This window comes from Emydura macquarii, unplaced genomic scaffold (genome assembly GCF_026122565.2).
Source record: "Emydura macquarii macquarii isolate MOO-44397 ecotype Brisbane River unplaced genomic scaffold, CSIRO-AGI_Emac_v2 contig_2636, whole genome shotgun sequence".
NCBI lineage: Eukaryota > Metazoa > Chordata > Testudines > Chelidae > Emydura > Emydura macquarii.
Window position 1 is genome coordinate 19,102,189 of NW_027132773.1, and position 72,089 is coordinate 19,174,277.

The 72,089-nt window shown below is 41.2% G+C and overlaps 1 protein-coding gene across 2 annotated transcripts; it reads left to right on the forward strand.

Annotated features, from left to right (window-relative positions):
- The first annotated feature begins 637 nt into the window (after positions 1 to 637).
- On the forward strand, positions 638 to 42,844 carry TES (testin LIM domain protein). 2 transcript variants are annotated; one of them, XM_067564241.1, is made up of 7 exons: positions 638 to 844; positions 17,106 to 17,191; positions 29,528 to 29,780; positions 31,103 to 31,438; positions 34,631 to 34,846; positions 35,345 to 35,503; positions 41,342 to 42,844. In XM_067564241.1, exons 1-7 carry the CDS (start codon positions 818 to 820, stop codon positions 41,531 to 41,533), a joined length of 1,269 nt encoding a protein of 422 aa, XP_067420342.1. In that variant the 5' UTR covers positions 638 to 817; the 3' UTR covers positions 41,534 to 42,844. The 2 variants fall into 2 exon arrangements, with proteins under 2 accessions (XP_067420342.1, XP_067420341.1); XM_067564240.1 differs by lacking the exon at positions 638 to 844 and adding an exon at positions 16,510 to 16,693.
- Positions 42,845 to 72,089: the final 29,245 nt, after the last annotated feature.

Sequence of the window (72,089 nt, forward strand, 5' to 3'; positions counted from 1 at the left end):
TAGAAGGGGGGCAAGCTGAACCAAAGGCGGTAGAGCTGCAGGCAGAGGAGATATAGTCATCAAAGCACAAGGCAAACCCCAGAAAGAGAGAGACTTGTTCAGTGACTTCCCAGCCAGAAAACATGTGGGGAGAGAGTCTTAGCGAGACAGGCACCAATCCCGTCTCCTGCCAATACCTCACTAGATTTCAGGCCATTTCCCTTCTTTTGGGAGGGACCCCAACTTGTAGGCGGATTTGCCCAAAGGGTGGAGAGCTGTGCCAGCAAATACCTTAGCCAGGATCTTATCAGATTGTGCAGGATTCAAAAACCCAACTCACAGACCCCCGACCCCCCGCGCAGCTCCTCCCAGAGCGGTACCGCGCCGCTGAGTGCGCTGGGCTCGTGGCTCGGAGTCTGAACGAGCAAGAGGCTACACGGCGCGGGTTGAACCCCGGGCCAGGCCGGGCCGGGAGGTGACGCGGAGTCCCACCACGGGCCCTTCACCAGCCCCAGCATCAGCTCTGCTCGCGCACCCGCCCGCTGTGAGGCTCTGATTGGCTGGCAGACCCGCACGCGGCTGAAGCCGGATTGGCTGGGGGGCTTCCTTTGTTCCCCCTGCCACTCCCCGCCTCCGCCGCCGCCACTGCCCTGCCGCGGAAGTTGGAGACGTGCAAAGAGCCACCCTGGGCTGCAGCGGCTGGGTGCACCCAGGGGCCAGGCGAGAGCAGCCCAGGTGCCTCCTCCGACCGCTGGCTCCAGCCGCGTGCCGCTGGGGAGGGTCCTCCCAGCCCTCCGCACCTTCGCTCGCGTTGCCTTGGCCCTAGCAGAGGGAGACAATGGACTTGGAGAGCAAAGTGAAAAAGGTAAGAGCCAGCGTGCGCCGGGCGGGCTGCTGGGTTACCTGCCCCGGGCGCTGCCGGGCGGGGCAACGCCCCAGCTCCCCGCTGCTGCTGGAGCTGGCCCCTGTTCTCTTCTTCTGTGGCAGCGGCACTGGCTGCTCCCCTCTCCCCCTGCTTCGGATCCACTGCGGCCGCAGCCCCCCTCCTATCTGTAGTGTGTGATCGGGAGGGGATGGATACGATCTCTTCTCTCCATAGGAGCACGCACCTACTATTTCAGCCCTAGCTAACAGGGGTGGGGGGCAGAAGGAGGAAGACACCCCCACCCACCACCAAAATCTTACGTTAGGCAGGATCGGCTCGACTTGTGGTGACTTTTTCTCTCAAACTGCTGCTGCCTTGTGCCAGTTCATTGGGGCCCTGAGTCGGATCCATCCGACTGGACTGTGGGGGATGATCTCCAGACCTACAGAGCACGGTGCATGGCCCTTCCCTGTTCTTGCTCAAGTTTGCTAGCTGTGCTCTTCGCCTCCAAAGAGTCGTAAATGAGGGGTGGGAGGGTGTATGTGTGGAAGTGGTGGCTGGGGGGAGGTTGGTAACTTGTCTGTGGTTTTTAAATTGGAAGACTATAGGAAGGATTGTTTAATATTTGACCCAGAATAAACTTGTACAAAAGAAGATGCTGAATGACAAATGTAATAACCTGCTTTACTGCCATCATCCACTGTCCTGCCCCAGCCTTCAAACCAAAGAAGGTTTCCCTCCACCTGTCATAGGAATTGTTTAAAAATTGAAAATTGCTCTCCAGGTAGATGTTACTGCAGACCACGATCATGCAGACCACACACTTTCCCCCCCCCCCCCATCTGATGGGAAAGAAACAAAAAAGTTAGTGCCATATAAGAGAAATTGAACCTGGAAAAATAAAATAGGCTGTGGTATACCCGACATGCTAGCCTGTGTTCATGTATATACCGTGTATAAAGGATATATTATTCAATTAAATCTTTAGCTAATTCATTCAGTAAGTAAAGTTTAAAGATACTCTAAAGACCAATTGACTCACTGTGGGAGAATATTCCATTTTGAGTCAGTATGAATTTTATTTTCTGTATGTCTTGTCCATTGATGATCTTGTTTTATTGGCATGGAAAACAGATCTTTGCTGATTGATATCAAACTTCTATTTGGGACATCACAATTATTTGATTTGGAGATAAGTAAGAGAAGGTGATGGAAAGTCAAAGTTCTAGTTTAATGCAAATTTCTTCAGTAAGGTAAAGAATTTTGGAGAAGCAGATGGAATACAATATATGTGGAATGCTCTAAAAAGGATGCCTTAAATAGCTTTTTGAGGAATCATTGGTTTTTCTAGCGTAGACTTAACTTAAAACTGATGTCATAATTAAAAAGGAACTTTGTTAATTAAACCATTTCATTTGTCTAGTGACAAACATCACAAACCTTTCAGTTGTGATAACCATTTAACACGCTTCCAGGTTTAAGTTTATGTCAAAACTTGCCTTTAAAAGCAAAAGTTGTGTTCAAATGTGCATGTTTTGCATTTTTTGTGGTACTGCATTTGGCTATGTATCATTCATAATTCATGATTTTATTGCTCTTTTATCCAAACTTGCAGACATCCAAAATTTTCCTTTGTTTAGAAATAAGTGGAAATGACGTTGGATTTTAAAAATGTTGGTCTATGACAGTATTAAAATCCAGTAAGGGTAAACATTACGCCAGTATGCAAAAATATATGCTCTTATATTTGTGTGTGCAGATATCTTTTAAAATAACTGTATAGTCCAGGGGTGGCCAAACTTATGGACTCTCTGAGACCCCCTTCCCCGCTGGGCAGAATCCTCTAGCCCCCCTGCCCTGCCATGGGGCAGAAGCTCTGAGCTCCCCACCTCAGTCTGGTAGGTGGCGAAAGGGGAGGGAGGACATGGGGGATCCACAAACTGCCCTTCAGCTGCAAAAGAGCTGCACGTGGCTCACAAGCCACAGTTTGGCCACCCCGGTATAGTCTTTCAGTTAACCAGACTTTTTTGTTAATCAGAAACCTACCAAAATGTGGAGGGTGACATGGGAGACTATGGATTAACAACTCATTTGTGACTCCTACTCAAGCAGTAACTCATAACCAGCCTGCCACTCTTCTTTCTCTACCTTGCACAGAGTAGTGTGTGGTGATGTAGTCTGTATGAAAAGCCTTATTTACAGAACCTGCACACAACATTACTTAGGCCCTGATCCTGCAGTTGACTCTGGATGCTTGTAGCCACTAGAGATCCATTGATTTTAATGGGGCTGTACAGAAAGGCAGAGATGTGCCTGCACATAGTCTCTTGTATGACTGGAACCTAAATTAGTGTGGGGAGTGGAAAAAAACCCCCAACTTTTTGAATGCAGTTATCAAATGCACTCTCTATGTCCCTGTACAATATGTAGAGGCTTGACAAACTCAGGGTCCCCATTTTTCTGAAAAATTATTTGACCATTGTATTAAGATGAAGACCCAGGGGGAAAGTAAATCTAAAATTTCACGCATAGGCTAAACTATGAAAACATCAGTTATGAAAACAGATAGATGTCATCGGGTTCTACTTTTGCTTAATAATTTGATATTGGTTTGAGCAAAACTGTCATGGGTGAACGCCTGCTTTAAATCATACAATAGGTAATGGAGATCATGGAAGATCATATTATGACAGGGCTTTTCTGTTTGTCCTCTCTTGTTTTTTTGCCAACTTCCACTTTTCTCTCTCTCAGACTCCAAAGCTAGTCTTTCTCCAAAGACTTTTCTGCTGATGTCAGAGACATAACAAACGTTGAAGCTGACACAATAAAAAGAGCAGCATAGCTGTATCTTCATAAATTAACCTGAAAAAGTCAGGATGTAAAAGACTCCTCCATCCTCCCCAAGTGTAGACATTAATAAGAAACTCCATTGTTCTTTTTCTCACCTCTACAATTTTTTTTAAATGAACGAAGACTATATTTACATTTCTCAAAAGAAAGGGGCCCCTGACAGATCAGCAACAGGATGAACGGAAAGCTTCACTGTGTGATCGTATGTTCAGTAGTAAATCACCAGGCCTCCTTGTCCAACTGCTTTTCTTTCCTTATTTCTCCCATGGGGGGAAAATAGTGTTTTGGTTAAAATTGTTTTATGCTGCCATGAATTTCCAGAGGACCATGGTCCTGAATTTTCTACGTTCCGCAACAAATGAATCCCTGCTATCTCCTTACTTCCTAATGCAAGTGTTCTTAAACTTTTTTTGCTAGGACCCTCTTTGAAAATATTTTGGGCTGTGACGACACCCCACCCCCATGTCTTGCCACCCTTATTTCTGCACTGCTGCTGTGGGGTGGTATTGCCTTCAGAGCACATGGCCAGCAGCCACTGTTCTCTGGCAACCCAGCTCTGAAGCCTCTGATAGCCACAGCCCTGGCATGTGCGGGGCTGATAGCTCATGACACCCCCCCACCATGCCATAATAACCTCATGACCCCTTGAGAGGTCCCGACCTCCATTTTGAGAACCCCTGTCCTAATGCCTTCTCCATTCTTTATTGAACCCTGTTTTCTTTTCTCCTGTTTCTCTCCAAGCCCCTTTTCACTTTATTCTCTTAGCAACTTTCTCCAATTGCCTTTTTCTAAACAAACAATCAAAACCATCATCAGTAATGCCAGTCAAGTTTGCCACCCCAGAGCTGACAAGGTAATTGAGGAATCAGCATGTCCAGACTGAAGCACCAAGTCTTTTTTTAGGGAGACAGTTGGCCTGGTGTTTGCCAGTTAGAGTAATTGTGGTTGTATCTGCAGCCCTAAATCTGCAAAATGTGTGGTGCACAGCAGTAGTTCATTGTCTTGGAGGACTTATGTTCTAAAAAGGAAGGTAGGACTGAGCAGTGTGTGGTGTGAAAATTCTGTGTTGATAGAAACTAAAAATGGAAAATACATTCTTTGACAATTCAGTATTGTTTTTTCTGTAGGATCTTGTTTACTCTGCTACTGAAGATGTCAAGTGATGAAGCTTCTAACAGGATACTTCAGGGGTTCCTCAAGCTCTAAAAAACAAAGTCAGAGCCTATAATTCTTCCGCCCACACACATTGCCTTACCTGACATTTTTCATTGCCTTTAATTTAGGCTAAAATAATATCAAAGCGAACACTTACTGAATTGCCAAATTGGTTCAAGTGTGGGTTTTATTTTTTCAACTGGTTCAACTGCAACTATTTTAGGAGTTTGCTCTGATGTAACTAGATTCATTTTAAAAATAGACTTGGTTACCCTTAAAGGAACTGTACCAGTGTGTGTCTACAATGAGCAATTAACCCGGGCTCTTACCCAGGTTTTAGCCTTAACCCCTGTACCATCTACATAGGAGAAACCTCTTATCCAGGTTTGGAGGTGGTTTAAGTCCAAGCTAACTGGATGTGGGGGTGTATAGGTTAGAACCTGGGCTCCACTTTAAATTGGGCTGGTACTTGCTTGCTTTGTGGAGAGGATACTGGCAAAAATCACTTCAGTCCTCTAATGCACTTCTCACAGTTACTCCCTTCCCCAAAAGGACAGGCAAGTGTTCTCACAATTGACAGGGAAAGTTTCTAGTGCATCCGAAAACAAAGAACCATGGGATGTGCCTGAGCGTGAAATGGTAAGGACACAGTAATGTGAGTTACGTCTTTGAAGTGGGGAAGGTCACACCCTAGTTAGGCTATTGCAAATGCTCAGATACTGGTACTGATTGCTTGGGTTAACTAAGCAATATAGACATAGCCTAATATAGACAAGCCCAGAGACTCTACTTCCCCTCCAAACCACAAGCTCTGAAGTGGAGGATACAAAGTAACAGGAAACACTGATCTGGAGCTACACCCTTCTCCTTTCCAGTAGTAAATAGTCATTCTTTTAATGACTTTTGTGGAAGTGGGGAGAGGAAAGTAGTACAGTCATCATAGAATTCTCTTTGAGGAACACTGCGATGGAGACAGTGGGGAATCTAGGGCTACTAGCAATTCAGGATCAGGCTCTGGATTTTTCATCTTAACTTAGTAATGAATCTGCTTCCTCTGTAGTACTCACCTCAATTCCCCCTCTTGCACTGTAAAATTCTTCTGGCTGGCCTTAACTCATTTTGCTACCACTAACTTGTGTGTGTCAGAGAGAGAGATTCTGTGGTATTATGAACCCATGAGCTCAAAGACAGTGAATCAGCACCCCAAAATTCATGATATGTGCCTTAAAAATCATGAAATAATTTAAAAACAGAATGAACATGATGGTGGGGTTTTTTTTGGTCTGTATCCTAGTTTCTTCAGCCTGTGTTTTGTGACAATTACAAGCTGAATTTTCAACCTGTACACCACATGCTGAATGTGAACATACAAAAATGCAGGCTTCTGCTCTCCCTCTTCCCTGTCTTCTCCAACAGGCTCCAGCAGCTGCCTTCCAGGCTGCTGGGGAAGGGGCTTCCCTTGGGCTTTTACCTCCATTAACTAATCCTCCTCCCTGAGTTGTGTTGGGAGAGGGAAACCACTGCTGCCCAGCTGGGAGAAGAGTTCCTGAGCAACCTGTGTTCTCATAAGACTGAGTCTCCCAAAACTGCCCTGAAATTGCAACACTGACAATAATATAACAGTACAACAGTTGGAATAAGTAAACTTGATTCTCTTTGTATTATTTTTTCTTAATGTTTTAATTTATCTTTTCTAAATAAATATATACAAATGTCATCTTTCCATGCTTCTCCTCACAAAATTACTTCAATAGATTTTTTTTTTTTTAATTCTTTGTCATTAGGTATAAGGCATTTTCATTATCCCTAATTTAAAGAAGGGACTAGAAGATTATACAATAGAAGTAAAGCTTGAAAGAAGTACAGTACTCTGAATATTTGAGAATATTATAGTCGTATTGTTTTTGATAGAAATTGTGATTTGTTAAGTATTGTACTCTTATAACTTTCATTAATTTCACTATGATGACATAACAAAACTGAACAGTTACACTTCATTAAACTCCTTGTTAGTAAGTCCTTTGTTCAAAGTCTGAATTGGCTTTGCCCTGTCTGTCACCCGGGTGAACTCTGTAAAATGAGTCAGTATGTCACGGTCCATCCTCCAATACAAACATGGCTTACCAGAGGAAAGGAGAAGCTAGCAATGAGTACTACTATTCTGTACAACTTTCATGGTACAGTACTTGCTTTGTAAAAATGTCCTCACAATTATGATAGAAAACGATCAAAGCACTGCTCTTAAAAATGTGGAATGTCTGCTTTTTTTTTTTCTTTCATAAATAGAATCCCAGAATACTCCAGTATATCATAAAACAATACAAATGGAGAAAGCAACTTTGTATTAGTAAAGGTATTTGAGAAAAAGCGCATTGCTAACTTGACACCTAAAAAAGTACACATGGGAGCAGTCTGCTTTCTGTGTTTTGCAAGGCATAGTTCAGTAATTGCTCTGACAATAAGTGCACTTTCTGTTTGTGACATTTCTGTTTGGTTACTACTGCCATGGAAACTGGTTACAACAGAAAGCTGAGCCCAGTCACTGTCTCTATAGTGTTAAGGAAAATCCATTTAACTTTTAAGTACAAACTAACAGTTTTGATCACAAGGGGAAAAAAAAAATACCAAACTGACAGGAGGCAGAGTTGAACGATGTCTCCGATTAACAAAAAATTGAATTGATCTTAGAGCAATTTCTTTTCTTCATTTGAAGAAAATAAAAATGAGGAAATGCTCACATGGGGCAACCTGAATGGCTGTCTGGAACATGTGTTCTTCCTATCTTGCTTATGAGCAAATCACTTCTGAAGTGAAAAAGTTGTCCTAATGCTAAGGCAAAAGATGCTAAAAGGAAGAGTACCTCCACATGTGGTTGGAACAGGTGACAAGCAGCCCTTTCCTCACAAGCAAAAGTAATGAGGCCCAAAATAACAAGATCACTACCCATGTTTAGTGCTGATAATTGTTAAGAGAATGATGGCTAACGTCCTCTTTTGTAATAAAGAACAGATCTCTCAGATTCATAATTTTCTGTGGTTACGGAAGCTGAACAAAGCATGAAAGGAACTTGAAGGAAAAAAACAGTTTGACTTTTCTTCCTTTTTTTAAGTATGTTGATATATATATATAGGAGTGTATTTTTAAAAGTCTCTCTTGAAACAACTGCCCAATTTAAATTGATTGCATGGATAATTGTTGTGTAGGATGCATGCTACCTAACTCCATAAAGTAGGAATAGACTAGAATAAACTGTTGTCTGTGTTGGTTTTTGTGTATGTGGCTAGGTAGCTTTTCCTACGCCCCCTCCTCACCCTCTCAAAAATGAGTACTCAGAGAAAAATCTCTACAATAGAATTGAAAGGTGGATGATAGTTTTGTATTGTGTTATGACAATGGCTATAACTCCCACATCTCTGACAGCTGGATGTGTATGTAGCCAGCAAGTACTTGTATAATTTGAATAAACACAACTAGCATTCTTTGATTTTAAGATGTAAGTTTTCTCAATAGCCTTAGGCTTTATCACTAGGCAGTGTACCAGTGCTGACTCCACCAATGTTTACATTCTGACTCTTACATACAATTTTTAGTTAGAGAATGTTATAACAAGTGAATTATTTGACTACTTGTGTACTAATCTTATTCTGCTGCAGCCAACTCATGATTTATACTGTTGCCTGTGCTGCTATGACCATCCTCACTGCTGTTCTCCTTAGATATAAACAATTTTATGGTATCTCTTAATATTTGTTAAATGTATTTTATACACAAATGCTCCTAAATCATAGAAGTGTAAGACTGGAAAGGACTTCAGTAGGTCGTCCAGTCCAGTCCCCTGCACTCAAGGCCAGGACTAGGTAATAACTAGACCATTCCTAACAGGTGTTTGTCTAACCTGCTCTTAAAAACCTCCAATGACTGAGATTTTACAACCTCCCTAGGTAATCTGTTCCAATGCTTAACTATCCTGCCAGTTAGGACGTTTTTCCTAATGTCCAACCTAAACCTGTCTTGCTGCAAGTTAAACCCCTTGCTTCTTGTCCTATCCTCCGTGGTTAAGGAGAACAATTTTTCACCCTCCTCTTTAACTACCCTTTATGTACTTGAAAACTCTTAACATGTCCCCTCTCTGTCTGCTTTTCTCCAGACTAAATAAAACCCATTTTTTTCAATCTTTCCTCATAGGTCACGTTTCTAGAGCTTTAATTAGTTGTGGTGCTCTTTGCTGTATTTTCTCCAGTTTGTCCACAAGGACGCTAAGAACTCAATGCAATACTCCAGCTGAGGCCTTATCAGTGTGGAGTGGAAGAATTTGTACATGTCTTGCTTACAACACTCCTGCTAATACATCCCAAAGTGACTTTTTTTTTTTTTTTCCCAGCTGTTACACTGTTCACTCCTATTTAGCTTGTAACCCACTATGACCCCCAGACCCCTTTCCCCTATGCTCCTTCCTAACTAGTCAGTTCCTATCTTTTATGTATGCAACTGATTGTTCCATCCTAAGTGGAGTACTTCACATTTGTCCTTATTGAATTTCACCCTATTTACTTCAGACCATTTCTCTAGTTTGTCCAGATCACTGGTTCCCAACCTGTGACCCGGGGGGGCTTTCAAAGTGGCCCACTGCTCCCCTCTCGCTGGCTGCATAGGGAACAGTTGCCTAAGAACCCAGGCAGAGCACATTGCCGCGGAACTAAAAGACCTGTGCGGGCTCTTTGCTGCAGCCAAGGGAACGGAAGATGAGCGCTTTCCTCCCCCTGGCTGTAGCAGGGAGTACGGCAAAGCGCTCTGCCTGGTCCCTAGGTGCTGGGGTCCCTGCTGAAGCTGGAGGGAGAGGAGCACTCATCTCCTGTCCCCCTGGCTGCAAAAGGGAGCCACTGCCTAGGGACCCAGGTGGAGTGCCTGGGGCTACAGGACGGGTGCGGTTTCCCTGCTGCAGCCAGGGGGAGGGAGGGAGGTCAGTGAGGAGAGAGGAGCTGCTGACAGAGACTGCTGGCCCTTCAGGGTTGTAAAAATGTCTGTGGCCCTCAAGCCAAAAGGGTTGGGAACCACTGATCCAGATCATTTTAAATTTTAATCCTGTCTTGCATAGCACTTGCAACCTCTCCCATCTTGGTATTGTCTGCACATTTTATAAGTGTACTCTTTAGCCCATTATCTAAATCATTGCTGAATATATTGAACAGAATTGGACCCAATCTAAATCTAGTCAAATTTTTGTTTTGGTGTTTTTTTCCTACCTCCATAAAAGCATCATCATATTTTACAACTGATTACAATAATAAAACTGTGGAATGTACTGGTGGGGTACATGGTGCTCCTCATTACACATACAGCTACCACAAAATTTAATAGCCATTGTCTGTGAAGTTTACACCTACGTAGAAAAGCTCTACATCAAGACAGTAACTTTTTTATTGGTGGGTTTCCTATAAATTGTAGTTATACTTGCAATCATAAGAAATGGAATGTGAAATCTAACACAACTCTTATCTGCTGCTTGATTTTTGTTTCAAATTCCATTTCATCAAGTTTATCTAGTGTAAAAGCAATCCAGTAATCCGGGTGATTATGTTTACCCTATCAAAATGGCATCAATATGGCATTCCCAGCAACTGAATCTCTTGTGTGGATTTTTGTCCTCTTTGTCGTTGTCTTTACAATTTTTTTAGAAATTCCCTAAACTAAATTAGGGTCTGTCAGTGATCTCTTTGTTTTGTGTGACTCTTTCTAAAGTGTGGTAGGGCATCATGGAAAGCTAAAATCTTTTTTTTTTTTCTGTTAACTCTTCCACATCCATATGGATTAAGGGTTGATGCTTGAAGTAAAAGAACTTCTAGTTTTCTACCAAACGCCCAAAGACGCTGTATAAAAGAATGAAAGTAAAGTATGTTCCCTCGTGTTTGCTTTGAAGACTTCAATAAATATGTGGATGATTCTTCTCAGTCAAAAATAAAAGAATACATTCAAGAATACAGCATATTGAAGGCTCTTCCAACATGCAACATGAAGTATCGTGTACCCTAATGTGACACTTCTCCTTGTGTAGATGCTTTAAGACTGAAGAAAAACCTCTGTTCCCATAGGATTGAAAACTTGGAGAATGTCTTGTACATAGAAACACAACTTCTTAAATTCTGCAGAGATCTGAAAACAATGGAAGTATTTAGGACCCTTTGTTTCTAGAGATTCTGGAGGCTGAAATTTTCATGGAGCTAGTTTTCGTTTACCTTATGCAACATGATGTTAGGTTCTAGGACCCTGCATGGAGGATATTGCTGTCTCATGATGGCGGCCAGATCAGAGAGGCCTCACTGGCTCCAGAACAGGAGGAGGTTCTTAAAGGAAGAGAGGAACTCAGGAGTGAGAAAGGAAGCCTTGCAGTAGCAAGTCTCGAGAAATCACATTTTAAGTTGTCACTTTTCCCCTTTACCTCTCTCACCTAGCTCTCTCTCTTTAGTTCAGCATAAAGGAAAACCAAGGAAGAATAAGAGTTCTGGACACTAACCCTAGGTGTAGGTATTGTGTTTGAGAAGAGGGTGGGACTCTGCTTATGCTAATCTTTAAGGAGATATCCAAATAGCTTTTCCTAGGATTCCAGTGAAATCTTTTTGAATTTTTATTTTTAATAATTATCAGTTAAATTTCAGGAATCTTGATTATATATCCTCAGATGAGATACCAATGGACAATCTATCTTCTTCTAATGTGACTTCCATCTCTTGTATACCTAATTTTAGAAGTGGAAACTCTTGAGTCTTGTATTTCATAAACTTAAAAAACAAAAACAAAACTCATATAGTGGTTACCAATGACTTCTTCATTTCTAGCACTGAGTGGCATTGGTCATCCATATTGTGCCAGGTAGGAACAATCACAAACCGGATCAACTATGGTAACTGAAAATGATACTTGATGGTAACATGTCAAGTCGTGCACCACGGCAGGTGTGTTAGAATGCATCTGAATCCTGGAAATTTCAGGACATTCCACACTCTAACACGTAACCTATCATTAGTGACTTTGACTTACAGGCTACAGATTGAAAGGTCACGAAGACTTAAACTACTCTTTTGCTTGTAGCGGGTAGTTCCTCTTTTTCAACACTGAGGCACTGTGGTTAACAAAGTGGGGTAGCTTCCACTGTCCATACTCTTAATATATGTTTTAAAAACACCAAGCCCCTCAATTTCCAGTGTAGTGGCCCTTTCACAAGTGCTAAGATACCTTAAAAATTCTGCCAGTCTGAGTTTAAATCCTATCTGGTGTAAAAAAAGAGGGGTGGGGACTCTGAGGATATTTTTTATGCCAAGTTTCAGCCTCAGTCAAATATTTGTGGTCTAGTTATAAATCCCTGATAATCCAGGTTTATGTAGAAATTCAGGGCTGTTATAATACATCACCCATATGAACAATCTATTAAATACTTGCATATGGCCACTGAGGTTTTAGAGTAGCAGCAAGCTTTTGCTAAAAGCTCTGAAATGTATAGATGGTCAGCTCTGACAGTTGGTTCTGTTCCAAGCTGAGTAAAATAGTCTTTTGGTAACACTTCCTTAACTGTAACCATTTAAAACATGGTGCCCTTGAGGACTATTTAGTCACGAAAGAGGTATGAAACAGATGATCTCAATCATTTTATTTGTAATATCTTCCATACCCAGTCTGTCACTAAATCAGCAATTTTGTTTGAAATACCAGATATTTTTGGATAGCTTTCTTAAAAAACATTTTCTTTAACAGCAGTTGACATGAGGAAACCTTCCTCTGGCAACATTTCATTTGACCTGTCTATCCAGTTTCTTCCATAATTCCATTTATGGAGAAATTGATTCCATCCTCTTTTCAAACTCTCATTCTTTACTTATGTACGTACTCAGTCCACTTTGTTATATTTTTGGATACACTGACAAACTAGTCTGGCATAGAGTAATGGCGCCACAGGTCCAACATAAAGTGCTATTCTGTAGGTTCAGAAGCATGCCATTTTGAGAAGAGGAGTGGGGAAAATGGACAATGAAGCTAATAAAATGCATTGCAATTCGGGAGCTGTTTGAATAGACCAAATATGGTATGTTGTAGTCAATATTCAGTAGCTGATTACAGTTCTGTGTATATATAGGCAGTCCTTACTGCTGAAGCAAAAGACAGACATCTGCTAAATATCCTTTGACTATATTACTTGACATATGCTGGCAAGTCCAGAATACACATGTGAAGGACCTAACTCTGAAGCAATATTGTTTATGGATGTTAAATAACTATTGTGGGAGGTGAATGAATAGTTCTGCTGTTAACAAGACTGAGTATGACCATATAGTGGGGTAGAAACTAATACATTTCTGAACATACATGGAAGTTGAAGCTAGACAAATTCAAACTGGAAATAAGGCATACATTGTGAGTGAATAACCATTGGAATAACTTACTAGTCACTAACAATTTTTAAATCCAGATGGGATCTCTTTCTAAAGAATATGCTCTAGGAATTATTTTGAGGAAATTCTATGGCTTGTTATACAGGAGGTTAGAGTAGATGACATAATGGTCTCTTTGGGCCTTGGAACCTAAATCTATATGAATTTAAAGGCTTAACCTCATTACAGGAAATTTGGAATTCTTTTTTTTGGGGGGGGTGGGAGGGGTTGGAGGGAAATGAGTTGTTTGATACTGATACTTCTCTAATGTAACTAGTTGATGAGGAGCCTAGACTGTATCTAATTCTTTCCATCTACAGAAGTAAAATTGTCTTACTATTCTTCTGTTTATACATCCAAGGATCTTATTAGCCCTTGTTGCCACAGTAGTGCACTGGGAGCTCCTGCTGAGTTGCTTGTCCACTATAACCCCTAAATCCTCTCAGAGCCACTGCTTTCCAGAGTGCAATCCCCCATTGTGTAGGTATTGCCTTCATTCTTTGTTCCTAGATGTATAAATTTTATATAACTGTATTTCTAAAAGTATATTCTGTTTCAATGGGCCCATTTTGCCAAGCGATCCAGATTGCTGTTTGATTACCCTGTCCTAATAATTATTTACCATTCCACCAATCTGTGTCCTCTGCAAAGTATATTCCCAGTGATTTTTGTTACCCTACTAGAAACACCCTCATTAGATGATTCCCAGTTTGTCTACTTTTTGAGATGTTAGTCACTTCTTTATCCATTTAACATGTACTTTATTGATAATACATAGTGCTAATTTTTTAATCAGAATGTCATGCAGTACTAAGTCAAATGCCTTACAAAAGTGTAGGTTATATTACAATCACATAGTTACCTTTATCAGCCAAATTTCTGATTTTATTCTTTGATAAGATTGTTTGATAAAACCTATTTTCCATCAGACTGCATAATGCAGCAGAGGTTTTGTGAAGTATGCTAAGGCACTGCGCAATGAGATGGACTTGGGTACTTAAGTTAAATGGCTCTCTTGATCCTTGTTTAAAACTGGGTATTCCTTCATTGACTCTGTGTCTTTTATCTATGATGGCTGACAGTCAATACTGTTGTGTGTAATCATGCTTGTTGGGTTCTATTTTACTGTTTAGTTGGACATGTTAGACTAGAATAGAATAGGTTATTAATCAAAGATAATAGACCAGCTAATCTTGGCTCTAAACAGAATGGTTTATCCATTATTGAGTCCCTGAACTATGCAGGAAAGGGAGATGATGTAAGTGACCTTTTTTGAAATCCTAAATTCTTTTCCTCCCAGATCAGGCAATCTTCAGTATGAAAAACGTTCTCATGCATTTTTCAGATGCATCTATTGTTCATGCCTGCTGTATTAAGGCTTTCTTTCAGTATACTATGTATACAAAAATGACATGCAAGTAAGTGATACTTGATCTTCTCCCAAAGCTTCTAATATGAAGGTGAATAAGGTTTATAGGCATTCTGTCTTAAATCAAAAATTTTGCCTATTGTAGCATACAGGGAAAGTGATTTTGCTTAGCATTAGTTTGCCTGCAAAGAGAGTGCAATCTGAGCTAGGATTGAGCAGAATTGGGTGTGTGTGTGGGGGGGGAATTTATCAAATATTCATGAAACTCTTCACAGTTTGAGTGGTTCTGAATCCTCTTGCTTTTGGAGAACTTCAGTAGTCTAAAGCCATGTTTTTCTACACCTCTCCTTGCCCTGAGGTTCGCTTGCGAAATCCATTTAAACTCAAAATTTGAGATAGCCTGGCATTGAGTCACCGTACCGCCTCTTGAAACAGGGTTATGATTTGCTCATTAAATAGCAATGATCAATGAGTTTCCCATCAGTGTGTCTTCTCCCTGAACCCCAGTTGGAAGGCCCCCTGCAGGGATCTATTTTGGCCAAGGCAGTTTGATATTAATTTGTCACACTCATATTTAGTAGAGTAGAATATGTTTGAGAGAATCCCTGTCTCTAAATCCATCATCTTCTCAATGTTTTTTGAGCTGGGTTCAGATTAGTAACTCCAGCCAAAAGTAGCTGACAGTGCAAACTAGAATCTTCAGGTGACAAAGGTGCAGCCATGATTAAAAGGATGAGCCTTTGAAATGCTATGTTTTTGGGGGGGAAGAAGCAGGGAATAGTTCCATACCTTCGCATAGGGATGTTAAATTATGGGGCAATAGCTAATGGTAAAGGAAAAAATATGCCCTCTCCCATAAGATATGGTGTTCACAAAACTGTGGTCCTCTGGATTCATGGGAAATGCCCAAAGACTGCAGATCAAAATAGTTCAAGGGTCATAAAGTCACATGACAGACGTTTGATTTAATCTTTCAACTGCCAGAAATGGCATTTCCTGTGACACTAGCTCCCTCTTAGATGGCTTGTTCATCAGTCTGACATAAGTGCAGATTTCTCAATTCCAGATCTGTTACTCATATCACAAGTACTTCAGTGAAAGTGATTACCTCCATCTGAAATAGCACACTGCGTCATAAATTAATTGGAATTGGTAATAGTTAATTGAAACCATTGACTAAACTGTAAAAAGATTTAAACTATTTTAGAGGCATAAGAATTACCATAGTAAAGCTAACCAATAATTTAGCGTAATCTGATATAGTGGTGTACACCAGATGCTTCTTTGGAATTGGACACCCCTGCTTTCTTTCTTCTCATATCAGATATGCTGCTAGCCATCTAAGGGAGGGGCACATGCATGCGTGTGTGCGCATTCTAGTGGGTGGAAGGGAGTATGGGCAGAGAAGGAATGTTTTGTGGATCTAGCTCAGCATTTCTCAATTAAATTTCCCCATGGAACCCTTTAGGCTCCGCGGGGAAATTACACTCATACTCGATACCCTCTGCCGAAAAATCCGGGACATCTTCCCTTTTTCGGCGGCGTGGAGAACAGCTGCTCTCGGTGGCACGATGTCACTTTCTCGCAGAACCCTAACAGTGTGGAACACCAATTGAGAAACACTGATCTAGCTAGTGTAACTAGAAAGTCTATTCTTACCAGTGCTTAATCCTTTTTTGGAATCTTAAATTTCTTAGGAGTAATCTGTGTTGGTGAGTTGCGTGAATTACCCTGATGTACCCTTTAACTTTTTTTGATAGCTGAAAAATGCATTTGTCCTTGTAATTTCACTGCCACATTGCTATATTATGTGAATAGCAAATATCACTAAATTGACCTTTACTGTACCACTTATACTCTCGCCTGTTTCTTTGCATTCCAAATTACTTTCTAGCCCCTTTTATTCTCTCCATATATGAAAGCTTTCCCCTACTGCTTACCCTCATTGTTTTTATCTAGATATATTCTGCTTCTGGTGTGTCATAGAAAGATGGGTCAATGATAATGAGGGAGAACAGAGTATGCTGCACTCATAACAACACTATTGAAGATGGGGTATACCACACTTTTAGTTATTCAGTTGCTAATAACATTGAAGGAATAACCTCTATTACCCTTATAGTGTTATATTCTTTATTCCTGACCTGTGACTGAAGTTAATGCATGTAAATGTCTTGAGGAAATTACTGTTTGTAGTTTATATCCTTCATTTGAATATTTGTACAATTTAAATGTTTTCTGTATTTACCTTTCAAAACTTGATTAAATAGCCTTTATGACTCTGTTCTTCATTCAGTGACTAAAATGTCATTCTGATAAGTTGTCATTTGATTATTCAAACTTTTGTTATTTGAACACTTAAGACCTTAATAATAAAATGTAAGGGAAACATAACTGAGATGCAAAATATAATCCCTTAACATTTATTTTTAAAGTTTCATAAAAGCTTTCACTTTCTTTTAAACAGATGGGCTTAGGTCACGAACAAGGATTTGGTGCCCCATGCTTAAAATGCAAGGATAAATGTGAAGGATTTGAACTACACTTCTGGAGGTAAGTACAAGTATTCCTAATTGATTTGGCTAAAATAGAAGGCCCGATCCTGCAAATGCTCATTCACATACTTACTTAACTTCAAAGGTATAAGTAATCCTGTTGTCTTCAGTGAGATTACTCAAATGTTTGAATATTAAGATTCAAGAATTTGCAGGATCAGGGCCGAAGCTTGTGGGCCACACAGTTTGTCAGGGTACTTGGGCTGCATCTAGTAGTGCTGAGCAAATAACAGATTTTTTGGCTTACTGGCTTTTCTTAGAAACCAAATAATCATTTGTCAGATGAAACTTTTCATTTTCTTTAGCTTTTCAAAAAGTTTTAACTGAAGTAAATTTTGAAATGAAAGTCTTTTTTGATTTTTTTTTTTTATTCAAAAAATTTTTTTTTTTTTTTTTTTTTTTTTTAAAAAGCCTAAATAAATGTTTCAGGAGTGGGTTGAAACAATTCTGTAAATTCAGCACAAACTCATGAGATGTTTCGCTTGACTTGAATTTTTCAGCAGGAGAATAAAGAGTTTTGGCTGAAAAATTTCACTCTGCTCTAGTGCCTCGCTTCAAGCATGTGAGTTGTATTCAGTAGGGACTATGGGATCACGCTTGTGTTTAAAAGTTAGGCACATGCGTAAGAATCTTGCTGAATCAAGACCATAAATTGGAACTCCATTTCTCCACTAGGAGAAATGAAAAAACATACTTTTTGTTTTGATAACAAAATGTGTTGTGCCTCTGCTTCCAACCAAATGCATAACTTTCACTGGAGATCAGCTGTATTTAAATTGACTTAAATTTATGTTGAAATTGAGTTAATGTTTGTGGAGTGTTAGACAATTGCTAATTTAAATTATTTCAATATGACAAAAATGTTGTTTGAAATATTTCTTGAACTTGTACGGTACACCGTTCCTGAATCAAAGATTGGCTATGATGTCTTTCTTCTGTGTAGTAAACAGACAGTGCCTTGTTAGTGCTTTGAGGTTTTGTCCAGCATTAGCATTTTATAGTGTTTTACCTGAATAGGGTAACTTTCAATTCCCCCATATAGTTACTTCCACTACATACACAAATTAACAGTTGGGTTCTAAGGCCTGACCTATGCTTAAATGTTACCGTATAACTGTGTCAGTTAGGGGTGTGGATTTTTTAAAACTGAAATAGTTATACTGGCAAAAGCAGTTTGGATGCAGAATAATGATTTTACACCAATATAGTTTATTCTAATTCTTGAACTGGAATAAGCTATGCCAGTATATGAACTTGTATAACTGCGTCACACTGTTCTGGGTTTGCAGCTTTGACTATACCAGTATAGTTAAAGCAGCAAAACTCTCTAGTGTAGAAAACATCTATGACCCATTCAACCTCTATTCAGCTGCAGGGGAGAGTAAACTCAGTTTGTTGTTTTGCTAACTACAGCATATTCAGAAGAACCTGTAAATGCAGGATGTGATGGATCTGTAAATGTGACTGCATCTTGTGACACATTCCAACACTATGTAGATGGTGTATTGGAATTCTTAACAGGGAATTGTGTTAGTGTGGTCTTGCTAACATATGCTAACATATGAGTGTCTTTCACCACAGTAACTATTAGTATAAAGGCAAGTAGGTTTTTTATTTGTTTTGTTTGTTTGTTTTTGCTTTTCCTTTTATAACTTAAGTACCTTTTTTTATAATAGGACTCCTGGGTGCTACAGTAATAGTAGTAGTAAAATTATAAAGCACTTGCTTTTCTATGAGAGAACCTGCTAAAGTTCTCCATCTAGGATTCTTCATAACCTAATTGGTGGCTTTTGTCACTTTGCTTCGGTCTCCCTAATAGCCAAACTAGTCTGTTCTACCCTGTCACTAGTCTGTTCCTCCTCTAAACCTGACTTCCAACAGGCCTTATACATTCTAGCCCTCCTTTTCTAGGGAGGGTAGTGAGGGAAGAGAAATGTAGGTAAGACAAAGTCCAAATAATTATTGCTGTAACATGACACGTGCTGAACCTCACTCCTCACTCAAAACATTCTTGTGTTATCAGATTTCCTCCACCCTCCACTTGAACAAAGTGTAGGTTGTAAGGTCTGGGTAGGGATCTTGTCCTCCTAGTAGTTGTATTCCAGTAGAGGACAGGACTGTTGTGGTTGGTGGTTAACAAACATAACAAAGACAGTCTCTGACCTGGCGAGCTTACAATATAAGTGTAAGACTATTGACGAATTAAAACCAACTGGGGCAACACGGGGGAAGAACACTGGCCATTATAAAAATAATTATCACACAAAACCAGTTGCGTAACCATTGTCAAGAGTATTTTTTAAGAGATCTTATAGAAAATGTGTGAGGACAATGAGGGGGCTTTGTGAATGTTTATAGGGCACTTCTCCTGTGTGTGAGGAGCAGTGTGGGAGAAAGCACAGAGGTGCTTTTTGGAAATGTTTAAAATGGGCAATCAAGACTGGCACTTTCAGAATGAAAGTGAGAATTCCCATCTTTATATGATATAAGAGGTAGGGTGGGGTAGGCTATGAATAATACTTCAGGTAGGAAAGAAATCTAATGTTTACACATGGGGGAACTGAGACATAGAGGCTAAGTGACTTGCCCAAAGGTCACAAAGGAGATTTCTGGCAGAGCAAAGAATTGAACCCTGGTCTCCTAAGACCTAGTCTATTGCCCCAACTATTGGACCATCCTTCCTCTCCTGAATGGCCTGAAAAGTGAAGCAAGTAGTCCGGAAAGTGCATCATGCTTTATAAATGGGGAATGAAGAAAAATGAAGACCCAAGTTATGCTGATAAAGGAAATGTAGACCTATGAGTATGTGTTGCAGCCACTCATCAGTCAGGAGGAGGAAACGCACCTGAAAATCCATTCAATTAACCATACCAGCTTAAAATAAAAATGCTCATTTTTAAATAGCAATCAGGATGTAACACTAATGGTAAAACCTTAACCTGATCAGCTTTCCATTTATGTTAACTTTAAATTTACTAGTTATCTTTTCACTGAAACAAGAGAGTTTGGCTGTAGAGGTGGTGAGGATTGCAGTCAGTCGCTGTTAAGAGTGGGAGGCTCAGATTAGATATTTAAACCGAACAACTCTGTTTTATCTGTTTGGGTGTTTTAATATCTGTCTGCTCTGTTGTCTGAATATATGCTGCATGATACCAGTGTAGCACTACCCTCTACTGGATGGAATTGAAGCTGCTCTCCAGTGCTTCAGTTTTAATTGTCTTGCCCTCTTTTGCAGGGGTTCCCCAACTTTTTGCTGCTGTGACCCCATTTTAATTAATTCCTCCCAGGACACCAGACAGCGTGGAAGGGCAGTCGTCATTTTGAAGAGCAAAATGGCGTCCTCCACACAGCATGACCTTGGATGCACCATACTCAGAGGTCATGCCACATGGAGGATGTCATTTTGCACCTTGTAAGTGTGGTGTATGCAAGGTCATGCTGTGTGATCTTGCGCACACCATATATAAGAGGTCACACTGTGCAGAGCAAAATGGCCTCCTTCACACACTAGTGACCCCAAATGCTGATGGTGTGAACCCATTTGGGGTTATGACTCACAGTTTTGGAACCCCAGCTCTAGTGTCAGGCCTGAAAACAGTATAACACACTTCAAAGAGCTGCTGGTGATTCTCCTTATATTTATGTGGAAGACCCCATAGGCTCTTTCTGGAGAACGAGACTGAGAGTTGTATGGCTAGCTGGGGCAAGTCATTGCTTTTCCCTTCTTTGGAACAGACCAGGTTTAGAAACTATAAACCTCTTTCTATCTAGAGCATAGGATGGCTTGGAAGACAGAAGTGTAAGAATCTATGTCATAAATAGGACCTTGTGTATAGTGTGATTGTGAAACCATAGAAGTATAGATTATTTTCGAATTGCTACAGAACTGTTTGAGAGTCTTACACTTGGTTATCATAACATTGAACCCTAAAGACAGGGTTTAAAAAAAAAAAAAGCAGCTTAGACTATGTCTACGCTACCACTTTTGTCGGTATAACTCCTGTCGCACAGGGATGTGAAAAACCACCCCCTGAACGACATAAGTTATGGTAAACCAACAGAAGGGCTGGTGTGGACAATGCTATGTCAGCAGGAGAGCTCTCTCCTGTCGGCAAAGAGTGGCTACATGAGAGATCTTACAGCAGCGCAGCTGCATCAGTACAGCTGTGCCACTGTAAGCTCTCTAGTGTAGACATAACCTAAATCAATATAGTGGTGTTTGCAAATAGCCTGTAACAATACTCTGAGCGGCAGGGACGCACCCACTTCCTTTTAGTGGGGTATTAACACTGTTGTCTTGAGACTTCAAAATTGTCCTCAACACTTATTTTTCTCTGAGCAGTTTAGCATTATCATCAGGCTAATTTTTGTTTTGTCATTTTTGAACCACTATCCCCATCAGGATTTCCCTTTTTAAGAGATACCTAAGTTTTTTTGTTTTTGTTTTTTTAAATATAGTTAAAATAAAGACTTAAACACTGTTAAGGTAAAACCATATGGAGTCTACTGTTCAAATTAAGTAGGGGTGAAGTCACAAAAGAATAATTCCTGCAGGGTTTTGCCACTCCTGTAAGGAAATTGTGTTGAAATGCAGATTTCTATAGAATTGGCAAAACCTCTTTGCAAGGGAAAGAGAACTTTATGCACAAACCAGCATTCTCTTATATTAATATTCTACTGCACTGGTTCTCAACCGGGGGTGGAGGCCACGTGAAGGTTTTAGGGGGTCCTCCAAGGACTGGGCTTCAGCCCCGGGTGACGGGGCTCGGGGAAGGAACGTCATCTCCACCACCTGACTCGCCTCATTGGATCACCCTGCCTGTCTGGATTGGGGGTGGGAGTCACAACTAAAAGTTGCAGCATCACTGCCGAAGAGAGTTCTCCCTCTGCCATCAGAAGGGGTTGTCTCACTGCCATTGACTCCATGAGCAGGAAGCAGCTAGCTAAGGAGAGACCCCACTGATCTGCCCTGCTACATCAGCACTTCAGGGAGCAGGGCCAAATGGAAGGTAGAAATCTGGGGGGAGGGAGGAGAGGGCATGTGATCCTGCGTGCCCCTCTACATGTCCCCTCTGGCTGGGAGTCGGCAGGTTTCTCTACTTAAGCTTAGAGGTCTCTGCTTAAAAAAGGTTGAGAGGCACTGTTCTACAGTATGATTGCATATTTTCCCACTAGATGGGAGTGTAAGGCTGGAATCATGTAATATAACCTATTACAAGTAGAAGCGAATGTTCTGACTTGTCTTTTGCAGCGCAATATGAGAACTCACAATGCTGTGTGAATACCAAAAGATGCTAATAGCCTGCCAAGGTCACAAAAAAGCTATTTGGGGCCAGTAGTTTGCCAATAGGAGGGCAGATCCTGAAGATCTGGCCTTTCAGTACCTGATACAGCCCAGGGGAGGAAATCTGGTGGCTTAAGCCATGTTTTATACCATTCCTCATTCTAGGACCAACAGACAGGTCCTTAGGCATAAGTTGCAGCTGCCCTGAGGTTGTTTTAAGTTGTACTGGCTCCAAGTAGAAGTACTGGTAGAAGTGGGACATTAGGATTTTCTTCTAAACCTTTTCCACTCTGCTTATCTAGAACACCTCATCCAGTTCTTGGAGAACATTTCATCTTGTTATTGAGATCTGTTTGTCATTCAGGTTACTTTATTAAGTGTGTAACTGCTCTATGCCCATGCTGGCCAGGCCCAAACTCAGGGTTTACGTACAGGGTGAGATGACAATACCAAATCATGTCACATTCACACACTATACTGTTTATATGCATTTTTTCCCTAGCTACGAACATCTGTACTTAAATCTAAATGGTTTGGATACTGGGCAGATTGTGTTTTCAGGTTAGTTGAGATAAATGCGACTGCCCTGAACTGATAAGCTTGAAATGTAGATAAGGTGAGGACATAAACGATTGGTTCTCACACAATCTCTAGCACATATGTAGTCCTGTCACACCCTTGTTTACCGTCTAACCTTGCACTCACATCAACGAAAGTTTACTCATGCCCAGCAAGATCTACACCTACTGGGGGAAAGGAGGTGTGGAGTACCTGTATTCCCTTTATGCTGATGGCCAGGATGGTGAGATTTAGGGCTGTTAAACCAAACCTATGCTGTTAACGGGTAGGAGAGAGCATGCTGTGGAACTTTTCTTGGGCAGCTGAATCTGCCAACTTTAGATTTGCTCTGTGCCAGGAGCCAACGCAAAGTGAATGCGGTAAAGGCCAAGATGTGATCCAGAGTTGTATTAAAAGATTGACTGTCTCAACTTTCTCAATCTCTCCCCCACCCCCAAATCTCATCCTAACACACATATCCAAGCAGGGGGAAGGTGCTGGCAGAGGCACTGGATCTGTCCTTCATGGACTTTTAATTTGTTCTTTGAGCTAATAGAACCCCACTTCTCCCTGTCCCCCAACAGTAGTACAGAGGGAAAACCACTTTCTGCAACCCGTAGATCAGTTGCGAAGTATAGGAAAGGAGCTGATTTCCATTCCCTTAGCCTCCACCTCCAAACACACACCTTGTAAATGCTGCTGCCAGTTCAGGGATCACAACCAAGATCTAAACCCACCTTTTCCAGCAGATGGGTTAGATTTTTCAAGTCCTCCATTACTTTGCTATTGGAAAATAACAATTTCTACCCTCCCTCACGTTTGATCTGGAACACAATAGCCACTGCTTTCCCTCTTCAAGTTGCTGACACGTGGTTGGGGCACATTTTCTCTCCCTTGCTAGAACCTAGGAAGAGGTTGATATCTGGCAGACTGTCAGCAGCTGCTAATTCCTCCTTCACCAGGGATTCAGGTTGGGCAGTCTCCACCGAAAAAACCCCCTGTTCTGTCATCTTCTGCAGCCATCACTTCATAGCCGAGTGTCCCCTGAACTGGCAGACTTTGAGCACAGGAACTAGCAGCTGCACACAAGCAGATCTTTCCCTTCTGTTCTCTAGGCCTGTAGGAGCATCTTTTTTAAAAAAGGAAATTCTAGCTCTGATTCTGTGGGCCCTTGGCCAGTCATTTAACCCCTGTCTGTTTTATCACCATTTACAAATTAGGATAATATTTATTATAATACATAACTTCCCAATAAGGGTTGTTCCAGTACGATAATGTCCAGGGTGGGTTGATTTAAATCCTCAATCAGTAAACCTTCATTTAAATCATCGGGGGAGGCAGGTGTTTTGGGGTTTTTTTTATCTTGTTTTGCGTTTAGTTATTTTTCTGCAGAAAGATTGACTGTCTCATAGGTTGATAATCATTAAAACCATGTTGATTTGCAGCTGAATATAGCCTTTACACTAAAATTGGTGCTTCTTTTTACTAATCAGGAGGATATGCTTCACCTATGAACATTTAAACAATATAATTTCTTAACTTACATTTACTCAAATTCTTAGTTTTTACACTTTTTATGAAAACGGTGAATGATGCATTTCTTAGTTACTACTTTAATTTTTTTTACTTATGAATTTGTATCAAGCTTATTTTGTCCAGAAAATTTGAAGTCAATTAAATGTACAAAACAGCAATTTACATTTTAGTTAAATAAATCCATCTTTAATCTACTGAATAGATAAAGTATCAATTTATCAAAACATGTTTAGCATTTAAAACTGCTTATTAAACAGATGAATTCTTATATGTAGCAATTGGATTGAACTGATTGTTTATGGTCCCCATGTCCTTCAACGTGTGAGAACTAGTAGATCTCATCCTCTCATACCGAGTTTTTACTTCTAAATTGGAAGGTGAAAACAAGCTTTCTTGAACTCCCAGTTGATTCTTAACTTTGAAATAGTCACTGAACTGAACTAGTTGAATATACTGAAATGAAGAAAACATTCTCCCGGCACCAGAAGAGGCTGCTGCTGTCAAAAACTGCTTGAGCACTTCAAGAAACTCTGGGTCCAGGTGCTGAGCCAGTGACTTCCATCAGTTCTGTGATTTGGATTTCTTTGACACTTTGATAGGAAACATGTACTACTGCTTAATACTTTTATTTTTAGAGATTTTAATAGATTAAAATGAATTTATGCCTTAACGTATGTTATCATTGCAAATTTAATTTTAAATAGATTTATTCTTAAAAATAAACCTGTGTTTAAACTAAAGTAAATAAAAAAAACCTACTTAAATTTTAAAAAATCCATTCTTTTAAGTTATTGATTTTTAATCCACCCGGGGTTTTCTTCTATGGTCAGAATGGTCTATAAACCTCTAACCTTTACAAGCATTCCAGTATCCTGTATTTTCTCTCCTTGAACTTCTCATGGATTTCTCTGCTCTATAAATGGGTCTTTGATCACATTGGTATTCTTTGGTTAGTCCCAAAGTAGTAAACTTGAATTTCAGTGTCATAGTCTGTATCACATTCCTGTATCACTTTTTTGTAGGAAGAGTAGGCAATGGGACAAATGTACCAATCTTAAAACTATAGGATGCAGGTCTTAAGGTTCTGTGGTCCATTTCTTTGAGGGACAAGCAAAACTAATAAAGTAACCAGAAAAAAATCTGTTTTGGGTTACGTCTAGCTTGACTGACATCCGTATACCCTGACTGCTTGTTCACTTGGTATAGGTACCAGGGAACCCATCAGTAGATTAAACCAGCTCATATAATCAAGACCCTGCTGATTGTATGTAAATGCCTTGATCATAAATGAGGCACTTCAGCACCTTTCAAAGCAATTGTGCTGTATAATAAAGTAGATTCCGTTCCAGGCTTAGAACCATCTAACTTCAAGGACTCTGTGGAGCTCTGAGATAGAGTTTGCTAGAGTCCCTCTGACTTGATTGTCACGTCTGTGAAAGGCCTTTTCTGTGTAGGTTAGCCACTCTTTTTTGTCTTTTGTAACACTGTTTTTTCTGGGAATAGAACCTAGTTTGACTTATTCTTATTTACGCACAGCTGTCAACGTGCTGTTATCTTACCTGCTGTTTGGAGCAGCTCGTCCTGGAACCTACAAAGGGAGAGGCAGTTCTTGATTTAATTTTAAATGGTACACACTTGTTTGGAGGGGCAAATACCAAAGCAACCCACCACAGTAGCATTTAACTTAAAAAAGGGGAACCTACACAAAAATGAGGAAGTTAGTTTAAATGGGAATTCAAAGGAACAGTCACAAGAGTGAAATGCCTGTAAGCTGCATTTAAACGTCTTAAAAACACCATACCAGAGGCTCAAATGATATGTATACCCCCTCATAAAAACAATAAGAGGACCCCCAAAAAAGCCACCATGATTAAACAGAGTAAAAGAGGTTACAGACAAAAAGATATGTTTTTAAAAAATAGAAGTCAAATCTTACTGACAACAATAAAAAGGAATATAAACTCTGGCAAGTCAGTGTAAAAAAAATATAATTGGGCAGGCCAAAAAAAAATTTCAAGAGCAACTAGCAAAGGTCATAAAAACTAACAACACAAATTATTTAAGTGCATCAGAAGCAGGAAGCCTACTAAGCAATCAGTGGGGCTGTTGGACAATTGAGATGCAAAAGGAGCACTCAAGGAAGACACGGCCATTGTGGAAATCTTAAATGAATTCTTCATTGGTCTTCACTGCACAGGATGTGAGGGAGATTCCTACATTTGAGCCACTCTTTTTAGGTGACAAATCTGAGAAAATGTCCAGGGTTGAAGTGTCAGTAGAGGAAGTTTTGGAACAAATTGATAAATTAAACACTGATAAGTCATCAGGACCAGGTGGAATTCAGCCAAGAGTTCTGAATGAACTCACATATGAAATAGATTACATACCACAGTTAGTAGTTCTGCTATCACTTAAATCAGCCTCTGTACCAGATAACTGGCAGATAGTTAACAAACGCAAATTTTATTTTTGTTTTTAAAGGTTCCAAAGGTGATTCTGGCAATTACAGGCTAGTAAGGCAAACTTCAATACTAGGCAAATTGGTTGAAGCTATAGTAAAGAACAGAATTATCAGACACTGATGAGACTTTACCAAAGCTGTGTTGAACATCATATGTTGGGGAACAGCAAGGCATGATCTCCCAGCTATTAGAATTCTTTGAGAAGGGTCAAAAACGTGGACAAGGGTGATGCGGTGGATGTAATGTACTTGGATTTGTCTTTGACAAGATCCCTCACCAATGGTTCTTAAGCAAAGTAAGCAGTCATGGGATAAGAGGCAAGGTCCTCTCCTGGATCAGTAACTGGTTAAAAGATAAGAAACAAAGGATAGAAATAAACTCTCAGTTTTCACAGTGGAGAGAGGTAAAGCATGGGGTTGATTCCCCAAGCATCTGTACTGGGAGACGTGCAGTTCAGCAGACTCATGAATGATTTGGAGAAAAGGGGTAAACAGTGATGTGGCAAAGTTTGGAGATAATACAAAATTATTTAAAATAGTTAAATCCAAAGCAGACTGTGAAAAGTTACAAAGGGATCTCACCAAACTGGGTGACTGGGCAAGAAAATAGCAGCTGAAATTCACTGTTGATAAGTCAAAGTAATATGTGCACTGGAAAACATAATCCCAACTATACATACAAAATGAAGGTGTCTAAATTAACTGTTACCACTCAAGACAGAGATCTTGGAGTCATCGTAGATAATTCTCTGAAAACATCTGCTCAATGTGCAGCGGCAGTCGGGGGGAAAAAAAGTAATGTTAGGAAAGGGATAGATAGTAAAACATTAAATATCGTAATGCCACTATATAAATCCATGGTGTGCCCACACCTTAAATATTGCATGAAATACTAGTTACCCCATCTCAAAAAAGATAGATTAAAACTGGAAAAAGTACAGAGAAGGGCAACAAAAGTGATTAGGGGTATGGAACAACTTCCATATGATTAAAGACTGAGGCTGTTCAGGTTAGAAAAGAAGACTAGAGGGAATATGATAGAGGTCTATAAAATTATGAATGGTGTGGTGAATGTGAATAAGGAAGTGTTATTTACCCTTTCACATTCAGTAGAACTTCAAAGATACAGACACCGGAATTACGGACTGACCTGTGAACCACACACCATGTGAAACCAGAAGTAAGAAATCATGCAGCAGCAGAGACACCCACTTCCTCCCCCGCCCCCAAAAAAGCAAATACTGTACTGTGCCTGTATTGCATTTTAAAGGTAGGCACATCTGAGCTCCCTGTCCTCACCTCCACTTGCCACACACAAGGTGAAGACACTGAGGTTTGCAGGCACTGCTGCCAGCCCAAAACAGCCCAAGCAGGAGCAGTGTTAGCTGCAGGCCCTTCTCCCCTTTGTCTGGCAGGGGGACAAACTTGCAAGCTCAGACTGAGCCCGGGAAAGAAGCTGATGCTGCAGGAAAGTTGGAGCCAGAATTACGGCCAGCACTCTGGAAGAGTATCTCCATTTTAAAGGGCCACAGCCTGTACTGCAGACACACTGATGCTGTCCAAGCTTTGCCCACAACTGTGTGCCTTAGGCTGCGTTTTGTCAGAGTTGCGAACATTTCAGAGTTACAAACAACTTCCATTCCTGACGTGTTCATGTCTTCAACATTCTACTGTAACACAAGAATAAGGGATCATCCAATGAAATGAATAGGCAGCAGGTTTAAAACAAACATAAGAAAGTACGTCTTCCCACAGCTAGCATGTGGAGCTTGTTGCCAGGGTATGTTGTAAAGGCCATGGTTTTTTTGAACTGTGTTAAAAAAAGATCTAGATACGTTCATGGAGGATAAGTCTAACAATGGCCATTAGCCAAGATGGTTAGGGACACAAACCTATGCTCTGGGTGTCCCTAAACCTCTGACCGCCAGAAGTTGGGACTAGATGACAGGGAATGGATCACTCGATAAATTGTTCTGTTCCATCTGAAGTATATGGCACTAGTCACTGTCAGAAGACCGGGTGCTGGCTAGATGGACCATTGGTCTGACCCGGTATAGCCATTCTTATGTTCTGTTCCTGTGGTAGCTACTTCAGATTTAGATTTGCACGTGTCCTCTTGAATATTCCAATATCTGACCTTGTTTTAAAGTACTTATTAGTAACTCTATAATAACAAACCATTGTATGCATGTGCAATAAAAGTGGAGTGTGGAAACTGGTAAGGAAATTACAACTTGAGGTTTATAAAGATGGGGTCTTTTAAGGGCAAACCAGATAACTACAGGAATGATGGAAAATCTCTTTAATTTCAGAAAGATCACCCAGTTAATGCTCTATTCCTTTTTAAAAAACACTGGATTGTTATAGGTGTCGTTGTACAGGTTTGGAAGGCAGCAGACATGCTTTTCTAGTGGTTCACTTTGACGCATGTAATTAACACGAGATGCGGCCTTGCAGTGAGGGTGCTAACTGCCAACATTCCTCCAAATTTATAGAAAAATATGTCGAAACTGCAAATGCGGCCAGGAGGAACATGATGTCCTCACAAGCAATGAGGAAGATCGGAAAGTGGGGAAGCTCTTTGAAGATACAAAATACACAACCCTTATTGCAAAGCTGAAAACAGATGGAATTCCCGTGTATAAACGCAACGTAATGATACTGACTAATCCAGTGTCTGCCAAGAAGAATATATCCATCAATACTGTGACTTATGAATGGGCGCCTCCTGTTCACAATCAGACACTGGTAAGACATGCAGAACTTACTTTGTGCTTAGTGGTAACATTTTCCTGGGCTTTTGTTGTTTGTTTCTGTTTGTTTTGGTTGTTGGAGGGTGTGCAGTGAGAATCCATGTAGCAGTAAGGGTCAGCCTCTGTGGATCTTGTATAGGATCAAGTCCTTGTTTTTGATTTGATTGTGTTTCTTACCCTGGTTATAGCTTTTAAAATTCCCAGCTGCTTCCAAACCTGACTCTCACCACCTCTTCCGCCCACCCCCACAAATAAAAGTGTGCTGATACCCAGGCTGCCCCACTTATGTCTTCAATTAGATCTCAGTATGTTATCGTTTAGTAAACACTGTCTGTCTGTGAGGGTTTTTTACCTTGGGAGTGGTGGGGAAGAGGTTGTGTTCTTGTCTAAAAGTTAGGTTTAAACATTGCATTAGGTGTGTGTCTTTAATAATGGCACTTAAGAGAATTTACAAATGCCCCATCTGTCCTTTCTAGAAGGCCTGAAAGAAATGGGATGTACTGTTTAAAAAAAAAAAATAATACAATTTATGTCATTGTTTAAAGCAAAGGGAAACACTGCTGCACGTTTCTGTTACTGTATATGGTAAGAACGAGCTCAGTGTTGACATCTAAAAGAAAAGCTCCGTTCAGTTTATTAGCAGCTCAACCCGATGAGACACTTGGATAGCCTTTTGGGGATTTTCATTTTACTTTTTAACTTGAATTGTTGACTTTATGTACTGGAGTGCAATATGATCCATAACTAGAGATGCACTCTTTATGGCCTGCTTCTAACGACGATAGGATGTGGTATCTTTTATTCACTGACTTAATTAAAATTACATATGCTAAACCCTTCAGTACTTAGCATTCATTTACAGGTTATATTTTTAGTTTTGTACTTGCTTTCCTGTAATTATATCTTCCTCTTTTGCTACAATTATTTATAACACGTTCTGTGCCCTGGGCAAGCTGCCTAATGCTTTTTGCTTCAGTTTCTCCATCTGTAAAATACTTAGCTACTTTGCATACATGTTGACAATGTTTTCAGAGTGCTATATAAATATTAAGCATTGCTAGAGTTATTACTTATGGAAGTAAATACTACACTTTTTTTAACATAGTAAAAGGCTTGAAAACAAGCTTGTCTTTCATGTTGGGCAGAAGTCATTTAATCTGCTGCATTCATCTTGATCTACTAAAATTTGGGAGCTTAATGTTTATATAGACGGTTTTGCTGGTGATGAATTTGTCTTTTGCTGGTTTTAGCCACTTGTTTAAAAAGTTAGATTCCATAATTGTAGTGGCATCTGATATCTAATTCTTCCTGGTTTAGGCAAGACAGTATATGCAGATGCTTCCAAAGGAGAAGCAGCCTGTGGCTGGCTCAGAAGGCGCTCAGTACAGGAAGAAACAGTTGGCTAAGCAGCTGCCTGCTCATGATCAGGATCCTTCGAAATGCCATGAGTTATCTCCTAATGAGGTGAAACAGATGGAACAGTTTGTGAAGAAATACAAGAATGAGGCACTTGGTGTGGGAGATGTCACGCTCCCTAGTGAGGTGGAAGCTAAAGCCACTGACAGGAATAATGCGAATAATGGTGACAGAAGCACCTCAGCAGCTGTAGGAGCAATGGAAGACAAATCAGCAGGTCAAAAAGGATCCCAGTATGTAAGTATAAAGATAGCAGCAGGTAATATCAAAATTTACAGGTTAGATGGCCGTCATTCAAATGACTATTTTAATCTCCTGAGCTTGTACGTTGAAGGTATTTGAAGTATCATCTTTTAATTGAAATGCATGATTTTTGGCAATATTGTATAATAGTATGCAGCAAATACCCCTAAACTTCCTAACTATGTAGACTTTTTTATGCTATTAACTAATCTCCTAAGGGAAGGGAAATGTTCTTAGGAGCCTGTTTTCTCTCTCCTCTTGCTGGGAAGCAAATGTTTTCTGAGGTAATGTAACTTGCTGATTTTTTTACTTAAGACTAAAGAAGATCAAAATATAATATATTCCTAATAAAGTAAGTTTTCTCACCAGTCAGGTTGTGTGATTGATTGATATTTTGACTAGTCAGATTTTCATGTTGAAAACTGTTTTCTTTCTCTAGAATGGTCTTCAGTTCTATGCAGTGTTGAAGGGAAGGCACTAATTCCCAGTATTGATAGTAAATTTTTGTTGTCTCAACAAAGCTTCTGAATTAAATCTCTTAATTGACTGTTCCACAAAAATGAGGCAAATAAATTCTACCTCTTGTGTTCCTTTACTTCTTAACATAGGGTGAGATTATGTAGCTTAATTTTGTACTTTGGTAAAAGGCTTTGTTCTCTGTATTCAAAGCTTTTAAACTAAGTGTGGACTGATGCAATTAAGGAAATCTGTTTGACCATCTCTGCTATACTCATTCACCTGCTACAGCAAACCAGCTATTGGAAACTACTTTCTGAAATGAATAACAAAGCTGCCATTGCAATAATGGTTGTTACTACCTCATGTTAAAATAAAGAGCAAATCACCTATTAACAGGCCATGGTGAAATTAAGCTATAATACAACAAGATATGTGCCATGCACTCATGCAAGATATGTGCCATGCACTGAATCTTCTTCCTGTGCAATACTGCAGCAGCAGCAATATATTTTCTGTTATAAAATAAAATCTAATATTTTATTAGAAGCACCTGCTTGTGCAAAGTCTGATACCTTGCAACACACCCTAATGATCAACTGCTTTGAACTATCTTGGATCATGGAGATCAGAGCTCACAACCCCCTATGGAATAGCATTTACAGGAAATGCCCTGCTGCCAGTTTTCTCCCATTTAAACCTCTTAGGAGTGTCTAAGCTAAAGCACCTCATAAGAATGGGGCAAATAGTGATATTGGGCATTTGTGACCCAAATTATCTAAGAAATTGTATGTCAAAACCAGCACCTTAAATTTAACATGGAAACCATGGAAATCATAAGAAGGTGTAGTTGATGATTTGAAGGTGCTTCCTTTTTACAAGGTGATAACCATATCTTCGGCTGAATAAGAATTCCAAGCCCAAAGGCAGATTGAGTAGTTTGACTCCAAGACCTGATTCATACATAGTTAACTCAAGATAGCCTCAAATTTATTCAATATTATGCTGAAATTGGACATTTAGAATTTTACATAAGGGTAAACTACAAAACACAGAAGGGACTGTCAAAGTCCTCTTCAATTTTGTTTAAACTCGTTTTTTATCCCTGGCCCCCCCCCCGTCCATTTCCAAATTCTCACTCCTCTGTCCGCCCCAAGAGGTTAGCAAGGCTCTTATCCCCAGAATAGCTGCATATATATTTTGTGTGTTTCCAAAGTGAATTGAAAGGGGGTGGCTGAGACTCTTCCAGTATAGGTACAAATCCGGGTTTCTCAAAGTATCAGGTCACACTCAAATACGTATTTTCATAAAAATGAACGTTTTGTTTTGCTATAAATAAAGTCTTGTAGAGTGGGGAGATTGGGTAGTCAGGGTTCAGTGAACTGAACTTCCCATTTAAAAAAAACCCAAAACCCTGTGTGGACAATATCCCTTTTTGTTCCAAAAGGCTAGTGGGTTGCAGGAGAAATGGAGCAGATGGAGGTCTTACTCTGGCCCACACTGTAAATAATAGGAAAACTTCCCAGTTGCTTCAGTGGGAGTAGAAAGTGGCCTGAAGTAAGAATAGGAGTCAAAAGGATGTTTAAAACTTCTAATACTTTCCTTTTCAGCAGTTTCACTGCCCCGTTTTCTTTGTTCTTTGGAATTTCTCTTTCATGTACACTTTTTCTGAGATTTTTTTATTTGAAAGGAGTGAAAAGCAGAGTAGAATATTTTATTGCTGACTTAAATTTTGGGGAAAATGTGAAGGGAGCCAATCCGAATAGTCAGTGGTGAGTTTCAGATTCACAGTCTAGCTGTTGGAGGGAGGAAAGGGGGCATACCATGATACAAAAGGACAGACACCTAAACCATCTATAGGTAGTGCATAAGTGATTGATAAACTATACAGCATACACCATCTCTACTCTCCAACTGGCAGACAAAACCACTTCAATATAGAATATCAATATTAGTAAAACAATATCCCTAGACTTCTTGGAGCCTATTTGTAGTGTGATTATGTTTATACTTTTCCTTTCTCTTCCTTCTCCCTGCCCAAAGATAGATAACAGGACAAGAGCCATGAGTGATTTGGCAGCACGGGAGTATAGGCTTAATTCAAAGATTTTGAAATAGGAACATTACGTGCCTTCTATGTTTGGCAGATACTGCTACCATTTTATAATTCCTTCTCAATCCTTAAATATATGGCCTTATTCTTATTTCATGTAATCCAGTTTTACTCCAGCAACTATTGATTTCACTAGTTGTTCTTCATTCTCACTAAGAATTGGCCCACAGAATACTAGATTAGCTAATGGGATAATGGTCACTCATCTCTTCGTGACTGTTCTTGATTCTTCACTGACTTCCTGTATGACACAGGCCACAGAATTCCTGTAGTAACATGAACTATTTTACTTTCATGCTGTTCCATGAACCAGGTGAAATTTTCTGGTGGTCTAAGTCCAGTTCTAGAGGAGATATACACATTACAAAAACGAACACCCAATTTGCTAGCATTGGTGCTATCCCAGCATCGCATCAATCTTCTTGTATTATTGCTTAATTTGACTTGGTATAAAACTTACTAACCTTGACCTTGGGAGTAATTCCACCTCCTTAATATTAGGCTAGGAAGTTAGGATTTACTGAAATACAGATTGTATTTTTATAGATATATCTATATTTATATATAAATAAAATGAGTAAATATGAAATATAACTTCATGGATGGCTTCATTCCAGTCCTGCTACCGCTGCAAACTAAACATGAAAGAAGGTGACCCAGCTATTTATGCTGAGCGTGCTGGTTATGACAAACTGTGGCACCCAGCTTGTTTTGTCTGCTGCACCTGTAGTGAACTTCTGGTGGACATGATCTACTTCTGGAAGAATGGAAAATTATATTGTGGAAGACACTACTGTGACAGTGAGAAACCCCGATGTGCTGGATGTGATGAGGTAAGCAAAGCCCCACGATGTGCATATTTGGAATATAGGTTTTTAATGTGATCCAGCCTTTCATCTTGAAAGTAATTAAATATTAGCAAAATAATCCTATACAAAGGGATGAATGATACATTTTAAACCGCAATTAAATGAAAGCTGATATATGTGGAAAACAATGCAGTTAGCTTGGATTTGGTTAAGCCTTTTTCTTGCTAAGGACACTAGGTGGAGTGCCTTGCTAAATTATACAAATATCTTAATGCAAAATGTAGAGAGCAGACTGATTAATGCCATTGGAATCTATTGTTTTAACAGTAGTTTAGAGGGTCTCTAAAACAGAGCCAAGCAAATTTAACTTTTAAATATGTATGTTTATAGGAATAACCTGGATTCAGAAATAGTGGAATCAAACTACCAATATTTTGGAAACATGCCTCAATAGTGGTATAAAGTTTCCTGGACAGAAATACTATTCAAATCATACATTTGTGTTTTTTTTTCCCCCCGTAGCTCATATTCAGCAATGAATATACCCAGGCAGAGGGTCAAAACTGGCACCTGAAACACTTTTGCTGCTTTGATTGTGACTGTGTCTTGGCTGGGGAAATCTATGTCATGGTAAATGACAAGCCTGTCTGCAAACCATGCTATGTGAAGAACCATGCTGTGGTAAGATACTTGAAGTCATCTTGATTTGTAAGACATGAGAATGAGTACAGCAACTTATAATTGTATGGTATACAATCATATTCTTATCCATACTATTTAAGGTATGAATTGTTTCAATTTGGGTCAAAGTCCATCATTTGTCCTCTACTTGATACTGAAGTAATTTTCTTATTGGTGTATATAGAAACAGTTTAAAAGAATGCAATCAGTTAACCTACTAGATAACTTATAAAGTGTTTTGTATGTAAACCTGAACCAAGACTTCCTGGAAACAGAAAGGTCTGAAACGGCATAATGATGACTTTTTGTGGGTGAGGTAATATCTCTTATTGAACCAACTTCTCTTGGTAAGAGAGACAAGCTTTTGAGCTTACACAGAGCTCTTCTTCAAGTCTGGGAAATGTATTTAGCTTTGAGACTCTGAGTACAAGGCGGAACAGATGGCTTTGCATAAGTGCTTAACACATATGTCAAGGGACTACGTGTTAACTACTTATGCTAAGGAATCTGTTCCACCTGGTATTTAGCTGTGACACTCCAAGTATATTTCCCAGACCTGAAAAAAAGCTCTTTGTAAGCTCAAAAGCGTGTGTCTCTCTCACCAAGAGAAGTTGGTCCAGTAAAAGATATTACCTCACCTACCTTGTCTCTCTAATATCCTGGGACCAAGACAGCTACAATACTGCATACAATAACGATGTCTTGTGTAACTTACCAGGCTAGCTGGATGGTTTTTAAGACATAGGAGACATTAAGCCATTTTGCTAATATAAACCAGGGCTGCTTCCATTTCCACAGTTTAAGAACACTGTCAATTTCATCACCACACTATCAGCAGTTTTTATCTCAGATACTACCACTACCTTTCAAGTGTTACTAACGACATATAAAGTAATAGTGCAGATCATCATGAAGTAGGAAGTGACTGTGGGTGGAGCAAGAGAGTTGGTGTTTGAATTTTGACTTGCACTTTCTACTTCTGGCAATGACTGTAACCTTACATATTAGCTAGCCTCTGTTTATCCATCTGTTACCTACAGTAGATGTTCTGGTCATTTATGCTGATGATTAATTGATGAGATCCACACAGGAAATACTTTAAGCATTAATAATGTTTTTCATCCATGTTTTGATTTTGCTTTTTCTATAGACCTAGCCCGGCTCCCACTGAAGTGAATGACAGTTTCTACTGAGTGCTAGAACAGCCCCTAAATTTATGTATGGGCAAAAAAATTACAAGTGTCTCTCTCTGTATTTCCAAGATTTTTAAAATCCCCTTTCTCTGTAGTTTCTGAATTTGCCTTGGAGCTTAGGGATTTGCTTTCAGCCCTTGAATACACTGTCTAGACACCAATATGATCCCTTATATGTACATATAGTACTGTGTAAAACTAGGAACACAATGGCAGTTACAGCTATGGAAAACAAGCCTTTTATGTGACGTGTATGCTGCTTCAGAAGTTCATATAATATAATTCCAGTACTTCCCAGTTCAGATTTTTTCTTTGTGCTGCTTCTCTTGCTATTTGAGATGCTTCCTTCGAACCATTCTGTTGGGAAGAACGTGTCATTCTTCTTCTTAATCTGACCATTGTCCTGGTAGCTTAAATGAACTGACCTGAAACACTTCTTTCCGTTTTCATTAAAAAAAAAAAAATGTAAATGACTATATTGCCCAACGCCAAAAGCCTACTTCAGGCTTGATTGTTTAAGTCTGAGGAGGCTGCATAGTTCAGTGGCTAAAGCATAGCCATTATGGTGCGGTGCTGTGAGGCACAGTTCATGAATATCTGTCTGTAAAGCACTTTGAGATTCTTGGAAACTATCTATAGTAGAAATAAAATACAAAGCACTTTGACTGATAAGAGTCTGGCTTCCTCTGGTGGTGCATCTGTAGCTCTTGCATCACTTGGGAAAGGAAATGTAAAAACATAGTGCTATTCTTCTTTTGAAGAAGTGTCAACAACATACAGCATTTGAGTCCTTGAATAGTCTTAGCTTACTTAGCCACAACAGCAATGCCTGCAGACCACACCTGGGCATAGGGTACAATATAAACTTAAACTGAATTAAACTGGTCAAAGAACAACATATTTTTGAGCTTGAGTCTTCTTGGTCAGACTCTCGGCACAGCTACAACTGTACAACTTTCTGTACGCAGGCCGCTAAGGGCGTGTTTACACTGTATTTTTAAAACCCACAGCAGTGAGTCTCATAGCCCAGGTCTACAGACTGGGGCTTGCATTAGGTGCTAAAAACGGCTGGGTAGACGCTCTGGCTCTGAAGCCGAGGGAGGAGAGTGGGTATCGGAGCCAGAGCCTGAACATCTAAAGAGTTGTCGTTAGCCACGTAATACAAGCCCCAGTCTGTAGAACAGGGCTCTGAGACTCGCTGCTGCGGGTTTTAAAAAGCAGTGTAGACATACCTAAGATCTTCATGAATCTGCAGATTCAGTCCAGGCCCCAGATTTTATCTACTTGAAAGTGACTTAAAACAGAAGACAACAGAGGGTGGATAAAGTTGGAGTAGTTTTATGGGGTTAAAAAAACCTAACACCAAAGGGGCTAATCAGCTTTGAGTAGGCCATGAGCTTGTATATGTTAGCAAAACTCCTGATGCTCCTGGGGGAATTCTGCACCAAAAAATTAAAAATTATGCGCACAATATTTAAAATTCTGCATATTTTATGTCAAAATAACAATTTAATCACACCAGTTTCAATTATTTTGGTAATTTATTTCAAAATACCCATCAGCAAGTATGTCTATCAATACAGACAACAAAAAAGATTAGGGTGACCAGATATCCTGATTTTATAGGGACAGTTCTGATATTCGCCTGTTATAGGCACCTATTACCTCCCACCCCCTGTCCTGATTTTTTTACATTTGCTCTCTGGTCACCCTAAAAAAGATTCAGGAAATGTTTTTTGACAAATTGGTTCCTTACTAGGCATATTAATACAGAACTTTGAGTAATAATTCATTTAAACTGCAAGACAGAAATGTATTTCCTGAAACCCTCAGAAGCAGTGCAAAGGCTTGGGAATCAGGGGTAACCGAGTAGCTGGGGGAGAGGGAAGTAATTGCTGGGAAGCAGCCTGGGGGTGAACCTGGAGGGTTGTGGGGTGTAAGTGGGAGAAGGCTGGAACAGGGTTTTTGAGGGGGACAGGTGGGGGTGGATTGTTAGGGAATTGGGGAGCCTCCCTCATGCTGACCCCTAGACTCTCCCATTCAGTCATGCACATCTGCCCCATCTCCATGTGTCCCTGCACCCCACTCCCATTCAGTCCCTGGCTCAATGCTGTCACCCCACTAGCTCCTGTGTCCCTGACCCAGTCTGTCATTTCCCCCACTAGCCCCTTTGAACCCTAGTCTGTGTGACCCCTCCCCCCAGCAGTCCCGTGCTCTGTCCGTCCCCCACCATACCCCGTGTCTCCTCACCTGGCCCAGCGGACAAGGTGATGTGAGGAAGGCAGCCTCTCTATTCTCATCTCAGCAGCTGGCTGCTCCAGCCTGTAAGTCTACTGCCTGCTCTTCTGGGCCACCTGGTGGGTGAAAGGTGTAATGCAGCTTCCCTTCACCTCCCTGGCAGAAGCGGTTAGTTATTTTGTGGGGGTGGGAATCTGTAGGGGACATTAATTTTGTGCTTGCACAGTGGTGCAGAATTCCCCCAGGAGTACTCTTGAGTAACTACTTTCTTTTTTTAGCATAAAAATTTATGCTATTTTCCCAGAAACTTGAAAATAACCTTTTTGGGGGGCTAGTTTGTACTCTCTGATTTGTCATGTGTTGTTGATATAACTCTTTTTTCTATTTGTTTTGGCTGGCCAAATTATCAGAGCTTTTATTTCAGACTGCTTCTGTCTTCTATTATGCAGTTGTCCTAAATATCTGGATCTATGCATCAGCATCACAGGGAATCATATTCTATGGACTGTTGCATGTCCAATAGCAGTAGTTAAGACAGACACTCCACTTGGGGATTCCATATAGTGAGAGTGATTATGTGTGTAATATTTTTAAAAGAGACATCTTCATTGTGTATACTGGTGTTGAAGTGCTCATTTAAGAATACAACTAAAATATTTTCATAGAGACAGAATATTTTTAATTCTATATTTAATGGGCATTTAAATCCAATGTGCACAATTAAAATAAAATATCCCTTTAAATTCTGAAAACCTGTTAGTGATTATGTGGCTTTAAGACCATAACTGTCCAAACTTGGACCTTATCATTTGGAAATGTTCTACCTCGCACCATCTTGTGTGGTTTTAAGGAGAGTCTTACCAAGAATAGGATTTTGGGACTGGCTTGTGATGCGAAATCATCCAATGGATTACAGTGTATTATGATGGAAAGCAAATTTATCTACTCCAAAGTAGTCTTTGCAGTTCCTATTATTTTAAAGGCTGCAGAGTGCCACCAGAGGGATGAGAGGAGGTGTGGAGTTGCCCAAGAAATGTAGTGCCAAAATCTATAAGGAAGAAGGGTGTGGCAGTAAGACAAATATTGGGTTGCTGGCAGGTGTCATGGTTGAGGGCAACTGCACCTTTATTCACACTGACCTGGGTGTTTCCAGGCTGCCCAGTTCCCTGCCTACACCGTGCGAGATCCCCAACAGGCCAGACTGAGTAAGCTGCTCTGCCTTGCCTTCTCCTCAGAGGCTATAAACAGCAAAGTTGTTCTCAGTTAAGTTACCACACAGGCCTTTCTAAGCAAGCACATTTATTCTTAAGGTGAAAGCATTACAGAGAGAACCAATTAAATAATAAAAGAACCTACCCACATGCTAATAAGCTTACCAGAGCTCATCCTAGTTCCAGTGAGTAGTCTGGCAGATGAACAGTCCGTAAACCCCACCTGGAGGAGGTATTCGCTGGTCACAAGTTCTCAGTGCTTTTTGGCTCAGACCAAGAATGTCCATGAATCTAAGTCACTCCTTTATACTGTTTGGGACTCTGATTTTGTCCACATGGAACAGATGATCAGCTGACAAAGGCCCCTCCTCAGGGTGAGGTTTCAAAAGGCTGAACTCTTGCATAAGCAGAGGGGGTACATTATTTCAAACAGTCCTCTGTCACTCATAGCGATTCTCAGGGTCTACATTAGTCAGGTCTCCCCCCAACACAGACCTTACATACAGTCCCACAGTAATTCAAACACATTTGCATTTTTAATACAATGAACGCCTAAGATACTTAAACTTAATTCAGTAAGGTTTGTCCAGGATAGTGCAAGAAATTGCCATATCTGTCACAACAGGACCTACTGACAATACTGGAGGGTGTTACAGAAATCAGTGGGTGAAAAATGCAAGTAATTGCATAGGTCAGTGATGGTGTCAGGCTGCAGAAACTTCCCCTATGCTGATTATGCATTTCATTGGGAGTGTCAATGCTGTCTAGTCAGTGGCAAGCTGTTCCAATAAAGACAATAACCCTGGACATGGCATTTAATATGATGCTGTATACAACAGGTAGCATAATGGAGACGTGTCCTGGTTGGTGCCAGTAGTCACCATCACTATATAAATGTTTAAGTTTAGACTCTAGTGCAATGGGTTCTTTGATATTTCTTTTTATTTTATTTTTTTAAACTCTAGTTCTTACTCACTTGCTTACTTTTTAACATGCATGTTGACTACCTGAAACCATTTGATAGCTGAGGTCTGCTTTTAAGTTTCCTTTTGGCCTAGAAGAGTTCTTACAGTAGTTGTTCCCTGTGCATCTGTCATTCCCACATAGTAATTCCTATTGCCTTCCACAAATCCTTCCTGTTCCTCAAATTGGAGAGAGCATGTGTTGATAATTTGATTGCTGTTTTCACACACCAGGTCTGCCAAGGCTGTCATAATGCTATTGATCCAGAAGTTCAACGTGTGACCTACAACAACTTCAACTGGCATGCCACAACAGAGTGCTTCCTGTGTTCCTGTTGTAGCAAGAGTCTTATTGGCCAGAAATTCATGCCAATAGAAGGAATGGTCTTCTGCTCAGTAGAATGTAAGAAAAAAATGATGTCTTAAGAGGGGGAACGTGTACATGAAACAAAGTAGTACCATGTTTCAAAGTCATTGCATTTCTACTGTAAAATGCAATATCAGGGCATTTACAAATATTAGAAGTATTTGGCATATTTCCAAAGACTCTCTGTGAATGAATAACCAAACTTGCTCTGTAACTTTCTTTCTTTAACTATGAGTAATACTTTGTGAAAGTTTCAGATTTCTCTATTCTTTATGGTATTGCTTTTGAGCACTTAATGCTAAACTTTTTCATATCCCAGACATGTAGAAAAATGTTATGTGAACTACATGTCTTAAGAGCTGTCTTTACCATGAAGACTTTCCTTTATCCTTCTCTTGTACAATGTAGGACAGAAAACAAGTTTAGCACTAACAGGGCATATTTCCTGGGTGTGGCTGTTTGTCTGTCTATGTATGTGACGCGTATAGATTTCTCACTTCAGTTATGGCAGTAAATTAATTTAACAGTTTTAAAAGCATTCCTGCTTTCATCAAGCACTTTGTTAAAGCCGCACATTTTGTCTAAAACAAAAACACACACATTTATAAAATAACTCGATTAAGTGACAGATTGCATTCCACTTGTATCTTCTTAATTTACTCTCCCTGGAAACAAGTTAATTTTTTAGTATGTGTGTATGAAAACTAAAGAAAACCGTTACCTAGCTGGAATAGATGAGTAAGGCTTAATTCGGTTAGTTCAAAAAGATTAGGCCAGTCTGATTTTGGGCGTATCCTTTCTCCTCCTCTGTAAAGAACTTTAAACTGGCTTTTCCAGTATTTGTGAATGCCTTTTTCCTAACTTGTGCAGTTTATCAGGGGGACGGCACAGAATGACACACACATTTTTTCCTGACAGTCTGGCATTCTATAAAAGGTGAAAAACTTTACATTTTGAGTAATCTGAATTTTTATCCAGAAGTTTTAGTGGGATATGTTTATAAATTCTTAGCAGAAGCAAAAACAAAATGGATAGTTTTCTCCCAAAACCCTTTCAGTGTTTGTTTTAGAATAAAACATTTTACAGCTGCATATTAACTTTGCTTACTCTAGAACTCAAAATGGATTATTTGTGATTTTTGGGGAGAGATCGGGGGGGCTCCTGAATTTACAGGAATACATTTGATTACTTTCTAATAACAATTCTATGCTGAAATATCTTAATCTGTGTAATAAAGGTGCCAAACATGAATGAGAGAGATGTTTGCCTTGTAAAGAACTATGGAAATTTCAAATTCAGCTCTTTAAGAATTACACATCTATGTATGTATGTTAATGCTCACAAATAAAGCTTTGCTCACTTAAGTTGCATCACTTTTGTTCTGCTTTTTTAAATGCTGTAATTGTGCCTTTACTTCAGCAGGGGGAGTTAATGTCAAGGACAAAAATTAGTATTTGAGTAACTGTTTTAAGCATCACACTGTTCTGAAGACACGACTTGTTGTTTTCTTATATACTTTAGAAAACAGATAGAAAAGGTCTGTTCAAACAAACCATGTACTGATCATGATCTTGATATGAATTTATTCCAACAACTCTAGTTCCAATTTTGCACTTGACGTCCTGTGTTTAAGGCACAGGACTGAGAGCCATAAGTTCTGTGACTTCTCTCAGCCTGTTTGATGAATGGGAATGATATGCTCAAACAGCACAAGAGCATTGAGGTGTAAGTTACTCTGTAAAGTGCATTGAGAGCCTCTGAGCGTGCTGCAATGTGATACTGTTGGAACTATATAAACAATAACCAATTTAGTATTACAGTCTAGCAGGGGACAAACATAGATTCTCTCTAGCAGGGGACAAACATAGATTCTCTCTAGCAGGTGACAAACATAGATTGTTACAGAAAATTGTAAAACCTTCTCCTTGGGCTTGAGACATCCTAACGAGCCAAGAGGATACACCTAAAGTACATGTCCTTGAACCTGTGCCACCATGGACTATGATCTTGCAAGCTAAGTGGATTCAGGCCATGTCAGTAGCTAGATGGTAGACCTTCAAGGAGAACAATTGTGTTGTAGGAAGTGGTGTGGGTGATTCCACAAACAACTCTTTGAATTACAACTGAACTAAAGATCTGTCATGCTGGTGGAGGCGCCATCTATTGGATGATGATAAAACTGGCCCAATCACTTCTAAAAATGTAACTGCTGTTTTTTTGCAAGTGTTGGGTGAGTCTGCCATAGTGTCCTGACCAAATTCCATTCTAGTAATAGCTTGTGGTCTACCTAAATGATCCTTTAATTGGTCAAGATGTTCACTTTCTGTCCTTCAGCTGTTGTGTAACTTTGGTGTTCCCAGGATAATGGCAATATTCATACGTCCCAGAGGTGGGTGGTTGTAGTGATGATAAAGTGATAATGTTTCATACTTTGAAGCTGATAGATGGCACTGTGTAGGTTTTAGACAAAACTGCCAAATCGAGGCAATGCATGCTCATCACCTTAATGACTGACCATTGTTGAGGAGTCAATTGTTTAATAATGAAATTTGTGAAGTTGAAATCCAGTATGTTTTGGTACTCATTAGCTCACTCCTTGTTGAAGAATGCTAGCCTGGCTCTCTTCTCTAGTTAGCCTAAAGGCATGCTGCTCTCTGACAAACTTACTTCCTCTGTCTGCTTTATACTCCTCTGATGCCCATATCCTCCTGGCTCCTTTCCCTGGTGGCTCCAGGTGCTTCTAAAGCAGAAGTTGATCTACTTATCTGTTAGCAGTTGCTGGGAGGGCCCCGGCCCCACGAGCCGCCCCCAGCCGTCCCTTCCCCACGCACTGAGCCGGCTGCACGATCTGGAGCCGGTCCTCTTTCAAACCGCGTTGAGGGCCCGTCTTTACACGCTCGTGCTCCACACCCTTTATTTCCTCGCCCTCATGTCCCGCCCTGACACCAAATGGCAGGACCTGTTGCCACCTGTAGAGAGCAAGGACCCCCGGTGGGCCAGTCTGTACTCCACCCTGACCCCACAGCCCACTGGGGACATCAGTTGGCAGCTCCTCCATGGAGCCGTGAGCATGGGCGTGTACCTGGCGTGGTTCACCCCCCACCACGACACCTGCCCCTTTTGCGGCACGAGGGGGACCCTGGCGCACGCTTATCTGGAGTGCACCAGGCTGTAGCCCCTCTTCTGGCTCCTCCAGAACCACCTGGTGAGGTTCTGGCTGCACTTTTCCCCACACTTGTTTTATATGTGCACCCCATCCATGGCCCCAGGAAGTCGCGGGACCTCCTTATCAACCTCCTCCTTGCCCTGGCCAAAATAGCCATCTATAAGACAAGGGAGAGGAGGTTGGCAGGGGGGGCACTCTGTGACTGTGGGGCCTACTTCCTTTCCCTTGTGCACTCACGCATCCAGGCAGAGTTCCCCTGGGCGGCATCCGCCGGCTCCCTTGACACCTTCTGGGAGCAGTGGGTGCTGTCTGGGGCTCTCTGCTCGGTGTCCCCTTCTGGTTCCCTCCATTTGACCCTTTGACTTTCACACCCCTTCCTGTTTTCTCATTTGTTGTCCCACGAAATCAGTTGAGTCCTGGATCCAGTGGCTCCTCCCCTTAGGCTGGGGGAGAGGCCTTTAGCAGTGGGCAGGCTTGCACCTGCCCATCCACCCTGGACTCAAATAGTAGCAGTTGCTGGGAAAGGCCTCAGCATTGAAGGATCAACTATTTATAGAGTTTTTTTTATGAGAGGAATTTTTTGGGGCGAGTGGAGGGGGAGGCAGAATAGAGGCTGATAAATTGTGTGACTTTGAGAAAGTCGCCTATTGAGTCTGTGGCAGAGGTGGAAACTAGAGGATGAATGGTACAGGAAGGAATTAAAATGTTTTCACAATGTTAGCTAACATTATAAAGCTTAAAGATTTAAGGTGGTTAGCAAGTCTTGAGATGTTTTCAGCCAGTAGCTAGCACCATAAACACAGGGGAACTTAATACATTTGGGGGGGGCGGGCTTTTATTTATACGGATTCTTCTAGGTTTATTTCCCCCTCTCCCTTCCACTAACCTAAGAATAGTCTGTAAACTTCTGCACACTTCAGTAGTAGTACTGAATACTTGGCTTCTCAAATGGATACCTTGAAATAAAAATACTAAAGTTGCAGATTTACTAGGAAAAGCAATTATATTAATAATAAAAAGCACCTGCTTAAGCAATATATGCACTTGCTAGAAGTATTCATAATTGTAGTTGCTCTTCTGCCTAAAATATTTTACTCTTGGTGGTACTGTGGGAACCAAGTCTGACGGATGCTGTGAAACTCCCAACGATGATGCGAGAGCATGAGTACCAACCTCAGAGCAGACTGTTAAAAATCGGAGCATAAACCCCAAATTGGGTGTGAGTTCTAAACTTAGATTTCACCAGCCAACTGCAACAAGTGCAAGCTCCTCAGGCACTTAAACAGCCTTAACACAGAGTCACAGACAGTACTGATCTCTGTCTTTCCACCCAGGTGAGCATCTCTCTGTGATAAATGGCCTCTTACACCAAGAATCGCAGCAATATTCAGGTTGCTCCTTAATTTCAAAGGACCTGTCACTTACCCAGGTCAGTTGCGCTTCAGATCTGGCACCAAAAGGCAAAGCTTGTAGTCAATCCTATATTAAACTATATGAAGATTTAACTTTCATTTCCTTTTCTTATGTATTATTTATAAGTTTAAAGCAAGCAAATGTAGACACACAAATGAATTAGTGTTAGGTTTCCAAAAGTAATAGAGGCTTCTATAATCAGCAAGCTGTATTTATCCTCTAGGGCTAAGCAGCTGGGGATTTCTTGCTTATGCCAAGAAACGCCTTGCTCCCCAGGACCCAAGCAGCACAGAGATCCTTAGTTTCTGTGGTTTGTGGTTTTTATACCCCTCCTCTCATGTTCTCTGAGCTCAAACTCAGCTGATGGGAGGAGTCTATTTGGATGACTCATCTTCAGGGGGAGGTGAGCCAAACAACAATAAGAGTCTTTAGTCCTTTTGTTGACCATTCCTCAATCCAGATGTAGAGAGTTTTCAGTTGTAAGATCCACGTATAGCCCTCATCTTATCGATGGGTTTCCTTTCTCAGGATGGTCATAATAATTTCTGCAGAAGAGCAGAATGTTACAGAAGTGGGTGGGGAGGGGGAATCCTGAATGACATTTAGTGAATTCAGCACCTCAGTTATGTACCCAAATGAATGGTGTGAACAAGCTCAGAAATGTGTGTATTATAAGACTTGGTGGGAAAGCAACACCAGAAATTCAAAGAAGTGTAGTGGTTGCCATATGTAGTGGCAGTATTCTCACACAGCATCGAGCTATTAAGCATTTCTATACTGCTGCAAGTCTACAGTGCACGTTACAGAACTGCCGCCCAAAAGATCTCTAATTTAAATGTACCTAGAGCACATTCTCAAATACACAAACAGAGGAACGTCATGAACTTGGTTTTGTACTGTTCGGTGGTGGAGGGGCAGGGAATCTAAACACTTTCTTCTTAAGTAAGCTTCATTAAGGTATCTGGAATTTTCCAATTCTTAACTTCCCCTCATGTTTTTGATCCCACATATTTAAAACACATAAGTCAGACTGTGCTTTTCTGCTCTTGCACAGGTGTATAGTTTTTGATGTATTGTGTATAACATCTATATCTTGTAGAGCAAAATTCCTCTGCCTGCAACTCCGAGTGTGCACTCTGTGGGCCTGATTTCCCTCTCGTGTCTGTTTTCCAATTTGCACCAAAATCAATAGGGTTTGGTCCACCAATGCCTAGAACATTCCCTGAAATTTTGGAATTGACTAGATGTAGAGATCCAAAGCTATTGTATACAGCCAGAAAGAAAAATAGAGAAATGCTCTTGAGTTGAGAACAGGGCCTCTCTTCACTTGTTGAAACTTTTAGGTGCTACTGCAATACAAACAATAATACCTGTTCTTATCCATACTTGGAGCTATAGAGCGTCCTCATTCTATGATCACCACCGGCATGTGTAGCTCCTGCTGCCATCCATGGAAGATCTAGATGCAGCTAGTAGGCTTTGAATGGTCTTTTTTTTAAATATGGAAAAAAATTACATATTTTTAAATATTTAAAGCGTTAATTGCATAAGCAGTTTTAGTCAAATAATCAAGCTGTTGGTATGTTAATGTGACTCTTTAGGGTGGATTTAAAAACAGAGGTAGAGTCATTGTAGGTTTTATGCTACAAAGGAATAAGGATTTCTTCACTCATTAAAATCGGTCACTGGAAAGATGCATTTTTACATAGCGCACAGATAAAATACTTCCTTTTTACCTGAATGATAGCATGTTTTTTCTACAGATGAGCTCTTAGAGTCACTTTCCTGCCCAGCACCGTCTTCGTGCACCTTAACACACAGACATTGTTAGCTTTGAACTTATCAGAACACGACCATTAAACTTTCCTACACCTAATGCAGTAAGAATTCAGTCTTGGATGAGGAAAAGCTGGCTTGAGATTCAGTACAATCAAGGGCTGCTAATAAACCTGCTTTTAATTTAAAAAAAAAAGAGAGAGGGAGAGAGAGGAAAGAAGAGAACAAAACTAAAGGAAGGGGATTTTAAATTGGTGTCATTATTCATAGATGGTAAGAATGAACCAAGGCGCTTACTAAAAGTAGTTTAATCTTAAAATGGCCATGGGTCTTTATTATTATGAAAAGACAAATAAACGTAATGAAAGTGGTGGTGGTGGGGGGGGTGGGTGTTTCCCTTATGAAAGTGCTTTGTATTTGTGTGAGAGAAATCTAATGTACTGGGTTGTTTAAATTGCTGCTCATAGTTTAAGCCTAGAAGTTTTTTAATATAGTTGTGTGTTGGCTGCTTGTACAGAGGGCTTTGAGGCCCTCTTTGGCCTCTTGAAACCACAGATGTGGAAGGGTTAGCTGGCAGAAGCCTACACAGCAATGAAACGATGCTACAGCCCGAGCCCCGTGAGGCTGAGTCAGCAGTTATGGGCCAGCCATGAGGTTTTTCTTTGCTGTGTAGACATACCCTTTGTTGTATTCAGGGCTGAATTAAGGTGATGTGAGGCACCACTCCCATCATAGCTAAGCTCCTATGCACTGTGTTCCAACCCCCACCCCATCCTGGTGGACAAAGACCTGGCCTCAGTTATTTGTGCCTTTGTTGCCTCTCAGCTGGACTACAGCAATAGGATGGATATATGTGGGCATGAAACTTGCAGCACTTAGGAAACTCCAACTAGTAGAAAATGTGGCAGTTCATCTCCTCAGCAACACAGGCTACCATGAGCACATCACACCTGTCCCCCACTCTTGGCTCTGTCTTCCCATACTCTTTCAAATCGAGTTCAAGGTCTCGGTCCTTATCTTCAAAGCACTCCAGGGCCTGGGTCCAGAATACCGAAAAGACAGTCTAAAGCTCTAGGCCAAAGACCATGGTCAACAAATTCAGTTCTCAGGCACAAAGTAACTCTCAGTCATATGCATCAAGTTCGTCTGGGCAGGAGGTAGAAATTTCTCAGGGGTGGTCTGTGACTGTGGAATGAACTCCCCCAGAAACTAAGGGCCACCACAAACCTTGCCATTTTCTGCTCCAGGTAGAAGGCACAGTTCTTTGCCTGTGCCTTCTCTGTTATAAACACATAGCACCAGGTATATCTATCTAATACATTTTAAAAATAAACAAATAAACCCCTACCAAAACAAGATTTCACTGCACATGCTGTGCACAGACAGTACAGAGATGAGTGTGGTGTAAAAACCTATATAAGAATACAAGGCAGTGGCTAGGGTCACCTTCACAAGAGCCATCTGCTTGGTCACCCTTTCTCAAACCAACATTTTCCAGCAACCTGGGGTCTATGCTAGAAGACAGAAGATTTGGGCTGTCCCCTGCCCCCTGTATGTGACTATCTCTGCTGACACTACCCCAGCAGTCATGCTTGTGTGGCACCAATGAGGGCCCCCTAGAAAGTTCTCCACTGTGATAGTGGTGGGGCCCTCAGAGCAATAGGTTTGAGATAGCAACCCAATAAAGTAGTATTTGGCTATGCCTTAACCTAGCTTTGGATGTATTAAATAACTATTTTAAGTAATGGAGCCATCTGGTTTACTAGTTAACAATGACACATCACTCTGGCCTTGATTGGGCCATCCCCACTCCATAGTCTTCAACAGTTACATGAGTAGCCCCAGTGTCTTCAATAAGGATACCCCTGTGAATGGGTGCTTACTGATGGTGTATACAGTGGACAATCTACTTCTCTATACTGCAAATTCCTAGCTCTTGTAACTTGTACTCCATGCATGACTATGTTCCAGCTGTACGCTGTGGGAGAAAGTGTTCAGATTTCATGTTTTCTTGCCCTTGCTCAGGAGTACTGGTGCTGCTATCTTCCTTTGTCAGCTGGTTAGATTAAGTGATTTTTTTTTTTAGTGTCATTATGAAAACCTGTGGTTTAAGTACTGAATTGATGTCTGCATCTTCTGTTATTGGCTTGAATGTCTCTTTCTTCCCCTCTGTAGGCCTCTTTAATGTATAGGCAAAACTACTAATGCCTCTAGGGCTTGTGATTCTGCCTCTACTTTTATTACTGTGATGGTAAATAAAGGTAATGTGCCACCCCATGGATACAGTAAATGGGGGAAATAGGATCTAAAGTTTGCCAGCAAGGAAAGAAAAGCAAAAAGCATTCATTAGTCACACCAAAAGAAAACAAACTCTTCATTTTTCAACTTTTTCCCCTTTTCAACAAGAAAGAATGGCCACTTAAACTGTAAATCATTGATGGGCTTTTCAGAAGCTGAGATTTAACCTCCACCCAAATATAGCATTGCAAATTTGGCCTTGTGTGGGCATCAAATGCACAGTTTATCGAACCATCTCCACTATTCACACTTTGGAAAATGAGCCTGCTAAAATTACATCACAGTTCACAAAGTTCTTGGGCAGTCCCCTTAGAATAGTATAGCTGAAATGATAGCAGTGGGCTCTGAAGCTGATATGCTTGATAGCTGGGTTTCAGTTATGAAAAATGTAACAAGTTCGGGTATTTCTTTCTTTCTTTTCTTTCTTGCACTGATGAAAAATGAACCCAATGGGAGGGCTTATTTGCTAAAGATCAAACCAAATATTATTCAGATTTGGCTTAAGGTTGGACATTGTTTTAGTGTATTCAGTGTGTGAGCACCTAATGAAACTTGGTGAACTTTTCACTCAAAAGAAAAATTAAACATTAGAATAAAATACAAATCACGTTCACTAGTTGCACTAGATAGACAACTTATGTGAAACAACAAAAGTTTAATTTTTCCTTTAACATTAATTATTATGGACCACCACACTGTAAATTTCCATGGTTTTCTACAGTTATGAAGCAAAAGCAAACTTCCAGAGTCCATGGCTCCAGAGAAGCCCCACATGCAGACTGCCTCAGTCTAGGACTCCAGGGCTTCCAGAATCCACGGCTCCAGAGCTGCCAGACCAGGACTCAGGGCTCTGTTCCCCTATACAGAGAATTTCAACCAGAATTAAACCAAATTTCAAAAATATCAAATTCTGCACACAGCTTTAATAAGCCATCCGTTCTGATTTATTCACATAAACCCTGGGCATAAGAACATAGATTTGTAACCCTGGTCAGACTTAGAGTAATAAAAGCAGACTAAGGAAACCCCATTGCAACAGTAAGAATTACAACACACCAAGGAACATTCCTGGTGCTTTTAAACAAAGCAGGAGCTACTTTATATTAGCAGCATTTAAATAGCACTATTATTTGTAAAAGCACTTTGAGAACAGTTCATTTGCCTGAAGATGATGACTATTCATTGATTGAAATACAAAATGCACTGATTTAAGGGAGGCAGCATTGTCTAAGGGATAGAGCACTGGACTGGGACTCAGGGTGTTCTTCAGCAAGCCACTTCACCTTCCCGTGCCTCGGTTTCCCCATCCTTAAAAGGAAATAGTGATGCTTACCTCCTTTGAAAAATATATTGAGACGCAGAGATGAATTACCAAGAGGAAATTCACATTACCAAGAGGAAACTCTGTCTCCTTCTTTCTCAGACACATTACGGTTTTCTTAGCAGAGGTGTTCAAGTTGGATTTCACTCATTATAAAGAAGGTCTACAGCCAAAGTGTTTTTTGTGAGGGCTCCATGACTCTGGAACTTGTTCAAACCTTGGTCTGAAATAGCCTGAATTTGTTGACCTTCTGGGCATCCTGCAAAAGACAATAACATTGTTCTTGATCCTTCACCACCAATGACCCTATCCTGGACTTTGGAACAACCACAAAAGAGACTCTACCAGAGACTCTTTCCCAATTTCTATACAGTGCTCAGTACATGCTGGAAAAGGACTGGAAATTTAAAATCTGTTCCTGATGGATGCAGAGCACCCACAACTCCCATTGATGTTAGTTGGAGTTGGAGTTAGCGAGGTGCCTCGCCAGTGCCAGCCTCACCCCCAAGCAGCACGGCAGTCCGGCCGTTCTGCCGCCCTCCCTCTGGACATGAAGTGGCTGGCCAGGAGCCGCTCGAGCACCGGCCTTGCCCCCAAGCAGCACAGCAGCCACTCCCCCTCCCAGCCCTGCCCCTTCCCTCTGCCCCTATAGGTGGTGGTACTACAGGTGGTGGCGTTTTATGTTTGTGATATGCAATGTGGTAGAGTTCGGAGCTCTAATCCCTGACCAATTCTAATGAGAGAGACTAGTAGATAAAGTAATATCTTTTATTGGACCAACTTCTGTTGATGGAAGGTACAAGCTTTTGAGCTACACAGAGCTCTTGCTTCCTTCCCCAGACCTGAAGAAGAGCTCTGTGTAGCTCGAAAGACAGAAGTTGGTACAATAAAAGATATTACCTCACCTACCTTGTCTCTCCCATATCCTGGGACCAACCTGGCTCCAACAACACTACAAATCATAATAATGGTACACCTTCCATCTCTCTGCTATTTGCCGTGAGATACAGTATCTGCAGTAATTAGGTCATAATCACATGTATGAGATCTTGCCTCTAACTTTCCAACATTTGTTGTCCTAGCATCATTTAAGTTTATAAAGATGCTTTATTATAATGATGGCCACAGGTAAACCCAGTTAAAAAATGAAAAAAAATCATGAAAAACTTCAAAATCATTTTTGTTTCACTACTTTTCAAGAGGGAATGATTGATTTCCTGTTTAATGAAATGTTTCTGAAAACTTTTATCAACATTTTTTGCAGAAAACATTTTTTTTAAATAGGCATTTTGAAAGACTTTTTTATTATTTTAAAAAAAGAAATCCTATCATATGATTAAACTGACCAGTAGCAAAATAAAAAATAGGCTTTTAGTTCACATTCTCTACTCTTTTCCCTTTTTAAATTTTTCTACTGTATAACTTTTGATTGGTCAGTCTCGTAATGGGATTTTGTTAAAAAAACAAGCTTTAAAAAAATCTTGCTTCAAAGTAAAAAGGACAAAAAATAAAAAGCCTCAATAATGTTTTTTTCTCAAAAGTGTTGATATCCAGAATGGCAGTTTTAACCAAAAATAAATAAATAAATAAGCACATGTTCATCATCTTTAGTCAGGCTGTGGGAAATTCTGGCTCCACTGATGTCAATGGGAATTTAGCTATTGTCTCTCATAGGGCCAGCATTTCACCCAGTATGTATAGACACAAATAAAAACATGCATCTTTAAAGTTCCAAATGAAACATGCTGTGAAATGTTTCTAACAAATATTTTGCAAGTTCACACAAGCAGGTTTTTTTAGCAATTTTTTATTGATTTTTAAAACAATATAAAGCGGTACAAAAATCAAAGATAAGCACATGCAACTAAGAAATCAATAAACAGTTAATCAATTCTTAGAAAACATTTGCATAACCTTCCAGAATAAAAAGCCTGCCACATTGTGTGTAGGATAGAAATCTGCATCTCCCTGCATTCCAGGAAAGTCTTCAAATAGAAAATTCACTTTCTATTTTATATTTAGCTTTCAGAAGACTTTTGTAAACTTAAGACTGTTTCATAGTTTGCTAAGGGTTAGGGGAATACTTTCTAGAACCTGATATTAATATCTTAAATCCCTTATTTAAAAACAAAATAAAAAATCCTAGCGTATTCCAACTCAGTCTTCCAGAAAACTATCATAGTGCTACTATAAACTGAAGTCTTTTATATCATTACTTGGAATACTTTTTTTTTTTTTTTAATAAAGATCTAAGGAATGAGGTGGCAGCATGGTTTTAGTGGACTAAGTTGTATGATTTCTGGTTTTCACTCTTGAAATCTAGTCCCACATCCCCCATCAACTTGCTATGTGACATTGGCTAAATTCGTTAAACTCCCTTTTCTTCAGTTTAGCCCTCTGTAAAACGGGCATGCGAAATACATCACCTCATTGTACTGTTTTGAGGCTTGAATCACTAAAACCTGTAACGCTTTTTAGCAATATACAGCACTGCATAAGTACAAAGGATTGTTACTATTATTAAATAGGGGACCCATCCTCTCTTTCATATGTTATTATCTTCATTTTGGGATTACCATACAGAACTGCAAAACAGAATCTGAGGTTTATATTTATAAAGCCTTGTAATCATTCCCTGTAGTTCAAGAAGTTTGGCAGTGAACTGGAAAACTTAAGAGGTACTAAAAGGTTACCAGCATGAATGCAGAGCTGCCTTATATGGAAGTAGAGCATAGAACCAGTACATACTTCAATAGTACAGTACAGCTCTTGTCTTTGGGGTGGGCCTTGTGTCGCTCGGACTGTATTTGAAATGCTCTGTGCTGTAAACATTCTAAAAACAACAGAGGTTCTCTTAAACAACTGTAAATAGGCCAGCAATTCAGAGACACAGAGTGGAGTCTGGGGAGGGAGAAAGAGAAAAGGTTATTTTCTTCTGATAGCCGTAGAATTCACTGCCCTGAGTCCAGTTATGTTCTTAATGTAAGCATTTTAAACTTGCCTTCATGCAGTTATAAAATGTGCACTTGAACAAACTTGGAATGCACATTTTGTTCCAGAGTGGTACAGGGTCACGCCACAACCAAACCTTTCCAAAACCTGGTATCTTAAACAGTTGGTGATTTATTACTACTCAGCAAGGGCGGTGTCTATAGTAATCACATTGTGGGTGTATTGGAGTATTTTTTTTACTGGATTCAGCTTATAGTGGAGGGTGGCGGAAAAAATCCCTGTAGCACAAAGTTTCCCAAACGGAGGGTCCTGACCAAACTTTAAATGGGTCGGGGGCCCACTGTGGAGGGGAAGCCCCCAGGATTATTGGGGGAGGAGGCTAGGCCTGGCTCCCTGGTCCAGGAGTTGTGAACTGGTGCACGGGGTGATGGACGGACAGGTATGCCAAATCTGAGTGGCACTGTGATCCTGTGTACTAGGTTGCAATGCCCTTTGTTCAAATTTGGCCTCGCCACCTCTTTGGCATGATGCAGAGAGCAGGCCAAACCTGAATAGTGCTGCAGTCCTTTGCACCAAGTTGAACTCCTGGAGTGTGGAGCTGGGCCCAGGCCCGGGAGTTAGAAGCTGTCTCTGCAGGGTGAGTATGAGGTAAGGCTCTTTCTCTAACCACCGCAGGCCTCCCCTCAGGGCCAGGATTAGGGTTTTGCGGTGTTGTGGCAGAGGGTGCTGCTGCAGGTTGTTGGAGCCCCCTTAGCAGGGTAAAAGGTGGTGGTGGTAGCGGAGGAGAAAGTATATAATGATGCATTGCAAAAAAGACAAAATGCAATTTGTGGGCCAGCTTATTAAAACGTTTGGGAACCAGTGCTGTAGAGTGTAGCTTAATAAGGCTTTTACTAAGGTTGGTCCTCAACCAAAAAGCAATGTCAGTGGTAGTGCATGAGGTACATCAGGGAAAGGATTTTTTTTAAAACTCCAGACATACTTATATTGCAAGAGATTACAGCAAGAAACTTTGTGGGGCATATTAAATGTGCTTTTGTTGGCATAACAGACTAATTGGTCATTTAAAGAATTAGCAGTGTGAGCACAGGACTGGGAACCCATACTCCTGAATTCTATTTTGACTCTGTCATTAACCCCTTTCACCACTACCCATGTTAGAAAATCTGCCTGAGTGTCCCCGTTTTTAAAATAGGGATAATTGTATTTAATGGAAACTTTTGGCGTTAACTGACATTTGTAAAATGCTTTAAAGAGGAAGTGTTAGGTATTATTTCATTTTTTCATATAGGCATAGTGAACCTATAGTTAAAATTGCCCAACCATTTTCATTTTAAAGGATCATTTTCAGATGTTTTAACTCTTCACATTTTCATCTTTCTGATGAAATTGACTGTCACAGAACACATGTGATTTGAGCAAAAAGTTCTGAAGTTTTTGCAAGCAAAGGAGGAGAGAAAAATACTCTGTTGCCATTTAAAAGAGGACTTTTTGAAAAAGATCTAGTCCTTCACTATCAGGGACCGATTCTTTAGGTTCGAGATATGCCTATGTGCCTTTTAGTTCTCTGATAAGATTTAGTATTGATTTAGCTGAGTTATAAAGAGTTAAAAAAGTATTTCATGCATGTCAACTGTGTTTATGTTACAATAAACTAAAGGTGTGCCAATGTGCCAGTGGCACAGCACATGTGCGCATATATCAGTTGAATGGAAACTTCCATCGAATAAACGATCGCTCAGTATTTCACCAGATTTGCACATGTGTTTTTGATATAGAGGGGTGTGTGGGAAGATGAAGTGGTCCACAAGAAAATTGCCTCTTTCTAAATGATGCTGCATGGGGAAGGTAGCAGGCCTTCACCGGGTCCTGCCTTCTTTCAATTAGTGCATGAAGGCATATATGAGGGAGGCAGGGCTGAGAAGAAACTCTGCTTCACTACTTGCACTACTTGGGTACATACAGTGGTCTGAGAAAGGTGTGCTGCCTCCTCCTCTGTAATATTTAAAGGTGCATAATGAAGGAATAGAATCCTTCCCTCACTGAGTATACATACATATGCTATTGTGTAGGTACTCAGGGATCTTCTGCTTTCTAGCAAATAACTGCACACAATGGAATCTGTTTTCATTTTGTTTTTTAAAAAATCCTTGGAAATTCTGTACAAAAACCTAACTTACAAGTGAAAAGGTTAAAATGTGATGTGTTCAAAAGCCAGGCAATGACCAAGTTGCGTTTGCCTGAGCAAGACAAAGTCACGGATAAAATCAAAGTGAAATTCCGTTTCAATTTTATCCAGTTTCCATGTCATCTTAAAAAAATGAGAGCAGCCACATTTCTGGAGAGCACCAGGAAGACTGGGATACGGCTGACTGGACTCAGGCCTGCATACTGTAGTGTGGACACTGGAGCCCTGAGTTGGAGATCAGTTTAAAAAAATTTCAACCGATGAGTCAGCAATCAGTGTAGACTCATAAGCCATGAATTCTCAAACCCAGGGTTCACTGACTCAATTTCTACTAACCCTGAGCTTACATTGCAGTATAGACATACTCTAAAACAGTTTCTTTTCTTCCTCCTTCAGCCCACTTCTCCCTTCAGTCAGACCCCATTGGCTTGACTGACATACACCTATTGTGGCGCTGTAGCCTGTAGATCGTAAAGTGGTTCTTTACATAAGATGTAAATAAGTCAGCATGTAACACAATCTTCAAAATCTGAAGTGTTTTCTTTACTTTGTTTTGACTAGATCTGTAACTGCTCAAACAGTATAATAAAAATCAGGGCAGCGTTGCTTGTTTCAGTCCTCCTCTTGGCCTGAGACAATGGTATTGTTGGAAAAGAGGTATTTTACTTTTTCATGCCATTTTGAAAACTAAATCGGGCAGCTAAATAAATCAAAGTCAGATTTTCTAGAGCTTTGTCATGACTGCAGTGTTCTTGTTGTAGCACAACGATAATGTATGTGCCCTTTTAATCATGTTCAAAACCAAGACATAAAATAGAGCAAGTTAACAATGTTATCATCTGTCTGATGTGTATAAATAGGTTTTAACTTTTCAAGGTCAAAGTGCTACGTATTTTTTGCATACCATGTGTCAAGACTGCTATGTAACAAAAAGCCTTGGGGATGAGACTGTGAATGTAAGTCTACATGTGCTAAAATGTATGGAAAATACCTGGTGACAGATAATTTTGTGCTTCTTGGAGGCCAGATCCAGGAGGAGGAGTTAAATGGAAGTCATGGGGGCTCTCCACCTCCACAGAGTAGTAGAATGGGAAAGTGTGTGTGTGTGTGTGTATTCTCCTCCACATTTTTCAAATACCTATTTTTGCCCTCCTGTACTTTATACCAGCTCATAAGACAAATATGAATGAATACTGTTGGTGAACATCAGGTGAGCTAATGATGGAGATGCTGTCTCTGCACTAAATATTCTTGTCTCTGTAGATTTTAATCAGAACCTAACTGAAAATGCTATTTGGTTATTTAATATTCAGCATTCATTAGCTCAGGACAAAACCCAAGAAGCATAAGCAAGCAGGGTATTCCCTCAGTTCCCATTACTATGGAAAGAGACATGGATGAGAAGTACACAAAACTATATGATTTTGGCCTTGAAATGTCAAAGCTATGAGTATAAAAGCAACCATTTCAATGGGGTTTGCAGGAGCTAGACATCTTTCAAGATTTAGTGCAGGGGTTCTCAAACTGAGGGTCGTGACCCCTCAGGGGGTCATGAGGTTATTATGGAAGAGTCACAAGCTGTCAGCCCCTGTGCATGCTGGTAAGAGTGTCATGCCATGAGGGGGTCATCACTTTTGGGGGGCATCATCAGAGCCCGAAATATTTTCAAAGAGGGTCCCAGAAAAAATGTTTCAGAACTCCTGATTTAGTGCTTGATCCTGAAGTCCTGGTGACATCTATGGAACTTCTCACATGTTTAAAGTTAAGTATGGCCTCAAGTTCAAGCTCAAGCTCAAGTTTTGCTAGACTGGGGCCAGAGTGCTTAGCACCTTGCAGGTTTGAGCCCCGAGTCTTTATGCTGCTGTAAAATTCTGCAGCGTACAAACTAGTTCAATTTTTTCATGTATGTCATTTAGAGTTTAAATTTAAACCATTAAAAGTGCAGTTTAAACCATTATTATAATTACAGATCAGTTAAATATCAAGTTAAAAGTCTCCATCTCTCTGTTTCAAAGTACAAGAGTTAGTTACAACTCCAGTGAATAGATGGCAATAATAAATACTACTTATCTCTTAAATTCCCCTTTCTTTTTCATTTTTATGTTGATGGAAGGCAAGAATAGGAAGAGTTTCATATCTTGATCTGGCTTCTGAAGTTGTCAGAAAAGAATTAGTGCAGATTGCTGCACATGCATGCTATCAGTTTCAGGGTTGGATACTTCATCCAGAAATGTAGTCTAATGTGGTACATCGCCATCAAAAATTAATTAATAACCTAATGGGATTTTAGACCAGGCCAAGCCAATGCACACATATTAAAATGTATTTGAAACTAATTGGTCATAACTGAAGGTAGGGGTTTGCAAAGGGCTCCTAAAAAGCAGCCACCAACTACTCTGGATAACTATGTATTTGATATTTGCCAAAGAGCAGGTCCTCAAGTTCTTTTTAATAAAAAATCTAAAAAAAACACATGTATATATTTACTAATTATTTTCATCTGTGAGCACAGATTGTAGTAAAGATGTGATGCAGGAGGGCGTGCATCATGAGAGAAGGGGTTATATGTTGAGTGATGTATGGATTCTGGAAAAAAAGTTAAATCTCACCCTTACTGCATTACTGTACATATTAATTAATACATTTCATAACAATAACATAAAATCGTATATAACAGCTTGTTTACAAAATATCACATATAAACTTGAAATTTTGGATGCAGTTAAATAAAACTAAATAAAGACAGATTAAGACTAATAATGGGGGCAAGAAAGAAAACATGAATTCAGATTATTTTAAACTTTGCAGTCAGTGAGGAACAGAGATACAGGAAGCAGAAACTACATCACAGGAGATTCTTGCACCAGCAGGCTAGAGTGGGGAAGAAAAAAGGAAGGTTTTTCTCATTTGTTATGCCTTTTTCTCTATGCTATTAAACTATATTAAAAATGTAGCTGTATAATAGATATCAATCCAAACAGCTGGATCAGACTGTGAAACCCTGAATCATACTGAGGAGGAATTCACCCACACAGTCCCATTGCAATCAATGGAACTATTTAGGTGAGTAACTCCTGATTCATTTGAGTCAATGAGTCTGAAGACAGCAATAGATTTGCATTCCCTCATGTTTGTTTTTATCACACAACCTGGTGTTAACTTCTTGGTCTCAAGTCAATAGAAAAATGCCTCTTGGTTTTGTTCTTTTTGTATTCTCTGCACTTTGAGATTTTTTTTTTTTTTTAATTTTCATTTACGCTAAAATGGAGATGATTATTTCATGATGTGGAAATGTGTTCCAGAAATCATTGAATTATAGAAGATTAGGGTTGGAAAGGACCTCAGGAGGTCATGTAGTCCAACCCCCTGGCTCAAAGCAGGGCCAACCTCAACTAACTTTAACTTGACTTTATCAAGCCAGGCCTTAAATACCTGTACGGATGGAGATTCCACCACCTGGGATTGGGATTCACAGATTTTGTAAATTTGCTTTAGTACTTCTTAAATGTCATATCTTTTAGAAGGCAGAAGGGGAAAAAAGCAAATATTTATGAACTATGATCAAAATACAAGTATAGGTAGTATAATTCTGATCTGATAATCTAACTTTTATACACTGTAGAAGTAAATGGACCACTGTGAAACCAAGGTCTAGAAAAATTAGTTATAATATCATTTTTCATAAACACTCAGTATATACATTATCAAGCCCCACATTTTCTGTTCATTCCTAGAACTGAGGCACCACTATGCTGCAATAGCCATGCCTAGAAGAGGATTCTGGGTATTCCTGTGCAAATAGGAACATTCTTGTTCCTGTGTAATAAGCAGATCATTGTTCTTCCCTTGCTATGGGGGTGGCGGGGTGGCGGCACGGAAGTAGTCCAGAAATATTGGGAGATATTACCTGTTACAGCAGTATACAAACTTACACCAGATCTGTGTCTTAAACTGTAAGCCTTTCAAGGTAGGGACAGTGTCATTGTGTTTTACGGCACGTAAACCATTGTAGTCCCAACCCCGATTGAAGACTGTGGGCACTACTCTAATTTACATATCAATGATGTGATTATGATCTATGTGAGTCATGAAGTTTCTTGTGACAAATATGATCTATGTTTTGCCCAAACAAATACCCAGTTTGTGGAAATTGGTTCAGATAAAATGAAACCTAATATCAATAATCCTTTTATGAAATTTTAAAAAAGGATAGCTCTGTTCATCTGGACCCTATGTTTTTTTTAGAAGGAACATATACTTATTTTGTTATTGAATGTAGATACATAATACCTTACAGTCGAGATAGAAAGCAAGTTACACCAGATCACAGTTTCACTCTTGTTCTTTAAATCAGATTTCTTCATCATGCACCATTTGTAGACTCCAAAGAGAGTAAACTGAATTGAACAGATTATCAAACATAAAATACTCTTGTCAAAAGCCATTGATGTGGAAACATTGTAGATTATGATACATCTACCTTCTAGCCTATGCTTTCTATGAAGACCACTCTAATTCAACTTTATAGGTGTCAGACCTGTGCTTACATGGAATCTCAATAGCACTTTTTGCCTTTAGAGATTTTAATTATCCTTGTGAGATCAACTCCAACATTGATATTAATTTTAACTTCACAGCTAGGTAATGATTGAGGTATGCACTCAAATAAACACATCTCATGTTGATGAAAAGTAAGGTAAAAATTCTGCAACTACATTACCATGGCCAGGCCCATGGACCCCTCCCGCCCCCCCATTGACTTCATGGGGGATGGTTCATGGGGCGGGGGCGGAGGTGGGTGGTGCCTGGGCTGTCAGGGTCTTAGAGCCCAGGCTCCAGCCAAAGCCCAGAAATCTACACTACAATTAAACATCTCCACTGCCTAAGCCCCACAAGCCCAAGTCAGACGGCATGGGCCAGCCGCGAGTGTCTAATTGCAATGTAGACAAACCCATAGGTGGGATCAGCCCACATAAAGCTCACTGCAGGATTGTGGCCTAAGCCCAGATCCTGAAATGTATTAAGCTTGTAACTTCCACTGATTTCAAATCAGTGGATGTTAGAAGCCTAAATACCTTTAAGGATCTGAGCCTAAGTCTTTACCTGTTTGCCTAGGAAGTGGGTTCAGAATATCACTGCAGAGCTTTCAGGCTCTGTACCCAAATGAATATGTTCCACCCTGATGCTGAATAATGCTGATAATATATAGATATTTTTTATTTGTAGAAACTAGTTTTAGATCCTATCTTAGATTCTTAATACTATCAAATGTATACTGGAGGAAAAGATTTTCCAGCATGGTGCAGTCTTGCCTTGCTAATGAAGCACTTGGCCCTATCTATCTATCACAGCACCAGCTTCCATATGCTACATTCCAGAAAAGTGATTCAGAGATAGCATAGCCAGATATGGGTGAAAGCACACAACATTGGTCTGGTTGTAAAACTGAGAGAGTCTGGGAAGGAAAAATCTTTGGGAACCTCTTTGCAGCTGCAGCAGCTACTTGGCATATGACTGGATTCCCAAAAGCCTATGGGTCAGATTCTTAGTTGATGTAAATTGGCATAGCGCCATTGACCCAATGGAATTATATCAGCTGAGGAAATGGCCCTGTGTTTTCTCCTCATTGGAAGAATGTAAAACTCTCTTTCATGAAATCAAAATGACTATCAGCCTCCTCTAATACATTTTATTAATTTATTCTGATCTATACAAAAAAGGATAACAGTATTTCTCCATGAGCAAAGGTGCCCTTGGCAATATTTCCAAATACAAATATTCTTTTAATTTACAATGCCATTTCACACACACACACACATACCCCCGAACAAAACATTCCAACTGAAAAGAGACAATGAAAAATCCCTCTTCCCACCAGTGCTCAATCTCAGATTTCTCTCCTCTCTCCCAAAGCCAGAGAGACTAGGTGGGCTTTGTAGCATGCTTTAACAGTCACCAGATATGAGCTGTTTTGTATTAAGGTGGGGAAAAATCAAATTTCAAAGTTGTGGAGCTATTTTAAGGAAAATTGAGCCAACAACTTCCCTTTCTCTGTACACCAAGGGAGCCCCAACTAGAATGTCTCAATGGATTGCAACCGTGGAAACATCCTCACGGTAACCACTCAGGTAGGTAGGTCTCAGGTCCTAATCTGCAGTCAGTGAAGCACACAGAGGAGCTGTGTAATGTGCTTATGGTGAATCATACCACAGAGCTGTCAAATTTTGACAAGATTCAGTTATTGGACGGGTTTTAAAATATAGCAGTATGTACAGCACTGCAGGAGTCTAATCTCAAGGTGACAAAAGTACAGATGACAGTAGCAAAATCTTCATCCAGAAGAATGATCTGGCAGCTAGTCTTTCGTCACTCAGAAGAACTGTGTTCAATACCTGGCTGTGCCACAGACTTCAAAGTAGGTCTACACTAGAAACGCTACAGCAAGTGCCACTGTAGTGCAGACTCTTACTACAGTGACAGGAGGGGTTCTTCCATTTGCCTAGAGGTGTCTACTTCAAGGCTTAGGTTGGCTTCATTACATTGTACAGAGTGTGAAATTTTTGAGCAATGTAGTTTAGCCGACCTAACGTTGTAGTGTAGACCACTCCTTCCTGTAAGATCTTAGGCAAGTTGCTTAGGCCCTGACTTTAACCATATGAGTAAGCGTTTGCAGGGTTGGAGGTAAAATCTCTCTGTGCCTCAGGTCCCCTGTAGAAAGGCGCTGTGGCCTTCCTCGGAGCCTGAGCCCAAAGAAGAGTCGTGACGCCTCTGCTGGGCAGAACCGGGCCCTACAGACCAAACTGCCCAGCAACAGAGGGGCGGAGCCGACGCAGGAAAGGGAAGTATAAAAGGCCAGTCTAGCAGCTCAGTAGGGAGGAAGCTGTTGCTGAAAGCAGATGTGTCTTCCTATAGGCTGTAGCCCGACCCTGACTGAGCAGCTATTTGGAGCAACCGCCCCATCGAGCGGAGCCTCCAAAACCTGCTTGGATTGCCAGAGCCTAGTGACTGGATAGGACAACTGGGCCCTAGTGATTGGACTGGGCCACAAGCCCTAGTGAGTGGGTGGGGCTGCCAGCCCATAGTAGCTGGAACAAGCCACCCACGACCCCTGGGTGGGAAATACCCCCTGAGGCCGGCACTGACCTGGAGGAGCTGCCTGACGCCGGGGGACCCCGGGAGCTGAGTGAATCCTGTGGACTGGAGGAACCCCTGGGACCTGGAGGAGCTGTCCTCTGCTGAGGAGTTCCCGGACCTGCTGCCGGTTGTCGGGGAGGGACTTGTGGGCCTGCCGCTCGCAGTGTACCCCAGCGACCCAGGGGAAAACTGAGGTACACAGGTACCCGGGGACCAGGGGGAGGAAGTGGCCCAGGGACAGCCGGCTAGCAAGCGGCTGAGTCAGGGGCTAAACCCCATCAGTGTGTTGTGGCTGGAGCCCCGCTTTGCCACTGCTAGGGCCCTGGGCTGGGACACGATGGAGACGGGTAGGCCTGTGTCCCCCTCCCCCCTTCCCTAACCACCCGGGGAGGGAGTGTTATCCTGTGCGGTTGCAGACAAAGGATCCCGAGCTCTACTGGCCCCACCTGCCTGCAAGGCCAGGGACCCCAGACTATTGTACAAGGTCCACCTGGGGGAAGGCTCAGGGCAATAGACTGCTTGCCTGCCCTGCCCTGCCATAGGGCTGGGGGCTATAGACTGCTTACCTGTCCCGCCCCGCCGGAGGGCCAGGGGCACCAGACCACTTGGGGGCCGGGCCTAAAGACTTGTGAAAGGGCACTGATTATTCCCCCTAAAGGGAGACGCTGTGGCCTTCCTCGGAGCCTGGGCCCCAGGAAGGGTTGCAACGTCCCGGCCGGACAGTGCCACCGACTTACATCCCCCAAAAAAGAAAAACTCTCTTTTCCTGATCACCACAGAAAGTAACTAAATAACTGAGAGACACAATGCATGCAGAGAAATTCTTACACAAGACTATGCTGTACGCCACACAGACATTTAGACTAAATTTGAAAGTGGATGTTTAGGTTGCATCCTTTTTTGAAGACTGAATGCCTCAAATGGTGATCTAAATCTTAGTGCACAATTAACACTTCAAAGATATTATACAACAAATACCTAATATCTTGTTTTGCGATGACTTATGTGGTTGACTGGTTACACATGCTATTTACAAGTAATCAAACCATAGGAAAGAAAATGAAATTCAGTTATTATATAGCATTTCACACTGCTTCCTTAAAGACAATGGAGCTTTAGTAGGGATTGTCAAAGAAACACAACAAAATAAAAACAAACACTGTGGACTTTTTCCCCCTTACCAAATTCCTTTAGGAATTATCATGGACATATCAAACAGGGCCACTTAGAAATCTTAACTATTTGGCAAGCATTTTTCCTTGTGGTTTGTTTTCAACCGCCATATACTTTTTTTACCAGTGGCGTACTGGCCTGGGGGTGGGGAGGCGCCGACTGGGCCCTCGGAGGAGGGGCCACCCCACGCTGCCACAGGCAGCCAGGGCGCTGCGGCCGCGCCAAGTGTAATATTGATAACTAGGACCTATCAGAATACGAGACCGTTCCAGGCTGAGGTCCCCAAAGTCTGATAGATCCTGATTATTGGCACTACACCGGCAGCCGAGAACTCCCTGTGTGGCAGCAAGCATCCTTCCAGCCCCTTCACCCCTGCACTGGGCGCAATGAGGGAGCCGCAGGGACCAGAGCCCATCACCCCCCACCACCCTCACAGGGCTCCCAGCCGCACCCACCACCCCCGCAGCAGGGAGGATAGGGGGACAGCAGGAAATGGGGCCCCCACGGGGCGCTGCTGCCGTTGCCGCCACCGCTGATGGTGGGGAAGTGGGGAAGAGTGGGAAATGGGCCCAGCAGACAGTGGTGTACAGAGGGGGGGGGCCTCCTGTGCCTCCTGCCCCCTGCACATCATGAAGGCTGGCCCGGCACCAGGCTGCCCCATCCGAGCCAGCGCTGGGCTGCGGGACTGGAGCAGGAGAGGAGGGCGCCAGGCAGCAGGTAAGTGCATGGGGGGCAGCGGAGCCAAGCCTGCATTTGCCCCCCCCCCCTCCCCAGGCCTCACGCCCCCGCTCCACAGGTACAGACCTCCCCTCCCTGGGGCAGCTGGGAAACGGCACCGAGACCCCTCCTGCCCTGTGTGTGTGTGTGTGGGGGGGGTGCATGAGATATGGGGAACCGCAAATGTAGGCGTGGCCCCTGGGCACCGGAAACCCACGGTACAGCACTGTTTTTTATTTTCATGTTGTTGGAAAGCTTGTGAGTCTGTTGATCAAATGACCAATATGCCCAATGGCTTGAGGGCACACAGAAAAACTGCAGCTACATAGCACGTCATTGTACATCATCCATCACAAACAATTGTCATTCTGGGTCTAATCCTGTTCTTAATTAATCTAATAGAACACATCCTGCTCATTTTACTAATATGTAGACTTGCTGGGGTCCATGTGAACATGGGGATAGAATGAGGGATTCAACAGGCTTCATTTTTATGGAAGATTCAGTTTATGGACACAACTTAATAACACTGTGATCAGAGGAGTGTTGTTAGGAGAGTACTTAATCTTAGTACTTTGGCTAGGGCTACAAAGTCCAAGACCCCTGTCATATGACAGGGATCAGTATTGACTGACAAAGCCCCTAATTTGGGAAAGCACCTAACTTCCATTGAAATCAATGGGGTTTGTGAATCTGGGCCTTGCTTAAGTATCTTTGTGAATCTGGCATTGTGATCAGCATTGCAATGCCTAATGGATTTAGAAACCTAAATCTCAATTTCAAAAGTGATTTAGGTTCTTACATCCCATCAACTGTCAGTTCCCATCCACTGCTGAGCACAGCTATGTCTAAATACCTTTAAAACTCTGGGCCCAAGTGCTTAACTTTAATGCTGGCCCCAGTGTAGTCAATGGCAAAACTCCTGTTGACCTCAATGGAGCCAGAATTTCACATTCAGCTCATTTTCATATTGTTCATCTTATTAGTTTCACTAAGTACCAAATTGGTGGACGTGATATACCTTGACTTTAGCAAAGCTTTTAATACGGTCTCTCACAGTATTCTTATCAGCAAGTTAAGGAAGTATGGGTTGGATGAATGGACTATAAAATGGATAGAGAACTGGCTAGAGCATAGGGCTCAACGAGTAATGATCAATGGCTCCATGTCTAGTTGGCAGCTGGTCACAAGCGGAGTGCCCCAGGGGTCGGTCCTGGGGCCGGTTTTGTTCAACATCTTCATCAATGATCTGGAGGATGGAGTAGATTGCACCCTCAGCAAGTTTGCAGATGACACTAAGCTGGGGGGAGTGGTAGATACCCTGGAAGATAGGGATAGGATACAGAAGAACCTAAACAAATTGGAGGATTGAGCCAAAAGAAATCTGATGAGGTGCAACAAGGACAAGTGCAGAGTCCTGCACTTAGGACGGAAGAATCCCATGCACAGCTACAGACTGGGGACTGACGAGCTAGGCAGTAGTTCTGCAGAAAAGGACCTGGGGGTAACAGTGGATAAGAAGCTGGACATGGGTCGGCAGTGTGTCCTCGTTGCCAAGAAGGCTAATAGCATATTGGGCTGCATTAGTAGGAGCATTGCCAGCAGATCATGGGAAGTGATCATTCCCCTCTATTCGGCATTGGTGAGGCCGCATTTGGAGTATTGTGTCCAGTTTTGGGACCCCCACTACAACAAGGATGTGGAGAAGTTACAGAGAGTCCAGCGGAAGGCAACAAAATGATTAGGGGGCTGGAGCACAAGACTTATGAGGAGAGGCTGAAGGAACTTGGCTTGTTCAGTCTACAGAAGAGAAGAATGAGGGGGATTTGATAGCAGCCTTTAACTACCTGAAAGGGGGTTCCAGGGAGGATGGAGCTAGGCTGTTCTCAGTGGTGGCAGATGACAGAACAAGGAGCAACGATCTCAAGTTGCAGTGGGGGAGGTCTAGATTGGACATTAGGAAAAAGTTTTTCACTAGGAGGGTGGTGAAGCACTGGAATGGGTTACTTAGGGAGGTGGTGGAATCTCCATCTTTAGAGGTTTTTAAGCTGCGGCTTGACAAAACCCTCGCTGGAATTATTTAACTGAGGTTAGTCCTGCTCTGAGCTAGTTGGCCTAGATGGCCTCCTGAGGTCCCTTCCAACTCTATGATTCTATTATTCTAAATTTTAATTGCATTTTAAAATTTTCTCCAACTCAGGCTGGAGAAAGTAAACTTAGAAATAATGTAATTCAAAGGCCATGCAATAAACACATCTGAAGCAAAAAACATGTTAGTTGACATTCACAGAATTTATTGCAGATCATTAATAAGTCTCAGTAAAATCCTGACAAGATTCCAGCATTCAGAAGTGAATTTGCATTCTTCATTTGGGGTAAGTTATTCTTTTTTAAAATATATATATTTTTGGAGCTTCATATAATTTTCTAATGTTAGTGCCTCAAATTTCCCTCATCTGGTGAAAAAGCACTGAGCAGTTAATTATTTCTGGATAGTCTATTCTTAGCCTCATCTAAATTCTTTCACCTCTAATGTCCTTAAGCAATCTTTGTACACATTTTAAGTCTGTTATCCTCATTGCTTCTTGGCCTCAGTAGCCCTGTCCATGAACTGGTTTCAACTTTCCCTTATTGTCATCCAATTTACTTCTCTATAATTTTCATGAGAAGTATTCATAACCTGGCAACAACATTTCTGTCTAATAGCCATGTGTGCTGTAAAATTTCTTTATTATTGGCTTTCCAAAAAAAACTTAGCAGACATTTGGGGAAACATCGATGCCTTATATGAAAAGCAATCCAAGTCATCAGAGTAGGGGAATAAGATTCAAACTGTTTTATGGGGTATGGAATCCATTTTTTTTATATATACAAATGGTTGTTTCTGCTAACGGAAAAGAATTCTACAGACCAAGTGGAGTAATGTGAGGTGCAGATATGCCAAGGCTAGTCTTCCAAATGAAGCACAGTCACTTGTCTACAGTTTTGCATTGTTCTGTTAACTATCTGATGCCAAAAAAAAAAAAAAAAATTGTTCCCTTTCACCAGCCTAGAAGGTCACAAAACAGACAGTTCCTTCTTGATTACTCTAAATAAATACAAGTCTGATTCAGAGAGGGGAAACAATCATTTGCCAACTGGCAAACCCAACAAAGGGTAAATCTGCTTTCACTTTTTGAGCCAGATTGAGTCACTGCAACTATGACTAATACCGGCAAATATTAAAATGTACCCAATAATATAACCTTTTGTACTGCTAAAATAGTTTACTCGATGTAGGACCCCAATCAAACAGGTGTTGCTGGGGAAAACTAGACCACCCCAGCTGCTACTAATTAGAACCAACGGGCTATTCTTCTTCAGTCTTGTACAAGCTACTGACACATATTTACTGTACACATAAGTAAGAGCAGTGGGGGAGTTGCTTAATTAGATTCTTAGTCTGGAAGATTAGAACCCATGAAAATACAACACCCTCCTTTCAATCCTCCCATTCCCACTCCTGTTCCCGCTAGCTTTAGAACATACTGTAACTTAAGGTTAGTGTCCACAAGTCTAATGACTTGCATTTGGAAGATAACAGGAATTTAATAAGAAAAACCTGAGAAGGTTATTCAGATAACACAGGGTTTTTGAGTTCAAGAACTTTTTGAAGATTAATCTAATTGGGAAAGCATGTGCATTAAGGCCAATAAAAGTAGTATGAAGTGAAATGGTTGCTTAATTTTCAAAATGTGTTAGGATAAATAGATACAAAGTTGTTAATTCATTTCTTTTGCTCTACTGTTTTATAAAGAACAGCTGAAGTTCTATCTCCATTGAAGTCAATGGCAAAGCTCCCATTGGCTTCAAAGGAGCCAGGATTTCACCAGCTGTACTGATTTTTTTTATTAAATCAGCACAGTTGTAAATCTATCTATAGCCCCCATCATATAGTACCTCACAATCTTTAAGATGTTTATCTTCAGTGAGGTTGCAAAGTCCTCTTATTCCTATTTTACAGATAGGAAACTGAGGCATAGAGAGCCCAAGGCCCAGATTGTTTCATTTCCAAAGTGTGAAGCTGAATGCAGGTTCAGTTGAACAAGTGGAACTTTATTAAACCATGTACGCTGTTCTAGCCCTGTGGCTACACTGCTTCTAGCCTAACTCCCTGCATTCCCTGTTTTTTCGGTGTCCTGTCAAAACAGTCCCTCCAGAGAACATGGGCCTTCTGACTCTAGTTGCACTGAACATGATACACAGATCCTCAAATGTGCTTAAGTGCCTAAGTCCACCATTTAGGCACCATTGACATTTTCAGAACCACCACTCAGCTGCAATGGCATACCATGGATCTCTGACGCCTGGGAGCCAAGGCTTGCATTTGCACTCCACCCCTGTCGGTGACAGCGGCAGTGCCCCACAGGAGGGGAGGGGTCTGCCAGCACGTTTCCCGCTCTCCCCCACTCCCCACTGTGATGTGGCTGGAAGCAGGAGTGACAGGGGAAGATGCCCCTGGGCTGCATGGTGGCAAGGGGGGGAGGTTACGGGTTCTGCCCTGGAGCCCTGATGTTGGGTTGGCTGCCTGGCCCCTGTGTGGTTGGGATCCTCACGGCTCCCTGGTGTCCTTAAACTTCCAAAGCTGGGCTCTCTGTGAGGATAATCATGCTCTGGGGCAGCAGCCCCCTCCCCCTCCTGAGCAGCCCTGTCTCTACTGGTGTCACAGGGCACTTGCTCCTGCCTTTTTAACATGTCAGTGTGAAGGTGAGGGGCAGATCATGGTGAAATCTGCAGCTTCTTCAGACTAAGCACAGAGCCTGCTGCTGAGCGCTTCCTTCCAGCTGAGCGTTTGCTTCAAGACTGAAAAAGTGCCACGAGGCTTCTAGCCCGGCTCTTGACTCTTCCACCCATCGCAGGACTATTGACTGAGCAAAGACTAGGGCAGTGAGGGGAGAGGGGAAGAGGAGCAAGCAAGTCCTTGCATTGCTCCCAGTCCTGCCGGTGAGGGAAGGGGAGGGGGGAAGAGAAGTGACTCAGCAAGCAATGTCGCTCCCAGCTGTTTATGGCACCCCTGTGCCCAGTGCCTGGGGGGAGGAGGGGGAGGCCAGGAGGATGCTTGCTCTCCCCGCCCCCACAGCGGGATCCCTCAGCAGCCAGGCGGGAAAGACAAAGCCAGGCCTATGGCTTCCTGCAACAGCAGGGCTGGCTCCTTCATGGAGGGCTCAGCTAGCACCCCCACCTACCTGCATCCCCAGGCCAGCCCCCGAGGGCATCCCCCCCCACCCTCAGTACACCCTCAGTACACTGCTGCTCAGTTGCTCCCTAAACCCATAAGCACCTAAATTTCCACAGGTTGACATTCACAAAGCTGCCTAAGTGCTGATGCTGTTCTCCAGCTAATGAGCTGCTCAGAGTCCTAGCCTGGGCCCGGGAGCAGGATTCTCTAACTAGGTCGGGGAACACTTATGTCACCGGGGGGTCCAATCTTGTACGCATGCTCAGAGCACACCTAACACTGGATACCTGCCACCAAAGAAAGCCAGAGTTGAGCAAGTTGGAATTTTTATGTGTGCCTGTCTATCCATCCCCAGATGGTTAGAGAACTCACTTCAGATGGGGGAGACCTCTGGTCAAGTCCTGGCTTCCAGGAATATTTAATTATTTATATAAAGTGGAACAGCTTCAACAGGAAAGACTGCAAGAGACTCACCCCAGAATAGCCCATAGCCCAGTTAAGATACTCACCTGGAATGTGGAAGATATGGGTTCAAGTCCCTACTCTGAATTCCTAACCACCAGGCTATTCGCTATCCTGGGTGCTCTCTCTCTCTCGTTTTTCAAAGAATTGGTTAAAGGTCTCAGCGTTGTCCAATATGTTTCAGATGCTAGGACATGGGCTACCTACGCAGGTGATCTGGGTCAGGCATTTTGTGGATATCCCATCAGAGAAAATTAGTAGAAATCTCTGAGAAGGTTATAAACTGCAATCAGTTCACTAGCTACCAAAGCTGTGAATAATATGTGTAAATTGTGACTCATATGCCAAGCATTCCAATTCCGCATGCTATGTTAGCAGCGCTCACTGCTCTAAAGAGATTCTTTTTGAATATCTTGGGATCTCAAACCTAAGGGGTTAGGTGAGCTTGAAAGCTGGAGCAGCAACCCAAAGCCCAACATCCATGCTGCTATTTTTAGCATTGAGCTCAAGCTCCACTAGTGCAAGTCTATCTGTACTGGGAGGCTCACTCTCTTCTGCAGTGTAGACATAGCCCAAGTCTTTCTATTAGGTTCCTGTGGTTTCCTCACTGTCTTTTCAAAGTTTAACATATTGGGCCTGATTTTCCACTTCCTTGGTCATTGAATAATTATTAATACCTGAATAAAGTGGGTTGAAACAATACTAACTCAGATTTCTCCACTCCCTTATCCCAGGAGTAGCATTTTACGCTCTTTGCTAGAGCTAACTGGGAAATTATTCTTTTTCCCTCTGTAGGA

Coding starts and splice junctions, on each gene's coding strand:
- TES (XM_067564240.1), top strand. CDS start 16,637: ATGATAATGAGGGAGAACAGAGTATGCTGCACTCATAACAACACTATT. Junction 16,694..17,105: donor ACAACACTATTGAAGATGGG/GTATACCACACT, acceptor TCTTTTAAACAG/ATGGGCTTAGGTCACGAACA. Junction 31,439..34,630: donor GTCAAAAAGGATCCCAGTAT/GTAAGTATAAAG, acceptor GCTTCATTCCAG/TCCTGCTACCGCTGCAAACT.